This window comes from Corvus moneduloides, chromosome 3 (assembly GCF_009650955.1).
Source record: "Corvus moneduloides isolate bCorMon1 chromosome 3, bCorMon1.pri, whole genome shotgun sequence".
NCBI classification, from domain to species: domain Eukaryota; kingdom Metazoa; phylum Chordata; class Aves; order Passeriformes; family Corvidae; genus Corvus; species Corvus moneduloides.
In genome coordinates this window covers 94036450-94098357 of record NC_045478.1, presented here as the reverse complement: position 1 = coordinate 94098357, position 61908 = coordinate 94036450, and the positions used below count along the sequence as shown (strand labels likewise).

General features: G+C 42.5%; 1 protein-coding gene across 1 annotated transcript; it reads right to left on the bottom strand.

Annotated features, from left to right (window-relative positions):
- Positions 1-3652: 3652 nt before the first annotated feature.
- LOC116441700 lies at positions 3653-37755 on the bottom strand. The gene is made up of 4 exons (XM_032103922.1): positions 37744-37755; positions 34675-34744; positions 31562-32091; positions 3653-3794 (listed from the first exon to the last, which is right to left on the bottom strand). The coding sequence occupies exons 1-4, from the start codon at positions 37753-37755 to the stop codon at positions 3684-3686; spliced, it is 723 nt and encodes a 240-aa protein (XP_031959813.1). The 3' UTR covers positions 3653-3683.
- Between the last annotated feature and the right edge of the window lie 24153 nt (positions 37756-61908).

Here is a 61908-nt window from a genome sequence, read left to right as displayed (position 1 = left end):
CATCAACCTCACATATACAGATAATCCATGGCATGAGACAGAAGCTAGAGGTGAGGAACGGAAATTCCTACTCAGAGAGCCCACCAGCGCTCCTCGGAGCTTTCTGTCACGCGTCAGTAGGAACACAGAGAGATGCACCGAGAGACCTACAAGGGAATACATCCAATTATGGGACAGTGCCACTAAAGGCAACACTGTCTACCTTCCAACAGCTCTAATAAATTTGAAATCACAATCTCTAAAGAATTGAATTTGCTCATTCTGATGTTGGGTTCTTTTTTTCTTTGACATCACATACAAGCAAGGTTTGGTTTTGATCCTCTAAATGCCTAAGGAGCTGCCTGGACCACCTGCTGAACAAGTGACAAGTACATTGCAGAGTTAGGGGATCACGGAGCATTCCACCAAGGTTACTATGCCACTAGACCTGCCCAGAATGAATATAAAAGGTTCAACTATGGTTCAGAGTTCTCTGAAAGAAGCTGGATATACCTGTAAAGGGGCATAGAAACGGAGAGGGGGCAAGTTTCTCTTTTTAGCCTGTAGCATGATGACAGCACAAGCAGCACAGTGCCATGGTTTACATCTGAGGATGGTCCCACTCCCAGTCAAAGCACAATATCTATAGACAAAATCCAGGCAATCCATTTCCTCCTAAAGCTGTAAGTCAAAAATAGAAGCACACTCCTGCTACAATACATCCCAGGGTATGACAGAAGCTTTAAGTCCTTCACAGATCACCAAGAACATCAGTAGGGCTTTAGGGAATTAGTCATACCAATTACTAACCCTCCTGTCCCCAGCCAGAACATAGAGAAGGGATGAAGATGTCAGAAGACAGATTTATGATTGCACAGCAGAGGCCAAAACTACCTCAGTATGGTCTCTGCCTGGCCAACCTCCAGCACTTTCCTTGGGGAGAGGAAGAATACCACTGGTGAGAAGACAAAAAAGGCTTTTCACCTCCTGCTCTTTCCCACTCCTGGAGCAAAACCACCAATCACGTAGCAGCATCCTCCGTATCAGGTGGAGCCTGGCTGCAGAAACAAATGTGGAAGAACTGGGGCAGAGTCCATGGTGGGTTACAGCACCAGTCTGATGGCTGCTACCCCCACAGCATGTGTGCATGACTATTAGCCAGAGCCTGCAACCACCCAGAGTAACCAGACATTTGAAAGTGTTTTTGCTTTCCACCTTCATCGGAAACAAACCTGAGCCCTCAGCAGCAGTACCTTGGCAGGAAAATAACTGAGAGCTGATGGATCTGAAGAATTCTGTGCAGAAAAAGCATTTTAGCTTTCAACTATCCCAAATGATCCTCTGATGTTTAATTAGGAATAATTAAAGAGCAAACAAAAAGCCTGAATCCTTTCATGAATACTTCATGGGTATATGCTAGTTATTTCAAACAGGAGCTCAGTTCTAGGGTGCCAGACTCCCTATGCACAGGAGCCGAAGAAAAGCAAACTAATCTGTTAAAGAAATAGAGCAAAAAGGTGTCAGATTTCTTCCAAAACAGTGGTAATTTTTGTCAACAAACTGGTTAGGAAGCTTAAACAAGATGCCTGACTAATGACAGACAATGATCCCCCAAAACCAGCCTCAAGACACAGGCGTTATTAAAAATCAACATGTAGCTTTACTGAAGTCTTTGAACAGTCTACTGCCTCCCAGACACGGGAAAAGAATAAAACTGCCTGAGCAGCTTGGGTTTGGCACAGAAAAAGAGCGTTAATTAAGGAGTTGGGTTATTCCCAAACCGTGCTGTTTAAGAAGCCCCATTATACCTGCTGCTCAATAGGTGGGATCCATTTTCTTTCAGCAGTGCTTATGTCAGATGTTAGTTGAAGACTGTATCACATGTAAGAAATACTCCCTTAAGACAAACTACCTTCTGCTGAAAAGATACCAGTCATGTTGCTGGGAGCACTGCAAGGGAAGGTCACTGAGTATGTGGCTCAAGAGCAGGAGATATGGCAACACACGCTCAAGCAACTTTAAAGCTCGAAGATGGAATATTGTTTAGAGCCATCAGAGACACAGGAAGACCAATAGAAAAGTATGATGGTACTCCTCACACCAAGGGAGCACAGCCTCTACCATCCTACTACACCTCCTGACTTCTCTCCGGTTTTTGGCACAATCTGTGTTTTGCTGACCTGAAGAATGTCCCTTCTGTGCTGCCAGATGCTGTTCCCACACTGAGGAGAGCCAGAGAGAGTCACCACCTCATGAGAATCCCCAGGCACGCTCATCCTCCCATGGGGGCACGGGGGGAGGACAGGACAGAGCCCCATGGCTTTGGCACAGCTGTAAGGGCAGCAAGCCACACGCCACTTGTGAAGCAGCAGACACGTCGCCTCTCCAGCAGATGTGGAAGCCTGCGGAGACCTTCCTGTGTGAGGACGCAGCTGGCACGGGGGCTGCCCCCACATCCTGCCCCCACCACTCCAGCTGCACGGCCCAGCTGGGCACTGCTCCGGCCAGGGGGACCAGCACGCACTGGCACGGGAGGGGTGGCGGGCACAACAGAGACGGCCAAAAAGCAGCATGGAGAGAGAGTGGAGAAGTGAACAACAGCACCCTCACCACAACGTTGTACCTCTTCTTAGAAAGCCTGTGCCCCAGAAAGCCACAGGGGCTCACCTTCCCTCTCCATGGCCACAAGAGCCTCCTGGGTGCACCAAAAGTCACCAGGGCAAGTGGCAGGAGCATCAGTTTTAGCAGCAGGACTGAGAAATGGTGACCAGGCCAAGCAACCTCCAAGGGCAGCTTTTGCTTTATTTTAGCACCAGGTCTGCAGACCTTCTGAGAGTGCTGAGGAAGGCCCTGAAGATTAGTCTTGAGGCTACATTCAGAAACTGAGAGGGTGTGCTGCAGGGGGAACAGCAGGTTCCTGGCTGCTGACTATGGGAAGGAAGGAGGCTCTGCAGCCATACTGTGAGGCACCCAAGGTGTGGAAGGATGATGGGGCTGTGACCCTGTCTTCCTCGCCTCATGGGTCCCTTCAGATCTGAAGATCTCTGGTGCAGGGATTTTTCTCTCCATGCTGGTTTTCTAAGTACCTCCAAGAATGGTACCTTGAAGGCATTTGTGGCTCTGCAGAAATTTCCATAGATATAAATTATACTAAGCAAGAAAGAGGAATTTTAGTCACAGGATGACAATGTAGAGCAGGTATTTAAATCAGCCTCCACCTCTAAGCACTTACTACTCACCAGTAATGCTTTCACTGTACTGGTGTGCATTTCTTTTTTGGCCCAGCAATGCATTACATCAACATTACGTATGAATCCCCCAGGCAATTTTTGGTTACCTCTTCATGCCCAGCCCATCTTCCCTTGCATCTACAAAACCAGCATTTCACACAAAATAATCCGTAAGTCTGCTGACTAGAGCACTTCCAAACTAGAGAAAAAGCATCACAGCTTCCCCCGTGTTCCCAAGGGCATAGCACTCTTCCTGTGTGATGGACAGCCTTTCTATCTACATATCATAAAGAGTGGCAGGGCTGAGTCCCTCAGCATCAGTTAATATATACTAATTTAAACCACACAAACTACAGCCTGATGCACTGATCACCCTGGACACAATGAGGTCCAAGGCAGTCAGCAGACACCCCACCCATTGCCCCAGGCAAGATAACAGACCTGCCCCTGTGAAGTTAAAATGCTGAATTTCATCTAGAATCCCAGTCTTGCAGATGTTCCTTCACCATCTCCTGGCCCAGCTGCTGTTCTTGCAGTTTTTAAATACTCTGGAGGAACCACCATATCTTTCTGAAGGAAGTTCAGCTGCACAAAGTGAGCAAAGACAAACAAAACTAAGTAACAGTGCCTCAATTCCATTTCAAAACTAACAACCGTACATAGCTTGGACAAGGAAAACCATTTGCAGAACAAATGATAGTCTACAGCTCACCAGCAGGAAAGGTCACATTGTTATAGTTATTCTTCATGCTTAACCCTTCCCATCTCATTTGTTTTTCCATTCCATGTCCACAGATAGTGCAGTCTGACCTCAGCACGGAGACTTTCAGAATTTAACCAAAACACGTGAAAGACTGAAAGACTGTTTCACTGATTTAAACATAGGACATTGACCTTAAAACCATCCTGAATTATTATCCATCTCAGGAAAGCAAGAAACAAGAGATACTGTACTACCATAGGATTTTCAGCTACAGCTGTTCAATAAATTTAAATTGTATTTCACTTTTTTTCCAATATTTTCTGCAGAGAAATTGTCAAGAAATACTATAGAATATCATGAAGGGTACAGACTTGGAAACAAAAGAAAAATAAACACCGAAACTCCCAGATTACCATCTCTCCCCTCAATCACTTTAGATCTAAAAGAACATGTTTAAAGGCAGAATACTTATGCAGTGGGAAATATATAGAGTAAAATGCTTTAGTGATTATAACTGGAGGTAGGGGGGCAGTGAGGGAAGACAGGTTCCCCCTTTCCTCCCATATAGTTCAGGCAAGATTTTGGACCTGAAAAAGTTTACACATCCCAAAATTAGTTACATTTTGGGGAACAGAATGACACAAATACATCATGAAACAGACCCATATAGTTTAACAACAATAATGGAACATCACAATGTTACCTCATTTTTCTTGGAGTTTTTCATAACGTGTTCTCACCCATCCACCCTTCATACTTATGCCAGGGAAACACACAGCAATAACTTGTGCATATTTTACTCTACAATCTTTCCTGAATATAAAAACATTCTTTTTCTTAAAGTGTTCTTACTCATTCTTCCAAGAAACATTAACATCAGCTGATCTGATCAGGGACAAAGTCTCCCCAATGGTTAGACAGTGTTTATACTTACAATAAAAAAACCCTCACAACAGATTAAGACCTCTGGGATGAGTAAGCAGAAAAGAACATCTAGACAAGTGCAACTATGCCGTATGTTTCTTCAAAAAAACAACTGTGCAACACTGAGCTGAAAAAGCAAACTCTATGCCTCTCCAGTAAGCACTGGGGAAAATGACCTTATTTTTCTACACAGCTTGCCCTTTAGCAATTGTCATTTGAAGGACAGCAAACCACAGGCAAACGAACTTGGTCATCCCCCAAGGATCCCTGAAATAGTTCAGCCCTGATAAAAAGTTCTCAACGGGCTCTTCCCAGAAGCACGCATATTTTGTCGAAAGCATTTACCTAAGAAAAGTAAAGCAATGAAGAACACAAATGCCGGTTTATGTAAGCCCATTCATGTGCAAACATGCGCATAAATACCAAAGGCTGAAACTGTGGGATCTTATTCGAGGGTACTTAGAGTGCAAACGTCTGACTTCGTGCAAACAAGATCTTAACACCTGAGGTTCTGCTGACTGGAACTTAAAACTCCCATGGTGAGAAATCTTGGTCATGATGACATGCAGCTGTAGTCAATATTTGGCTTCTGAAGGCATCAAGTGTTTTGCATATATAAATGTTGACAACTTAGCTAAATAAATCTCAGACATGCATAAAGATAAATTATATTGAATTTAGTTACACATACACAGCACTATACATAAAGCTTGTCTACTTTCAGTTTTATATATGTAAAAACACTTTAACACCTTTTTTTTTTGTCTGTGCTACTCAGTTTTCCTAGACTGCACTGAAAAGATGCATTTCACTGACAGAGGGAATTGTTTACCCTTCTCAGGGATGACAAAACCCAAATGGACTCTGGTCTGGAGACTGAATTATCTGTGTAAATGTATGATTTATACAATTTTGAGCAAACCTAGAGATGCGAAACCATCCTATTCAGAACATTTTCAGTCATAGTATGAAATGCAAAGAAAACAAAACTTCATTACATTTTGTTATCCATAAAGACAAGTTTTTAAAACTCACTTCTGAATCCATTGGAGAGAACAGAGGACTAAAGTCCCTTCAGAACATTTCCCTGCATGGCTTACTTATCTACGGGAAATTCATAAAACCCTCATTGTGATAACAAGTATGATCATCGTTGCAACTGCTCCCACAATTGCCAAGATGCCTTCTCTGTGAAGGAGAATCAGGAATTACAGACGTGTGTGAGAAATGTTAGACCAGTGGTAAAGTACCTGTGACCTTCCACTACAACCTTTTATTTCTTTTCCTCAACAACACTTGCTAGCAAAGAAATCTCCGGTCCCTGAATTCTGAGTACCTGTGATGAAAGAAAAGCCTCTAGGTCATATTCCCACAATCCAGAGCTAGACTATTTGAAACAGATCCATATGCCACTCCTAACAGTGATTTTGACGAGCTGAAATCACTAAGTAATGATGCCCAGGAGGTATTTTTCTACCCTCTGCAGAGGCATCAGCATCATTTTCAAGATTCTCCATTACCCACTACTGATAGACCTTTCTATCACCACAGCATATTGCTGCAACTTACATTCAGTCTAATTTCCCCTCAGTTTTATGCCCTTGTTCCCTAGAAGGATGCCAAGAATCATTGCGTCATACCATGAAGCAACTAACTTTGCCAACAGGTCAACAGCAGCTGCTTCTGAACATCTGGCTTAACCTGTTGCCAGGAGCATAATTATCACCTATAATGCTTAACTTCCTGAGATGTTGGCAAGAATCACAATTTCTGGTATGTTTTTTTTACCCAAATAATGGACAGCAATTATCAGAGAGAAACTAGAGACTAGAAGAATTCCTCCCTTCTAGACCTAGGTGGCAAAAGCTGTCATCTCAAGATATGACTTAATGTGCATTTTGGTCACAGTATTTAAAAAAACCCAAACCACCAAACATCATTCTTTCAATACCAGTCTTTCTCCTGGTTCATTCTATTGGCAAGGACCGGAGACAGATTATTACACAGGGCTACTCAGAGCCGCCTCTGAAACGTCCTGAGAAAGGGCCTACCTTTAACTGTACAAAGGCCTGATAAAACACACAGTCATAATGAAAAAAAGATGAAAGATCCTTGGACTAGCTAATCTATTGCTGATTTTTCCTGTCGGGTTTCACACTCTTGTCCTTTGCATACCAGAACAAAACCTCTCTGCTATCTCAAATTTTTCACACCCCACATGGGTTTGACTTTGATAGTCCCATGGGTTTTGAGCACATACTAGTCCCAATATTCCTCCAGAAATCAGTCAGGGCTTCTCCTGTCTGGAAGATGAGAGTGTGAACTGTTCCCAGTGTAACATTTGATATAGCTTAAGATTATTTCCTCTTCTGAAAGCAAATTTATGACAGAGAAAGATGCTGAGAAGGGAAAGGAGTAAATGAACTTCTAATACTGCTGAGAAGCTGCTGGGCAGGCAAAAACCTCATGTTACATTATTTAATATTTATTGGCAAATAAGGTAGAAATTAGTCCCCTCTTTCACATAGCTTTCTATCCAGTAGGAAGGCTTCTGTCCAAGTTCTTCCCATCTTTTCTGAACACAGACACTTCTTTGTCAAAAGTGATCCTATCACCAAGCTCAAACGTCACTCACAGTTTGTAGCCAAAGGCTTGCCTGTCTTGAATTCACAGGTATCTTGTCTCCATAAACCGTCTTTGTTTTTATTCATTAGGTCATCTACATAATTTGTTACGGGGACAAAAGGATGTAAAAGTATTGCCAGAGCTATTATTTTACCTTTTTCCCACTCCCCCAAACCAACTCTCTCCTATGTAGCCTGTGAAAAATGCACAGTTGAGAGCTACTAGCCAAATTCTAAAACTGTATTCTTTCTTGTAAAGTATGACCATTAACTTCCTCTCTTGAGTTTAGGGTTTTTTTGCAAAGTTGAAGTATTCACCTCCTGTGTTTTTGGTTATGTTCAAGATTTTTCAGGCTTGAATTCACAGACTTTAACCATGCTTTGCTACGAATGGGAAGTGAGCATGCCCAAGATTAACCTCCTTTGTTCCTTTGCCCATTGGGGATTCTCATACCTTAGAAGGTGTTTCAAAACTATAAACCACTTAAATTAGTCTTGCTATTCTTCTTTTGTTTACGAACCTAGAATGTCTTCACATGCAATGTCTTTTGTAAGTGTTGCCAAACAATTGTGGAGACTTCATTAGTAATTCTATCTGCTTTGTCATAAATGGAAAAATGGAACAAAGAGTTATTCAGTTCTGGCCAAAGTAGCATTCAAGTGATTTTTCATTTTATTTAATTCACAGCTAAAATATAAGCTGAAATATAAAATGTAGTACTGCAGATTCCTTCTTCTGAGAATGAAATTTATCCCTTACACCAACATGTAGCTCCAAGGTAGCTCACAGAGGAAATTACATAGCCTGTCTTTGCTTTAGCTTTTCAGGGAGTAAAGTGAAAATAACCATTGGTTATTTTGAATAAGATAAAGTATTTAGAGACAATAGTGCTCTATGTAATATTTCTCATTATAAAGTGCACCACTGTTCTCCCACCTTCGATATTCACAGCAAGCATTTAAAGGCCATGAATTTGAAGTACCTGTTGTTAAAAGTCTTATCCCACATGCAGCTGTCAGTGTGGAATAAGAAAAATACTTCTCAAGCTGTTTTTATTGTGCATATCTACAGGTCACAGGTGAATACCTATGAGACTTGCTATTGATTTAAACACAAAATAATGTGAGAAGCACACCCAGATTCCAGTTTACAGTCAACTTGTGTAACCTCTTTCGAAGGCAGGTATTTCAGAGTGTTCCGTCTCTTTACTTACCTAGTGTTTTTCTAGTTATTTCCAAACACAGAGCCAATCTCATGGGAGTTCAGTATTTTAGACAAGAAACAACCTTTTTTTCCCCCAGAAGATAAATATTTTACTGGGCAATGCCAATAAAATAGCAGCTCAACAGGACCAGGAACATCAGATACTGATCTTGTAAATCTATGGCTTTCAATTCTGCCTCTAATTATGGAATAGCGTGGATTCAGTAGAGCAAAAAGGCATTTTCTTGTGTCAACAGGACCATAGCAATGTTCAAATACTTTTTGTGCTTTGGTTTAGTATCTTATGATACATCTGTTGCTTTTAGTATTCATGTCTCAATCCTGATTCACATTCAGTGAACCGGGTGAACTTGATTCATGCCTATGCAGATGGCCATATTCAGGCTCATTGGCACATCTCACACACCTAAAAGATCACCTGCCCCGTGCCTCTTGGCTCACATATGTTGCTTAACCAAGCTGTATTGTGCTCCATGTAACAAAATATCTTCCCTTTTCCAGGAGGCCAAATACATTACCTGCCCTTCGCTGTTCATATCGACTTGTGTATTAGCACAGTGTCTGTGTTAGCAAGCAATAACAGGGACCTCAGTTCCAGGCAATCCAGACTTCCTGCACTGTGTTCAGGCAGGCAAGAGCACAACAGGGGTTCTGGTTTTTAACCTCTGCTCTACCTCCACAGTGCTGCAGCCATGGCAGAGAGCTGTACACATCTCCAAACACACTGTGTTTGCCTTGCAGCAGACTGAACCACAGCTGCATTTGTCCCTTCCCCAACCCTCCAAGGGCTACCTTTTCTCATGAAGAAAGACAAATACCACTGGTGGGAAGATCCAACCTGGGGAGGAAAGGAGAAGTACGAAAGCTGTATATTCAGGGAATGCTGTTCAGTGCTCAGTTTCTTGGTGAGAAGAGCAGGAATGACAGATTGAGACAGAGGAGGAGAGAGTGATAAAGAGAATATAGCAGGTGAAAAGAAGTGCTGAGATCTGCTATATCACTGGGGTGTGCTCCAATTTCACATGGAAAGTGCAATCAATCTCTTTTTCATCTAAATTGAATCCTGGATTTCTATTACACTTGCCAGCAACCTGCATGCAAACTGCAGAAGTTTATACCAAGTACTGCATTTGATGGAGGTCTGTACTGGAGAGACAGGAATAGACACTGAAAGGCACTGACAGGCTATTCAAGTGCTTCCAGGAAAACACAGCACAGATATTGACTCATCAACAACAGCTCCGCACAGGCTTCCTGTGAATCCTCACACATGGACATGTACTTAGAAACTAAAGGCTCTAGTTCAGCCCACTGCAATTGATATATACATGCTCTGTAATTTCCAGATCTTGTATCAACAGGTCTTTTGGTAAAGCTGCCTTGAAAGGCGCAGTTTGCCACAGATTAGTGTTTTTTGCCGTAGCCAACTTCAAAGCCTCCCTCGAGCGATCAACAAAAATTTTGTATCTCTGGGATGTAAGGTTTCCTCAGGTACAGAATAAATGAGGCTGAGCAAGATGAGCAACAGTAGGACGCTGTTTAAAAGCTGATATAGGAGCAAAAAGCAATGTTGAAATGCAAACAAAATGTAGTCTTTTTGCTCTCTTCAAGACTAGTCACTAACTAAAAAAAGGTGGCTTCCTCCTTTCTGGGGAACAGATTCGATGTTGCTGCATCTGTTGTGGCTTTATTCAACACTGCTGAGCAGCAGAGAACTGTGCACCTTTTGCAATGCAAATACTTTTTTTCACCTCCCAGTTGCCCGGATCCGCCCCATTTCCAGCTCATGATATAATGACCTCTGTGTCCACCCTTACTTTCCGCTAACAAACCGCCCCCCCCCCCCCCCCGTCATCATTGATGTAATATTTAGCTCAAAATGCTGTTTATTTTTGCCTTTTCTAAAATGCAGAGCCTTTCAGAATACTTTCTCCAATCATGTATGGTAATGGACATGAGACCACAGCTGAATAAGCTGCAATAGTATTAAGTCACCCTTCTGCCCACTTCTCTCTACAGTTTCTTCTACAGCTACACAATTAAAATATATGTAACCAGGAGTGGGTTGTGCTTTGCAGTTTCAAGCAGACACACAAAGTATGGAGAATCCAGAGAAGCAAATATGCTGCTCTAATCTCCAAGGAACATTCAGAAGATACAGCTGGTTAAAGCATGGTGCTAATACCAGCAGGTTGTGAGTTTGATCCCTGTACAGGCCATTCACTTAAGATTCAGTGATCCTTGTGGGTCCCTTCCAACTCAGAATATACTGTGACACTCTACCTTAGACATGTTTTTCACCTTACGTAAATAACACAAGTATCACATTGGAAAAGTGATTAAATACACTGAAATCTTAAAAATAATCAGGTAGGCAAATCAAGTTCATACAAATTAGAACATTTAAGCAACATAAGGAAGGAATAATTAGGAGAATAAGAGTGATTGCTTACCAAAACAGTAATAAAAATTTTATTCTTGCGAAAGCAGTTGTATAATAAAGGGTTGGGTTATCCAACACACAGGAGATCCTGACATGTCAGTGGGGGACAAATCAGGCAGGAAGAACCAGAGACTACTTGACTACAAGGCAGGAGTTTCTCATATTCTCCTTATCTTTTAAGCTATCTTGCCAGTCAAGGAGGATGTGCTCTAAAGCCAAACAGTCTAAGCAATGTGTTGAAGCCTGAGAAGAAATTTGTAGCAGAACAAGCTGAACTCAATCCCTTAATTATTGGGTCATCACTCCTTACCAACACCTGCAATATAAAGATCTTTATGTGGCAGTTTAAAGAGGAAGACCAGTCAGTGGATGAACAACAGAGGTTAGTTGCATACTGCAGCATTACTGTGCATGGGATTTTACTCCAAGGGAAATGGTCTGTAATGAAAGATCCCAATAGTTTTGTTGCATTACAGAAGCAGGGTTCACACACTCCCACCTTGCAAGTAAGAAGCCTCAAGCAGAAGCACAAAATTTGTCACTTAAGTCTAGATTTTGTTTTTTCTAAGTAATTTCACCTCACGATCAACTTTCCACTATAATACTGAAAGAAATAGGTTGGTTACGATTCTAAGGGAAATGCCAAGGAATTTCTATCTCCTGTACAGCTTTAATGGTGTGGACAGCAGCACAGGCTGACTAATGAAGTGAGGTGTTTGAACTGCAACTGCAGATTTCAGTCCCAAGATCGAGGGTACACTGCAGGCCAGTTCAGGTCTTAGCAAGCAGAGGCCAGACAGGGATGAATTCACCTCACCATGTCAGAAGGAGTCTTGGAAAATAAAAATCTTACCCTTCACATCGCCTTGCTCTGCTGGGGACGAGGGAAGACAAGCATGGTAAGAAGACTTCTAACCAGATGATATTTTTTTCCACTTGTAGGACAGAATCCCCTATATCACCTTGTTTGTTGCTGGAAGACAATCCCTGCTACGCAGGCTTGGTGGACTTACCCTCTCAGAGCACTGCCTTTGCTATAGGCAGGCAGATGTTCTTCCAGTCCTGGAAAGAACAGGCACTGGAGAATGCTGCTGGGATTTTTCCCTAAACATCCTTAGGAAGTAGACTTCAAACAGAAATGTTGCTACACTAAGTACCAGATGTAGCCACGTGCTCCACAAACATGTTTTAATGATTCCAAATTAGGTAGAGTGGCAGGATGGCACCAACCAACTCTAGGGCAATTTATATCATCTTAAAGTAATGACTGGGGGAGGAAAAGTGAGAGTAAAATGGTAACCTGCACTTCGAATATTCAACCAGCAAGCACAACAATATCAAGGGTGTGAAATGCTTCACAACACAGCTGAGGATGAATTGCCAGGGTTCCTCTGCCTACAGAAATCTGTGATGCAGAAAGCTAACAGATTTTACTCAGTTCATACAGAGCTTTGACATGGGCTATATCTACTTCTACGTCCAGACTGTAGACCTGATAGATGTTGGGGTCCCTCCCCCGCCGTGTAGCCCTGGGAGAGGGGCCCTGAGGGCACAGACACGGGGCTTCCCTGCCCCTGCTCAGCCTCGTTCCCATTGGTTGGTTTGTGTTCCCTGCGCGGGCAGAAGGACCCTTGGTCCCATGACTGGAACAGTTCCTCCGCTGAGCCCCGGCCATGCGGCTGGAGAAATAAACATCTCTGAAACATCTAGCAAGAATCTGTCTGTCCATATATATTTCCTTTCCACGGGACTCCTGGTTTGATATATGCGTGTTGCAGGATCCCCACTGCAACAAATGGTGGAGAATTGAGAGCAGAACGATCCCCGATCCCTAAGCGACTGATTTGTGTGAGTAAACCCTGGAAACTTTGGATTCCTCTTCTTGGTTTTGCTTTGCTATTCCATATCTAAACTATGGAGGAACAGTGGGAAGACTCTTGGCTCTCCGAGCCGCATATGGACATTTATCTTAAACTTAAAACGATTCTTGAACAACGATTTGTAAATTTTAGCTTGATTCAAGCTCAGAAAGAACTGAAACACTTCCTGGCATGGTTGTTTAAGAACTTTTTCTATGTTTCTTGGGATTTAATTCTTACCAAGGGCTTTTGGAAAACCGTTTGGACACAGTTAATATTTGAGTCAAAATATATGCCGATGGAAGAATATTTTCGTGAATATTATTTAGTTACCGAGACTGTTGAACAATGTCAGCTGTGTCCTGGCGAAGGGAAGCCTGGCTCAGGGACCGTGCGGCCCAGGCCACGTGCACCGAGCGCTCTCCGAGCAGCAGCGAGGCAGTTCCCGCGCGCGGGCGGAGCCACGCGAGCCGCAGTGTCGGTGGCGGAGCGAGGAGCGGCGGGACCCGGCGGTGCCTGCCCGGCCGCGTGCAGCGTGTGGTGGAGCGAGCCCCGGGAATGCCCGACCGAGACGGAGCCGCGCCGAACCGAAACACGCGCTGGAGCAGGGCGCGGGGGAGTCATCGCCCGGGGGCCCGGCCGAGACGTGGGTGCAGTGCCTGGCAGCGAAGCTGCGACCAGAGGAGGCGACGCACGGAGAACTGAGCGGCGCAGCCCGGCGCGGCCCGCGCAGCCCCGAACGCGACCCCAGGAAGAGCGCGCAGGCACCAGCAGCCCCGACAATTCCAACACAGGAGTGACCGAAAGAGAGAGCAAAGACGCAGCGAGACAGAAAACAGCAGCCACTCGGAAAAAGGAAAAGATCATAGCAACTAAGACCTTAGGGATAGTAAAATGGTATAATGTTAAGCAAAATTATGGTTTTATAACAAGGTGTGACAACCAGCAAGACATATTCGTGCATAGAACTGCTATTAAAAAGAATAACCCTGAAAAATGCATCCCAAGCTTGGGAGATGGAGAGGTAGTGGAATTCAAAATTATACGAGGTAGAAAAGGGTTACAAGCATCGCAGGTCACTGGGCCTGATGGTGTTCCTGTAAAAGGCAGTATATATGCTAAAAATCGTAGTCATGTTAGACAATATCTCCCTTGTAAACCCCCCCTACAGTCTCCCTCTCCTAATCCCACCTTTCCCTTTTACCCTATGTCCTATTACCCCCAGTGTATTCCCAATCCGTTTTTTCATCCATGGTTTCCCTCACAAAACCATGCTTTTGCCAATTGTTTCCCCAAAAATCCCTTTCCAATGCCGAGTGGGGGATGAAAAGGGGGAGGGAAGAAGTTAAACCCTCTCCTGCCTCAGTTTCCCCACAAAGCATGCTCAGAGAGTCCTGTCTCCCTTCTGTCAGCCCTAAGATGTTCCACAGAATCTGATTGGACATTTAAAGACTCAGGAGGGTGGCTTGTTTTGTCTTGAAACTGTTCTTGTTATGTTTATCCAGTTGTTTTCATTCTCCTTTTATTAAAATAAAATGGGTGAGGTGTTGGGGTCCCTCCCCTGCCGTGTAGCCCTGGGAGAGGGGCCCTGAGGGCACAGACACGGGGCTTCCCTGCCCCTGCTCAGCCTCGTTCCCATTGGTTGGTTTGTGTTCCCTGCGCGGGCAGAAGGACCCTTGGTCCCGTGACTGGAACAGTTCCTCGGCAGAGCTCCGGCCATGCGGCTGGAGAAATAAACATCTCTGAAACATCTAGCAAGAATCTGTCTGTCCATATATATTTCCTTTCCACGGGACTCCTGGTTTGATATATGCGTGTTGCAGGATCCCCACTGCAACAGATAGACTGGGTAGTTATAGAAGAGGGCCCCTCTGTATAATTACTGGAATCTACCCCAAAGATTTTTTTTGTGCGTGTGCCCTCTCCTAACAGTGAGAAAGAAAAGTCCTAGCCCTAGAAACCGAACCCTAATGGTGCCTTACATAAGACCCCTAGCTTCATATTTTCCACAATAAATTTTCAAGAGCTTTATTTTTGCAATACATAGAAAGTATTTGAAAAGCTGTGACCTGAAAGAGCACAGAAGTTCATAGTGACGCTGACATCTGCTTAACCTCACACCTCTATTTCTGTTCCTACTACAGCTATGACTGTCACTGATTTTAATCAGTGTCACAACCTTTCATATTAGCTCTAGAACACAGAAACATAGAACAGAGAGGGGAGAAAGAAAAAATATGGCAAAAATATTACTTTCTGTATTTAATTATCAGCATGACCCGTCTTTAACCCAAACACTATGGTTAATAGGTTTCCTGTAGCCAATCATGTGATTAGCAGCTCTTGCACCTGTTGGTGTATTTAGGCATATATTTTTGAGTTAACAGCCAGTGTCCCTTTCTAAAGAAGCCACGACTACATTTTAAATTGCTTAAGTCAACTTCCTCAAGCAACCACAAAGCAAGACATTCTCGTGGGAAAAAGAAAAAAAAAAGAAAAATGTGCTAGACATCAGTTTTCACGTCAGAAAACCTCAACTAAACCCTCCAATTATTTTACCAGAAGAAGGGAAAAGCAATTAGAAGCTATCTGGTCAAAATAGAGAGTAAGAAATACAGAGTGGGATAATAGGGTCACAGGTGGAAAAATATCTTTATCTATGTTTTATCTTCACTTTGAAGTGCTGTTGCTTTACCCTGATTATCATAGATAACAAGTTCTCTGAGGGCAAACATTGTAGTGTTCCTGTACAACTGCTCAGAACAATATAACTAATTCCCACTTAGAGAGAGAACAGAAGGCTTCTGGCACAGGGCACCTCACAGAGTTGCTCTAACAACTCTCTTACGTGTTTGCACTTGGAAAATAATATCACCAAAAAAATACAAGTTGGGGGTCTTTGGTTTGTTGGGTTTTTTAAAGAAAAAACAGAGTAATTTACCCTATTCCTCCTTTCCCTTGTGCCTCAAAGCACTGTTATTAAAATAGCTTTTGTCTTCCAGGTTATGTTTCAGGATCAAATTTTGTGATAATTTACATTACTCCTCAAGTAACACATTTTGATCTCATCCTCATCTCCACTCATTCCTTTCTCAGACCTCCTTGATGGGGCAGAGCTGGATTTTCACTCCCTGCCCAAGCAGCACATCCAGCTCCTTTCCCACCAAAGGTGTAGGGGAATGACTGTGTCTGAGGTGGGTTTCACCCAAAGGCTTTGTAGGTACTTTGTACGTAGTGTCACCACACAGGGTCCTCCCTGGTTATCAGGCAGTCACTGTGACTGCGTGACTGCATTTGTTTGAGACCATTGGTACAAGGACACGGAAACAGCTTCATTTAGGTGTCTTCTACTGGTATTTGTTCATGGTTTCATATACAGGAATGAATGGGAAAGATACTCTAATACCAAATACCACGACACTGGCACTACCAGTTCAACTGTATTTGTGGGTTGCATAAAATACAATCCTTCGGAATAGTTAAGGCTGTGTGTTTATATTTTTTCCTTTTTTTTTTAACCATGGACAAGACCCAAGATACTGACTGTCATTATCAGATTCTGGCTTGCAGTCAACTGATCCCTTTGTATGTCCACACCAAGCTTTTGCACGAGTTCTCACTGGGCACAGCCCTCAGCTCAGGCTGCTCAAACTGAAGCAAGCACTTCTTCATAAAAGGCTGCTCTGTGCTAAACACGCAACCACTGCTCAGCGTCACATGGAAGAGAAAGAAACAAATTGTGAGTCTTTCTTCCAGCTCACTTTTTTACTTGGAAAAGAAGCCATTTCTGCAACAACTAAGGGTGAAAAGCAAACTTGTTATCAGGTCTGACTTTTGCCCAGGCGAACAAGGAGGTTGGTAGCTTGTAGAAGAATTTGGTAACTAGATGATACAGAAGTGAGAGGGCATCTGCAGGTTTCACCTTGCTACAGAAAACAGCCTGACAAATAACTAGCAGGATAAGTAACCTAACCCACCACAAGGACAAACCTGGGAGTTCGTTGCCATCATCATCAGATAAAGCAGAAATTGTGTTAACCTTCATAAATGCCTCCTATCTCATCTCCCCATGAAGCCATACGCTTCCGTTTATCATTACTGCCTGTATAACATGCTAGTGACAACCAAGATGTGGTTATGTTGCCCCGGGGTTTATTGCTTGATTTCTGTTTTTGAAGTTGCTGTATCTGCTCTGAGTACTAATTATGGTTTTGTACTTATGGTTTGAAGAGTGATGTTTAAAAAAAATAGCGAGCAAGAGCAGAATTGCTAATACAGAAAAGTAGTTATGCTGGTTTGCCTTAGGTTTTGCCATATAGTTTTGACAAGGGTGATACATGTATTTCTCAGGCACTAGGCACATTGGGTAGCCATGACAGCTACAGATTTGGGGTTTCCTGCTGACTCACATTTTTTCCCTTAGCTATTTAAGAAGTCGAAAAGAAAAGCTCAGGGGTGTTAGGTAATGTGATAAAAATTCATTTGCACACACCCAAATAAGCATAGAGAGATGGTAGCAGGAGGGGAAGCCCAAATAATACCCAGCCCTGGCTAGACAAAGGAGCCATGAGCTCACCACAGCCTGATCTTCACAATCCTAGAGGAATACAGAGTCACTAGGGCAGGAACCCAAACTAAGAAGAGGAGACTCTACCTACACCCCTCCCAGGGCTGTCCCAGCAGGGCCTCAGGCCCAGTGTCCAGGCAGACAACCCATCAAGATGGGTCAACACTAGAATGCCTTTTGGATGGAGGGGGGTTGCTGCCCAGGGGTATAGCACACATTGTGGAATATGGGGGCACAGCAATTTGGGATTGCACAAGACTTTCTACAGGATGTCAGGGAAGGTACCAGAGGTGGAGAAAGGAATGGATTTAGGTGATTTGGGATTAACGGATGTGGGGAAAATGAAGAGATAAAGGAATATAAAAGACTGGTCACATGCAACCAGTTGCCTCTTTGGTACACTTGCCTGGCTGCACCCACCCTGACTTCTTATCAAATTAATTTCTTACTTTTATGCTGGGTGAGGGATTCTATTTATTATGCACGTGTGTGTACAGGGATCTGAGTGCAGCTAGTGGAGTCAGATCCTGGGTTAGAGTGTCCATGTATCCATGGAGTGAGCACAGGTGTGCAGGGGAGCATGCAAGCGCAAGCAAGGCCTGAGCTGAACTAGCTGGTGAGTGAGGAGGTGAACCAGCCTGGAAGCCAGGGCTGTCTCTAGGGGCTAGAATACAAGGGAGCCAGCCACTGAAGACCAGGGCAAAAAATACATATGCTTTTTCCCAACCCCTCGGTAGAGGGCCTCTGCCCTGCTCAGCTGGAAAAGGGAGCGGCAGGCAGCGTTTACTAATGCTTGGGAATACATTGTTAGCCTCACTGATGGCTGGACCTGGGAATGCAGCTGCCTCACCTATCTCGCACTACTGGTGGTGTATTTTCCCCTAACACAGTACTCTTTTCTGGATTATTATGACTTGCACACAAATTGTTGTCACTACTCCATACCACAGGTAGGTTTCATAAAGTACTCTAATCATCAAGTGGGACCTATATGCAACAAATTATTGTTTCAGCATCTTGCCTTCTCAAGTTCACTCTGACTTTTTAAAAAAATATGCGATGGCTACTGTACTAATAATTCTCTGGAACTTAGATCGAGGCAATTCAACTGGGGAAAAGAAGAGTCATGAGAGAAAGAACCATTTATTATTCACAGGAAAGAGTAAACGTGTTTGCTGTTCACAGGCAAATCCCTGACTGGGATCATGAAGAATCTCCATATCTCTTAATGTATCCACTATCACACATTAAGGGCTACAGCCCTTAATAGAGATGGCCATAGCTCTCCTTCAGCAAAGAGGAGAAGCAGACTTTCAATACTGAAAGCAGTCAGAGAAGACTCTGCCTGAAGCGTGTGCAGGCTATATAAACAGGAAAGGAAACACAGGCAGGGAGAGGCTGAGTGCCTTTCCCCAGGTCATGCGCCAGAACCTTGACAGAGCCAGAAATAGCACTCTGGCTTCCTGAGCCCCCTCCATCCCACGGCACACCTGGTCTCCCACACAGTTAGCCTGCAGACATCAGTCTTGGCTAGAGACACCGTTTCAGACATCAGTGCATCTGGACAATAGAGCAGCAGCAGCCTCCTCACAGGAGCAGCATCTTTACTCTTTTCAAGAACTGAAGTTTTAGGAGAAAGTATTGGGATAGGACATATTGCACAACAATGATGATATTTTAATATTCTTAACTCCAAATCCGTTGTCTATCCTTTCCTGGAGAGCATTTAAAGGATTTGTTCTTCATTGTAAACTCATAGTTTCTCCACCCACGTAAGAGGCTATTTTTAATCACTGGACAGCATCACCACAGAGTCTAGTTATATGTCTGCTAAAAAAAGCTCCCATTTTAAGCACTAATAAACCAAAAATCATAGCACAAGAAGAAATCACTCTACTAGACAAACATCAAACACAATACACAGCATTATTGTTTGCCCTTCCCTGTGAACAGCAGAGATATTTCACCCTGGAAGTCATTCTTAGTTAAGCAACTGAAGTACAGTACTCATTCTCCTCATATTCTGTGTGATAACGGCAGTGTCTGAAATGAATGCTGGGGTCTCAGGCCTGTATACCCACAAGCAAAATTCATCAGGTGAGAATGAGAACCGTATTTTTGATTCTTGGCCCTTTTCTATCAGATGCAGGGCAGTGCTTGGGGTCATCAAACAACTCAGAAAATCAGAGTGCAGGCAGTGGTGTCTCACTCAAGAGCAGTGTGTGCGTCATTCCCACCCAGCAGCATATGCACTTGGTGCTCTACTTCATACCCCCAGGACTGTCTGGCTGTGTTAATGCAATAAGTAGGTGTTTTGGTTTCAGTTTTCTCATTCCTACTGTAGCAGAAGGATTTGGGGGAGGGTTTGAATTGTAACCTAAGGAAATTGTATATAAAGTTTGTTCTTGAGCCTCTGGGCTGCTTTCTCTTCCAGAAGGAACATACCTCAGCTAAATAAAATGACCCCTCCTTCTCTTCCAGGTTTGAGCTAATTACACATCCATATTATTCTGCACCCACAGGTTGCTACCTCTCTTTGCAGTAACAACAGTCATTCAAGAACCAAAAAATGTAACACTTTTGAGCGCACCCTGCCTCGGTGCATGCAGCCATGCATCACCACCACACCAGTGTCACCGGAAACATGTCCTGTCCCATGCCATCTCGTGCTATTCTGCTTCTGCCCCTGCCGCCACCCTGTACATTCCTACCCTGTGGCTGAAGCAAATCCACCTGTAAAGCCTCCAAGCCCTGGGAGCAGACTGCTGTCACCTGCTTCCCATGGCCTTTCAACTTCTTTTGTCCTCGAGGTTTAATTGTCAAAGCTGAGCTCTCCTAGGCATGTAGCAGGAGCGGCACAGTCTAGGCTCCCGCCTCCCCAGGAGAGTGGGGCACGGGGAGAGGACAGCGAAGCACAGCTCGGTGCCCAGCTGCAGCCTCGCACCAGGCAAGGGAGGAGGGCACCAGGCATGCTGGGCAGGCTGTGGCCTGGGGAGGAGCAGGGGAAAGGCTCCTCTCATCCTATTTCTTTTTTGAGGTGTGTTACTCCCACTTGGCAAAATCTTGCCATTCTCCTCGAACACCAGGCTACACTGGGGCTGAAGAAGGAAGGGCCAAATGTTTTGATGATGCACATAGGGGCTGGAGTAAACCCAAGTGAATTAATAACACTACACCTGGGCACTGAGTGCACACGCGGCCTATTACTCGGAGGCTGCGAGCCAAATGCCATTAACCTCCAAGGCAGATCATTATTAGACCATAACACCCAACCTGTCATGTATCATTGTTTCATTAACACAGTTCTGGAAAGCCTCTAATAAAGTCAGGGAAACTGTTGCCTCAAAATTAGCAGAGATTACAAGATTTTCCACGTGGATACTGAAGAGAAGAAAAGGAAGTTTATTACAATAATTTTAAGGGCATTAGAGATAACTGTGATAATTTTGCTTCTGATCTGAAGCCTACTGAAGGCAGTAAACAGGCTCCCATCCTTTGCTTCTGAAACGGTGATTTTATTATTATAAATATGATTCTCCCCCACTCATTTCTTAAATTAAATTAGAGGTTGCCCAGCCCAGAAGAAACCTGTAATGCATATGCCAAAATATTTGCATGGCTGACAAGCTCTGTCTTTGACTCTTCATGAAAGGCATATAATTGTGTTTAATGCAATTTATTTGTCATTAAAGAAATAAGCTTTGATCCAAACATCTTTGCAACAGAGATCCAAAGAAACTAAGACTCCAGGTCTATTTTAAAGCAATGTGCATTTAACATTCATTCCTTCCCTTATCTGATTAGGAAATTTATTCCCTAGTAGATTATAAAAATATAATAACAACAACGAAAGGTTATACTTACGTAAGTTTATTGATGCCTTATAACTTATGCCTGATCGAGTTTGCTGTTGGACTATTTATTGTTTTAAGAAGGGTCGCTCTCATCCAACTTGCACAAAAAATCTTCAGAACAAACATTATTGACCATTCCACCACCAGCAAGTTTTAGATAGCATCTAACCAAGTAGGTTTCCAGTGTTTCAATGGGTCTCCCAATGTCAGCTTACAAAAACCCCATGAAATTTAACTGAGGAAAGAAAAAAAAAGAGAGTTTTGAAAAACTTTAATTGAAACACTTTTATGAATTATTTTAAAGACAGTGTCAGCTTGTCTACATTGAAGACCTCTGCAGCATGTAGAGGGCCAATGTGGTCATGGTACTTCTGTCCACAGGGGAGGAACAAGCTACTGGTTTAGAGGGGTTTTGTGTGGGTGTTTCTTTTTTTTTTTTTTTTTTTTGGTTAATCCAGATATGAGAAAAGTAAATGGTCCAGAATGCGATCAGTTAAAAAAAAAAAAAAAAAAGAGAGAAAAGAACTCCAACAACAACCAAACAAAAAACAAAACCCCAAACAAGACAAAATCAAAAAACCACAAAAAACCAATCCAACCAAACAAAAAAATACAAACAAAAAAAAAGGGGAAAAAAAAAAGAAAAGAAAAAAAGAAGAAAACCCCTCTGTAATAGAAAAAACCTGAGGTTTTTTTTCCTCTGCCAAATGCCTCCAGAAAACTTTCTGTGGGAGTTAGAATATTCATCTCCCAGAATCTGGCCCCTAATGAGAAATTCCAGTGTGCCAAGCCAAGAGGGGAAAGGATAAAAAAAAATGGAAGCAAATTCTACATCAATTGTGAAATAATCCAGATCATCTAATTTCCTTCTACGTCTGTGAAATATTTATTTGAAAGGAGAAAAGTTACTTAGAAGTCATGATTGCCTAAAGACAAAGAGAACCTTTAAAGATTTGACTTTCAAACTGGTTCTTATCCATATGAAATTTAGTTATTACAGTGTCTAAAAATCACTGACACACACAGTAGATGGGCCCATCTTTTGGCAACATCAGTCTCTGCAGCCTGGGTAAATCTGTTTCTGGCACTGGCAAATACCAGATGATGGGGGGGGAAAAGCGAGACTAATGCAAGTTACTCTGCCAGGATCAGCACAATTTACAGGTCTCTTGTGGGACTCCTTAATCCTGCACTCCTGAATCCATGTGAAGTTCCAGTACTTCCAGCCCCTGCACAACTGCTTAGACGACATTACAAACCACATCCCCTTGCTTTAAATCCCAAACGAACTAAAATTTTTCAGATTCCCTGGATCTCTGATTATAAGCAGCAGCAAGAAAATTCCTTTTCATCTTCTCCTTCCTTGTGGCATCAAAAGACACTTGTCCATCCTTTCTCAGCAGCTTCTTTCCCAAGAAAGGAAGTCCCAAGCCTATCTGCTGTACAGAAGCTGTTTGGTGCCTTTGACAATTACTGTTTCTGTGATCTGAATCTTCTCTAGCTCTGATCTACCTTCCCTGATGTGGATCAGATGCCCTTAGATGTTTTCTGTGCTGTTGGCTTTTGACTATTTATCCCATTTTGTGAAGCCTTAAAGCAGGCAACAGTGGAACCAAAGGCCCTTCCAAAGATCAGTAGTGAGGAAAGCTGGGTTTTACCATCATCACTTCTTCAGGGTCTGGCAACCAAATAAATGCATTCTTAAAAACAAACTAATACCACACTCCCAAATTCCCTCTGCACCAGAAAAAAAAAAAAAAAATCCAAGAATTCCAGGTTTTCATTCCAAGTCATGTAATTTTTGAGTGAGGCTGAGTCAGATTTGTTAACCAATTAATTTCTTTTTTAAAGAGAAGACAATCCTAGAACAAGCCCAATTAGATAAACAGATTACTTAAATCAAATTTCTAATGGTACCATGCTAGTTTGAATTATTATTATGAAGATCCTTTTAATCCAACCAAACCAACATAGAAATTGTCCTGCTGTAAAGACAAAGCTACTTTAGAGAACCAGCACAGTAGAAAGCTCAGTCCCAGTGAAACTGTCTCTAGAATACACTTGTTAGTTTAACCCTACTTTTAAAAGGACCAAAAATATAATGTCAGGCTCCTGAGTGCAAAAGATCCATTCTGGAAAGTCTGTTTTTCCATATTTTTTAAAGGAATAACCAGCACGTGCCTTTGAGTGTCCCAAGAGGTAAACCTGGGTTTCTGTCAATGGAAGGACAGAATTATCTGCTTTTGCAGACATTTTCCACTCCGTTCCCTAAGTTCACTGAGCTCTTCTATCATGTGTGTAAGGATGTGATGGGGATGGAAATGGAAACACCAGAGTATGAAATGCATTCCCTCTTGTCCCATAATGACCACTGGCTGGGTCTTGCAGGAGGATGCAGAGCTTGTTACTGCTGTCAGACCCAGCAGTGGTCCAGGAAAAACTCTGCTCATGGAGAAGTAGAGCCCAAGCTGGCAAGTAAATACAGCTCCACTAGAAACACACCAGTAAGCAAAGAGTCCCAGCTCCACAGGGTCTGAATTACAACACAGGGACAGTTTCAAGTCCTTCAGATCTCACCCCTAGTCAAGTGAACACTGAATAAGCCAGGAACCTTTACCTTATAACCGGAAAGTACAGGTCCAGGCCTTTGGCATGTTTTTTAGGGAATAGTTATAGCTGTGATGACATTTCAAAAAACTGTGGAAGCCCAGCCACAGATGCAGAGATGAAGCATTCATAGCATGCATTCTAATAATTTTTGTTTACACAGCTTAGGAAAAAAACCCCAACTAAAACTAATTCCTTTTCGTGTGGGAATCTGCTCTGGTTTAACTCAAAGGTCATTTTTAAGTCTGTGTGCATTTACAGTGCTAGACAAATATTTGTCAAATATACAGGCTGCTGCTCTCGTTTGAAAGATAAAGGTTATGGGGGGAGGGGGAGCAGAGGGGAGGGGAGGGGAAAAGACCCAGCCAATGCTGAACATTGAACTGGATGAACCTTAAGGAAAAGCATCCATCTGCCAGCGAGAGACACATTCCCGCTAGCAGAGACTGCCACCTTTTGGGGAACCGCTTCAGAGGCCGAGCAAAGAGGACACTCGACCTTTCCCATAAATTTCCAAGCTTGGTTCTGCATTTGTGTGTATGTCAGAGTCAAATGGCCTTATCTTCTCAACTTCCAGTAGAACTAAAAAAAGAATATTTAGAAGAGGATCACTAAGCTCTGCTAGGTTTTTCCTTTGTTTCTAAAAAAGCAAGGTATATTTTGTTCAGTCTGTTCATCTCTGCTACTAATATTTTTGAATCTCAAAATTACTAATGATTCATACCATTCCAGCTAGGAAAACTCAATCAAATTTCACAGAAGAGGAAATACCTCAGATCTCCAAATCCCAACTCGCTTCCTGAGTATTAGCAGCTGCGAAAATGAGGTATATTCAGATTCATGCTTCATTTGGGGACAGCAAAGGAGGAACTTAGCTAGGACTCTTCTTGGCTGGGAGCAGCCAGCCAGCCAGCCTGGATGTGGCTCTCCAATAACCACTGAAAACACTCTTTTTTACCCCAGTGCTGACCCCAGACACACAAACACAGGGGTCATTACAGTAGGTAAGCAAGAAGTAAAATAGATCACAGATCAATTGGGTTAAAATGTCATTGACTCTGCTGCTCTTTTAGTGATTGACTTGTTCATGCACAAGGATAGAGCCCACAGGGAGAAATCTTAATACTTTCCACTCTTCACACATGTTTTTATGGGTGCTTTTGGAGCATGTGTGAAACATCACTGTTAAAGACACTGCCCTAGGATTTTTGGATATGTTTTACATGCAGTCTGACATCAAAAGTGGCCCCTGGGTTAAAAAAAAAAAAAAAATCAATAATGAAAAAAAAAAACCAGCTGTTGTTTAGGAAAATACTCTTACTACATCTTTGAAGTAGAAGCAGAAAATTCAGTAATTTCTGCTGTCCTTCTTGCGTCTCTTGACAGAGAGGCTTTGGGTTTTATTTTCCCTTTAAAAATGAGTATCTGCCCAGTTCCAATCCTAATTTGACTGAGACCTCAGGAATATTAGGTTCTTGTAAGAGTTCTGATTATACGTAGGGAAAGGAAAGAGCCTGAATACCTCAGAGAGGAACAGACTGCAGCCAGAGCTAAGCCACACCATTAGATACCAGGGGCTGTGCAGGAAACGAGGTGTCACATTTTATCTCACAGCACAATCTGTAGCTGTGCCCCACTCAAATCCCTCTCCTGACCTGCCTTTTTCTGTTTTTATAAAAAACAGTCTTTGCACTGACACTGCCTCTCCCTCACTTGCTCTCTCAAACAGTCTCAAATACTCTCTCCCTGCAGTCTCAAATCACAGCAGAAATCTTCTGTACAGTCCCTGGGGGCAGTGATGCCAAGGAGTACATTTCACAGGAGTCTGCCCTCCAACTAAACTACCTTCCAACCCTGTGAAACGCTCTCTTCTATCGCAATTCTCCATTCAGAAGAATGAAAGGACATTGCCTTTCAGAAGGTGAAAAGCACCCATGTGATGTCCTTGCACTATGAAAGGGAATAAGGCACAATACTGTCATCTGCTGTGTCTCCCAGAGCAATCTTCCCAGCTGCTGTCCCTACTAGGCTGCTACCTTCTTGTCCTCTCCATCCTGCTCCTTGTCCTCAAGCTGAAGAGGGTATTGGAGGAAAAAGAACATTGATTCAACTGTACCAGCCCCAGAATGGCAGTGGAGTGGGAGCTAAAAGACACCCTGCTCTTCCTGTCCTGATGATCTTCCTCTCCAGCAAGAAAGGGAAGGCAAGAGAAAAAGCTTAAATTCTCATCTCACATGAAGCATGCTGAGAGCTCACTGGTTAGAAGCCACAAGCCCCAGATCTGGAAACATCAGAAGAACACAAATATAAATCACTCTATATAAATCACTACAAGCTGCCCTAGTCTTCAAAATGCAGTGAGATGTGTTAAATGCTACCAAAAACTGACTGGCTACTTATTTCCATTTTCTTTGCTGAAATACCATGGTGGCTACAAGCAACTGAACCCTATATAAATTCAAAGCCCAAGCCAAATTTTGCAGCAGCTATTCTAGATTGTATCCGATCAGAACAGCACTTGTTCCAATTTTGATGTTAGCCAGGGTTCAGAACAACTGAACTTAAAAAAATTGTTCCACCATAGCTGAAAGTTTAAAGCATCTTAGGAAAGTATGTTCTTAAACTCCTGCTATTAGAGTGGCTACTTATTCAGCACCTCTGACTTATGGTTTGATGCCAAAATAATTTTCCACCCCCTACAGGCTCTGGAAGTAACATGCTCCCACCACCGTAGGAGAATGTTCTCAGACATCCATCCACTTGTGGGGGTAAAAGGAAAAAAAATCGGGCATTTTCTTGTCTTAATAGAGAAATTGTTCGTTGCACAGGAAGAACACAGAAGATAACTTATTTCATCCTTGAAAACCTAATCTTGTCAGAGACAGACATTCAGAATATTCTTTTTTAAGCTGGATATCTTTGAAGGCTGATGTGATTTTGGTGAGCCAACCAGTGTTAATCAATTAATTTCCTTGTTCTCCTGTGAAAAGATAAAGCATTTTCTCCACTGGAGTTATTGTAGCAAAACCAACAACAGACACCAATGCAGTGAGCTGAAGAACGCTGTTGGGAATACGTGACGGTAAAGGCTTGAGTGAACCTTTGTTCAGCAAAGAAACAGGATCTGGGATAATCCCAAGTTTCCAGTATTTTGTTAAGAAGTGCCATATAACGTGACCACAGACAAACAAAAAAACTAATTTAACCCATTGAAGTCTGCAACCTGAAGGCAGGTAGGCTCACTCTGAGAAGATGCCCCTGAAAACAACTGAAGTGAAAACAATTGGAGCTGCTGTGGCCTCCTTGAGGTGCCTTCAGCACTGTCTGGATTGCCTCCCTTCCACAAGCCTGACTGTCTTCTACCCGTTGGTTTACGCTCAATGTCAAGGACATGTTGGTTTGGTTTGGTTGGGAACATGGATCAGAACGTCAAGAATCTCTCCCCTGGCCTCAGGATATCCCATGAAACTGGGCAAAAATCAGGTTTCAGGGGAGTATTGTAGCAAAGTAAAATGGATATGCTCCTAGGCCAGCAGAAGCATTCAAATTTGTCTTCTCCCTAAAACAAATAATAAGCTACTCACCAAAATCTGTCAAGTCAGGCTTTAACAGCAGGATAGCAGAGTGTTCTCAACCATACCAACTTTGTGTCCTGTTAAATCACCTCAGAAAATTATTTTTTAAAACCTTGACAGACGAATAAAATAAACGTTTTCTGGTTTAGGCGCCAGAATGAGGGTGAATGAACAGGTCTAGACTAACTTGTCAATCTAGCTAAATTTAAACAAATATTTCAGCATTATTTTAGCTAAAGAAAACTTTTAGCCCTTGTTACCCTGGTCATATTACTAAAAGGATGTTACTTGTAACATTTAAGTAGAATGAAGTTCAAAATCATCATACATTATCAGCTAGAAGATTTAGGACACTGCATATTAACACAGAGCAAGATTTCCTATGGCATTGAAATTCCTCCCAATAATTCAGCAAGGTTTGATCATCTACATCCCTTTGGCTCCTTGGAACTCTACCCTTGCTAGAATCAAAACAAAAGGTTGATTTATTTCTAATCTTCCATCAATTTCCCTTGCTTCTAAAGGAAAAGAAAAAATTAAATAAAAAACCCCAAGACCTAGAAGACAGTTGTCTACTTGGAGCTGAATATAGCAGAAAGTATTTTGATTATTTCAAAACTTTCCAGTGATTTCTCTGGAAGGAGAACCAAGCCCCTACTTCGGTAGGAAAAAGAAAAAAAAAAAAAAAGAAAAAAACCAAAAGGAGGGTGTAAAAGCAACTGATGGCCTCCAAGAGAGGGCAGTCTCAGACTAAGGATGATTCACAGAGAGCAGTGCTGTTACACCTGTTCTCTACCATATTTTACTGTATGTATCTAAGAAGCTTGATGTTTACATATCACCACCGAAAAATCTTGGGTATAAGTCAAAACTTACAAGTTGGCTGCTGCAAGTTTCAAAGGGGAGGGAGATATTTCCCTTTTACAGATGCTGTAAGAGGAGGAACAGCGCTCCACACATGGGTTTTGTTCAACAAAAACTCACTTTGCTTCCAAGGTCACTGGCAGCAAGGTCATGGTGAGATACAATCACACAGATTCTGCAAGATCAAATACCAGCAGAGCAAAAATGATTAGTTAAAAATTTGCAATTTATGTAACACTTCCCCTCAAAGACAAAGGTTTCTGAGGCTTCTTTGTCTGGTTGGTTTCAAGTCACTAGGAGCTAGCTAGACTGTGCCAGCCCTGCTGTCCATTTTTCCTTCTGAGCACAGGCTTGACTACCTGAACAACTGGGGAGAGAAAACTACACCAGACCAGAGCCTTCTCTACTTTTCTTCAAAGCCATGTCAGCCCCCAAATACAGTCCAGAATCTTCTTTCTTGCCAGTGAACAGACTGGCTTCCAGAAAAATGCAAACCTTTCCACTAATTTCCACCACTTCAAACACCTCCAAAGCTTTAGACCCCTCCTTTTAATACTGATACTTCCAGCCAAAGCACCAACTGCCTGGTGGTGGTCTCCAGGCCCTGGGGAGACACCACATTTTGGGTGATTACACTCAGAAGATAAAAATATTATTTCCTGGTTGGAAATAACCCAAGTTGTATAAGCCATTTACCTCTACTGACACCAGTGTTGAAAGGCAGAGCCACCAGGTGACATGCAGGAAGCAGCACCCAGAGCTCTGAGCACCAGGGGTGGTGGTGCTTGTGTCGGAGCCATGCAGAACAGCAGTGCACTGGGGACAGACACAGGCTGCCCTCAGGAGCACTGGAGAAGTGCTTACCAAACTAGGGATGGAGGAACAGCTGTGAGCATGGCACTACTTCAAATTATTTAAGTAACAAGATCCTGATTAATGTCTATGAACATCCTGCTAAAGCCCTTAGTCCAGCTGCACACCATCACACTTAGCACCTGTGAGATCCATCTGCTCTTGCCCTGCAGGTGGCAAAGCCACAGACAGGTTCACCAGTCAGAGAAACTAGAGTCCCGTGAATCTTGTTCCTTCAACCAGAATCACCCTCATCATCTCAGAGATGCATCTTGTAGTTTTTCTCTATCTCGCTCCCTAACGCATTCACATCTTTGTTCATGCTGGTGACTGACTTCAATGAAGTCCCATCTCATTAATTTCAATAAAATGGTGAGAAAAGTCACACACTCATATGTTTTCTCCAGTAAGGCAGACCTATGTGGGTATCAGGAGTTTCAGACAGCAGTGAAACTTTCAGGTGCAGAATGCAAAAAAAAAAAAAAAAAAAAAAAAAAATGCGGGGGGGAGATATCTTAATGAAAATTGAGCTTTAGTGTGATTTCAAGGCTGCATAAGAAAACAAACAAGGACCTATTTTCTTGTTTCTCTCACTGAGATACTAAAAAATCCTTCAAACAAACAAATACTCCTTTGCCGCAACCAACTCCACCTTTGCTGCAACAGAACAGCACCATGGGAAACACCACTTTTATCTAAGGTGGTGCCCAGTGTGCAGACCCGAAAAGTTTGGTGTCTGAAATGAGACTTTTACAGCTACAATACGCCATTGGCCTCTACAGTGATAATCCTCTCGAGTGCTTTTACAAGCCAGAGGAGGTAAGGTAGCTACCACTGAGGTTAACAGAATGATTTTCACTGGTTTCAGTGAAAGCTAGCCTCAGTGCTAGTCTGATCATCTACATGGTAAGGTCCTTGGACAAAAGCATCAAGGCAGAATTTCGGAATTCTCTGTGCAGCAATAAAGTAAGAACATATCTCAGGATATCATGGCTTTTAAGAAGCCAAATCCCCATTTCAATAACACACATCCAAAGTTGAGTATTTCAGGTCACTTTAAAGGATTTGACTCCATGAAGTGCTAAGTGTGCTTCAAACAAGTAGGGAATCCCTGAAGTGCAGAGTTAATTACCCTAACCACAGCACTAGAGACACCTTATTTTTTAGGGAAAAGCCAAGAACACAAGTGTTTATGCAGACATGGTGCATTTCTGCAGAAGGGTAGTATCTTGATTTTAAACATGCAACAACATGTCAAAGCCAGCCCTTATACAACCAAGCACACACAAAAGGATAATTCAAGAACCTTGTTGTAATTTAGGTTAAATGGATCTCGGGAAAGAAAATGGAAGGTGACAGAGAGCACTAGGATTTAAGGTGTGAGGCTCTTTGAAGGAGTCTGAGTCCAGACAAGGCTGTGATCCATGGCATCCCAGGTTCAAACACTTACCCAGTCAGGCCTCAGTTCCCACCACCAAGAGGAAGCCACTTGCATACACAAACCCACACTTTTTACACCTTAATATTGTACTTTGGAGAGTCATCCTCAGGACCGTAATGCAAATGGGAACCTACCTCATTCTGTAAGACCTACAAAGAAGATTCTATAGCTGAAGGCAGCAGGCAGGACCTAAACTATTTTTCTCCAGCAGCAGCTTATGTTAATCTAAAAAGTAGTCTCAGAAGACCTGAAAGCCTCTTCTCCCCACTCCTCCCAAACCCAGAGTACATCCATTACAGCTAGAAGCTGGCTACTTATGACTACCAATAAGTGTTGCACTGGCCTTTAAGCCAGTCCCAAATGGACTTGGAGCAAAAGTATCCAATCGAGACCAACAGCAACTCTTTATTCAACTAGCAGAATTGCACCAAACTCTGCCACAGACAAATTGCTCCATAAAACCAGCGGGGCAGGAGTCCTACCACCTGCCTTTACTGACACCCTCCTTCCTCACCTGTTCCTACCATGCTCTGGGTAACAAGGAGCACACACACCTGAGCATCCAGGCACTGCTGAGCACCTGGGACACTGCTGCAGCTTGGCAGAAACAGTTTTTTCTCATCCTATCTCACCTCACTCCTCATAACAGCAACTTGCAAATCACTCTTAGCAAATTAGTACAGGTTTTCTATCTGAGCAACACTTCTGGGATTGCATTGGTGAAAATAAGTGAAATTAACATTACACTCTTCAGAACATGAAAATCCACCCACAGCATCCTCCTTCCTCTTACAGAAGAGCTGGAATCACTCACCCTTGCGTAGTACTGAAGGTCTCCAAAGTTTCTTTGCGCCTCGCTCCCAGGGCCAGCCCGCGCTTTCCCTCCGACGGTCACTCCCGACGCTCTCAGCCAGCCCCTGAGAGTCACAGCCCGCCCTGCCCTGCCCCGCTCCGCGCGGCCAGGGCGGGGCTCCCGCCACGCCTGTTGTAGGGCAGTCCCGGAGCACCCGGGGCTCGCTGGCAAAGCGCGGGAGCTGCTGGATCGCTGGATCGCTGGATAGTTGGATCGCTGTGTTGTCCCGCCTTCCCGGCTCCTGTGGCTGCGCTTTGCTGGCACGGCGGGAGCCAAGGCTCCGGCTGGCGCACCGGCCGCCGTCAGCCGGGGCTCGCCCGGCCAGCCGAGCTCTGCCGCGCTGGGACTGAGCACTGCGGGCGATCTCCTGGAACGATCTTCCTTGCTGCTGCACTGCCCTTGTCCTCGTCCCCTTTCCTTAGCCTTCCACTGCAGAATTAAAAAAACAGGAAGGTTTTGATCAGGTTTGTTAAGCCTGTGAGAGGTAGGAGCTCACCTTGGGGTCCAAACATCCGTCCGAGCTCTGAAGTCACCAATTCACTGTGCAAACTTCTGGCAGCAAACCCTAAAGCCTTCTAAAGCCCCCTCCAGCTTTGAGTTTAGAGACATTTCTGGCTAGAGGGCCCCAGAACGAAGTTGCTAAATTCGAAACAAGTTTCAGTCAACTCGTGAGTCAGTGCCTTCCTTTTGCTTCCAAATTTGCCCTTTGATTTGCTGCAGCCTATGGGAGAATGCCAAATAAAAGGCGTGAAATGTAGCCTTGACTGAATTAACAAACTGTTTTGCCAAGGTCAGTAGTTCCCAACTTGGGTACTAATAAATCACAAATCAGCTGCCAAAAATGTGGGAATTATTATTCATTAATTTGGGGCTCTTCATGTGGCTTATGAAATTTTAGGTAGAGCCCTGAAGGTTAAGAAGTATTTTTTAACTGCTGTGGTTCTCTTGAAATCAAACCAGCTGTAAAATACTGCCCACGTTTAGGCTTAAAATAGCTGAAACCACCATTTCCTGTGGTTTCACATGAAACATACACTTGGTGATGAGTGTGCCTACTGTTGTAAAATAAGGGCACAGGGTATGGTCAGGCAACTCAGAAGGGGTGTTTGTCAGCCCACTGAAGGGCAAGAACTGATCACAGCTCAGAAGGGCCTGAAGCAGTTAGGGAGGATCTTGGATTTTTCTGTCCTTTGCTGTATTGCTACTTCTCGTGACTTTATCAGCAATTATTTTCAACAGCTTTTTGAGCTGCAGGTTCCAGAAGCTAGGCAGCTACACAGAAATTGCCACTTAAAAAAAATAATCTAGCTCTCATCATTATGGGAATAACTTTGGAAGTATAGCATAGGTACCCACAATGGCTCAGAGAGAACCTATCAGGGAAAGGCTAACCTATTTTGCTCCTTGATTTTATGATTTGGGGATATATTTGAGACTATTTAGCGTTACCTCCTGTGTGCAGTAATTAAAATGCAAGAGATTCATTCTTCCCCTCCCCATAAGTTAGCATTGAATGAGTGTTAAAAATAATGCTTTTGTTCAAACTCTCTATTCTGAAACTTTCAGCAGTCTCACATCTGTGACTGTGAATTTGAATTATATTAGATGTAGATGGATATCATCTCTCCTGTTGATGAAAATCCAAGAGTTACCAGCAATGAAAAGAAGTATTCGAATTTGCTCGTGGTGTTATAAATCATATTTCTATACAGGTTATATACAGGAAATGTTGTCAGATTCAGCAGAAGGACCAGCTTTGCCACCCAGTTGTCTGGGTGACATTCTAATGATTTCAGTGCAAGAAGAACACAGATTTGAAAGCAGCTTATTTTCAGGTCTTGCTTTTAAGTAATTAAAAAAATAAAGTGAAATCACTGCCTCCCACAGAAATACTAAAGCGGTGAGGGGGCCTCAAGTGGTTTTCCTGGTCGAAACACAATACAAAGAAGATGAAGACTGAGACAAGGCTTATTTAAATAAAAGACAGTAAGGCATGTATATGAGGATATATAGATGAATTATGCTCTGATCCTAACAACGCTGGAAGGTTGCTAAGATTGTACTTACTTTAACCTGACGTACCATATGGTAGATGACTCCTTACCTTTTCTCAGCTGGAAATGTCCTCTACTGAATGACTACAGCTGTATGAAAAGGGTCCAGTCATATTCTCACTAGACAAAATACCTTTTATTTGGGCTGTATTTGATATCTTCCCTTATCAGTATGGAAACCTCAGAAATCACAATACTTCAGCTACAGAGAATGCATGCACTCCCAGTACTTGCTGGTCTGTTGGTGATAGACACCATAACTGCAGAGGGTGGCACAGCAGAGGACAGTGCTTCTGTCCCGCGGCACAGACAGCCCTGATGCAATGCAAGGTGCCTGCCCAGCACAAGGGAGTGAACACACAGCAGAATGTTAAATTCTCCTGAGCACCTCTTTTCAGGGTAGTAAACTCAGCTCTGAGATCTCTCTGTGATAATTTTTTTAAAGGTAAGCCCAAGTCATTGTGTTAATCTAAGGAGATAAAATAGAACACATTCCAAAATGATTTCTTATTGTGCATAACTTTATTGGATAGATGAATGCCCTTGCATGATGCCAAATATGTTAGTGAGACAGCATGAAGTCAAATGATGCCACTCAGTCACAGTTTTCTTGAGGAAATTAGGTCATTTTCCATAATTAGGCTACTGTGTGTATAATAGCTGAAATCCTCCATGTATAATTGGTGTAGTGAGGAAAAAAAATAATTAAAAAGCTGAAAAAGAAGGGCAAAGAGAGCTGCCTTTTTTAAGAACGTTTTTTCTTATTTTTGTAATAATGCTAAAGCATCTTCAAGGATGTTCTGGAACAGAATGGGGATATCTATGTGCTGACAAAGATGTAGGTTAAGGAAAGGAGTGACTGAGAGTAAAGTAGGCACATACTTGTAAGGCATACTGGAGCCTATAGCATAGTGGCTAGGGGCTTAATTCTCATTTATGTTCATCACGTTCCTTGCCTAGATATGAATGTAAAAATTGATCTGAATATGGGCCTGTAGGTAAATCTTCCAAAAATCTCACCTGTAGGCTTTTGAAGAGAGAATTTGTCAAAAATCACTGTGTACTTATACAGCACTCCCTGTGGAGTTGGCTAGGGGCCACCAGGAAGTAAGAACAGTGAACCACACTTCTTTAAAATGTAATATAATCGATATCCTTCTGTAGCTCAAACAAGGAAATCTTTCATGGAAATCTACCTTAGGTTTCTTACTGCCTCCAGTATAGTCAGAGCACAACTTGTAGGCTATATCTAGTCATTAGCTAGAAGCCAGTCCTATCCTTTTAACTGACTAGAACCAGACTGACCTTTCAGCATGTGAACTGAAAGTCAAACCCCTTGTTTCCAGGTTTGTAGTACTTGCTGCAATTCATAGAAGTGGGTATAAGACATAGATTTCATATCTGAGAAAAGATTTGGGTAAATAAGTCAATCAAATTGTTTGTTATTGAGTTTGAGGAAGAGGAGCAGAAGAGAAAGAAAGTAAAGCAAGTTACTGTCATGGCTAACTGATGTGCAATGACAGGGTAGGCAGCAGGCAACAGACTCTTCTTCACATACTGTTCTTTCATACAGAAAATGTGAAACCAGCTGCCCCAGTTCAAGGGCCAGGACACAACCGCCACAGAGATTCTGCCCTTGGCTGACTTCATGACTGGTGTGTTGCAACAAACTAATGCTTGTTGTTGGCAAGGTCATGTTCTGTCACATTTCTGTCTTGACCCTGGGGCAGAATCCAGGCTCCTCGAGGGAGACAGAGTTTACCACCTCTGTCACAGACTGTCCTACTCAGTCACTGTTTTCTCCCTTATAAATATGTTGTGGTGAATATATATGTTGTGGTGAAGCTTTCTGCCAGAATTTGTGTGCTCCCAGAATGTCCTTGTGCACAAGCAAGTTAGCTTTTTCTGGGAGGCAGGTTTATTGGATCAGATAAAGCAACATGAAAATGGCTATCCCCATTTCAGTGTTCCTGAATAGTTTCTCATCAAGGTGTTGGCCTGAATCTCATAGATATAGTTAGCCCAGGAATCACTGCACTCTTCCCTATTCCCTACTGTAGACATGCCAGCATTTCAGTTTGCCAGCTATGAACTGGAATTCCTTGCAGAGACTGGTCACAAGTTCACTGTGACTTTGTGATACAGTAAAAGATATCCCTGTAGTAAGGTAACATGAGGCCTTTAACAATCTTACAAAAGACTTTCTTCTTTGTTATTCAGGCATAGGGAGACAAAGTTCTTCTATTGTTATTACTCTATATAAAGAACCTTCCAGAAAAGGATCTATCAATTCCAGATTATAACATATAAATAAACACAGGACCTCCGTTGCTTTTTGCCCTGTTCATCTATCACATATGCTAGGGCAAAGCAAGCATATTTGCTCGGTAGGTGATGTGTGGAGAGCTGGATGACAGATACAGTGAAGATAAGAAAGACTAATGGAGTTACTGAGACCACTTCCTGTTGAATCATTTATCAAGTGTTTTGTCAGTTTACAGATTTTCCAAATCCCAAAGCACACTGAAGACAGAATGATACACAGTTCTCTAGAATTCCATCATTAGTTCTAGCTGAATATATTAGTTTTTAATTGCTTTTGCTGCCAATGATCCAATTACATAGTTAAACACAGGTTCTAGTTATTGAATAATCAGTAAAAGAGCAAGAAGGGATAGAGGATACATGTGTATTTGCATATTTACCTTATGCTTGCCATATGTGTATTTTCTAAGAAGACACTGAAGTAGAGCTATGGCAGTCTCTTTGCTTTTATTAGTTAGCTTCCCTGAATTCCTTATGGAGAATGCACATATCATAATGCCTTAAATGCTTTCTAATTACATATTTGTTCAGCAAGTCTCAAGACATCCTCATGAATTTCTTTCCCCATAAATCTTCAAGAACTGCAAAAAAGATTTTCATCTCTGTCCAGGGATCAAACCTTGTAATGCAGTCAGGAAATCAATTTGGTTTTGCTGAATGACTTAACTGGCAAGTGGGAGGCATAGGATACTGTTTGGCAGACATAACAGTAAACCTCCTACAGTAAATAGGTACTTACAAAATCACTCATTCTCCATGTACCCAAGACCTTTCAGTTTCAAACATGCTCTTGTCATTGATTTACTGTTTTAAAATATGTCTTCATATACAAACCAGAGAAGAAGCTAATGTAATTTTTCCTTGCACCCAAAGAAGAGGAAGCTGCAACTCCCATTTTCAAATTATGGTCTCTATTGCGCTGTTTTGCTTTCCTTTTCTCTCTCCAAGATTGCTGTCACTTTGCCAGCAGAGCTGAAACTAACACATAGTAGGACAATATACTGTTGCCTTAATTTTTGCTGCAGTTATTATCAATTTTTACTTTCATTTCCTTTTTTATATAAGTTTTCCATAGTTGCAAGGGCACAGTAAGGTACATAACAGCTGGGATTACTGCATATGTTAAGGGAGTCAGAGATGTTCATGCCTGAGTAGGAAGTGTCTCTTCACTACATATTTCAATATCTGAAGATAATTTCTCTGTAAAGCCTAGTGCATCTCATATGAGCATCTATGCTGAAGGCCAAATTTAGAGTAGGATGTCAGTAATAAGAGATTGTGAGTAGGTGCAAAGAATTCCAAAGGAATTCCAGGAGTTGAATTTTTGGTAGTCAGGCACTGAAAAATTCCTACATAATATTAATAAATGGGCAAGTCAGCAAATGGTGTTGCATGTAGACACCAGCTGTTTCAGACCACTCAGCTTAGGCAACCTTCCAATACACTGGATCAAAATGCTGTTATTTGGAAAAATGGGATAGGGCTGGCAAAGTATTTCCTTAGACTGCAGCTTTTAGGCTGTTAAAGTAGCCAGGTAGTCTTCCTCAAGCACCTCTTAGGAAATAAATGATTACCTGCTCTGCAGGACACACACTATTGCTATAGATTTTTATGCAGTTGGGTTCATTTGTGGTTAACAAATTAATCAATTATATTAATTAATGGTATGGTAAGGGGAGTTATCTCCTCTTTCCATATGGGGAATTGAGTCACTGGCTAAAACAAATGACATACCCAAGCCTAATCTTTAGTCTTACACCTTACCTGTACAACCATCCTTCTTTGCTCATATTTTCTCCTTCCAACTGCAGCAGTAGATAAAATAAAATTCCTCTTAGAAAGGAAACAAGCATCACAATTCTCCTATGTGCATTGCTTTTTAAAAGCAGACATAAAGTTCCTGATGCACAGAGGCATTAATTCCAGAAAGAACTGTGTGCAGAGGAAAATGCTGAGTAGATACAATAACTACATGCACAATCATTCCCATGTTGGGATCACACTGCATTCACTGGACAGTCAATCTATGTATACTGGCAACAGCAACAGGACTTCCAGGATGCCAAACATTTAGAAATTCCAGACAAACGCCAAGTTCTTCTTCTTTTGGTCAAGCAAAATTTACATGCAAGAACACAGTACATATTTCAGTAAAACTGAAATACACATAACCCTCATCAAATATAAAGGCCAGAAAATGGCAATAACCAACATTCCCAAACCCTTTAAAGGCTAAGATGCTTTCTTTATGTAGTTTTTGATCAATCCCCATGAACTTTTGAAAACTATCCTAACGTACTCTGCTTCACTGTTCCTTTTAGTGAATTTTGATGACCACTGGGAATATACATTTGAATTTCCTGAAGATAAGGACAAACTTATGTATGTACACCCTGGCTGTACATACTAGATAACAAAGACAATACTACTTAAAGTGTACTGAGAGAGTAATCTAATTTTACCATGAAACACATTCTTTTGTTTTTTCTACATCTTATCTAATGAACTCAGGATCTGTTCCTTTGCCAGCACTGGGATACTTCACTTTCATGAGCTGATTTACCATGGTTGTCTTTCTTTGCGCATCAAGAAAAGAGCTCTTCAATGTTGTACAAACAGTGCAAAACTATTTACCTGTAAAATCTAATTACCATATACAAACTTACTTACATATCTACATATAAGATTATTTTAAAGTGTTTGTATGTCATGAAGGACAGAACAGGAAATACATATAATACTGTGACCCATTAGGGAAAATTAATTTTCTGAGTGATGGTTTGGTTAAATGATATTGGTGTTTTAGTAATTTATTAAGATATTAAAACCCTTCAGGGATCAGACTATCATCTAGACTAGTTTAGCAAACCTCATTTTCTTCCACGATATTCTGCTGTTTTTCATCATCTGAGAATTTCACCTAGAATATTTCACAACAATTCTGAGGCACTATAGCTAAAGCAGTGTTCTTTTACCCCAAAAATAATGACATACCCAAATCCAGGTAACTTCTTATATCAGTAGCTAATGGAATGACAGAATTTTTTTATTACGTGTGTATTTTGGAGCTTCCTTAATCTCACACTTTACTCTGTACTCATTAAAATTCTAACTACTCTTCAGAAAAGCTTATTTGAAGCCTGGGACCAGCCCCACTCACTTTGGTGAAAAGGTGCAGCGTGGCTTCTCCCACGGCAGGTATTGAAACAATGCTGTCAAGCTGTTTAAGCTTGAAAGAGAGTTGAAAGATGAGAGTAGAAGGCTGTGCTTGTTTTGTCTGACTCCTCTGAGAAAGCAAAGAAAGCCAACATGTGTCAACAGCCAGGTCAAAAGCCTCATCAGTTTGTTTTTCCTGAAATTTTATACTAAATTCTGCAGTTATTCAAGGTAATATTAGAAATTACCTCTGAAAAAACCATAAAATTATTTGCAAAACCTGAGCTACATTTGCTGCTGGTTTCACTGCAGTCAGTCTATGTATCACTGAAGCATTAATGAAATTTTTGCTTCCAAGTGTATTGCTCCATGTTCTAAGTCCAAAGTTTTGTTTAGGTTCTGGATCACTGAAAGAGTCTGAGCTAAGAAAAGGCCAATCCTGAAAGATGAACACATCCTTTCTTCTGTTGGCTGTGGGCCAACACTACAGAAATTATTTCTCCCATTGTTTACACCTACAAGAGTTTCGCAGCTGCCTGCAGCTGTGTTGGAATACAGGATCCCTTCAGAGAATGACAACTGACAAAATGTCATTTCTTCCTGTGTAAATGTTGGTTGGGGGATGCTTCACATTTGAGATACTTTCTGCTTTTCTCTCTAGAACCAAAGTTTATTGCATTCGTTATAGACATAGAAGCTGGCAAATCTCTTTTTTTTTAATATTCAGGATATCTATGTTCAGATGAAATAATTCACTAAAATTAGTGTTTAGAAAACTTAGCATACACAATGTAGCTACTTGAGAAGCCATCTCCAGCATTCTGAGAGCAGAGCGGTACCACTCATGCTGTTACCAATTGGACCCTGCTCAAGCCTGAGACACCATCACAGAGCTGACACCAGGATTTATTTGGATACCTGCTCTTATTATCCTCCTACTCTGGGAGCTGGCTCACGATGACAGCTGTACTTGGAAGTACCCCCACACTAATACGACTCACATTAAATGTCAGCCTAGTTACTCAGCATGCTCCAGCTCATACTACGTGGTCAGAACTGTCTCAGGATGACATTAACATTTGAGATGTGTTTCTCAGTTATCAGCAATTCTTCTCCAAAAAAAATAGTTATTACTTTAAAGAGAAAAAAAATCACTTACCAAGATATCAAGACTACAGCATGCCTTTATATTTGGATACGAAATACTGTGAACATTCTCCATTTCTTCTCTTTTTTCAAATATATATTTATATACACATCTGACATTTCTATAAGCTTTTGGGGTGGTGCCTTCCTCTTTTTGACTAACTTTACTGAACATTAATATGTCTGTTTTGATACACATATGTCTCTTCTCCCAGAACATTACCATATAAACCAAGTCAGATTATTCAGTTAAAAGCCAAATTGTTCCTGGCACAGCTCTACTTCTGTAAATGGAGCACATTACTTATTTATCTAGCTGATTTATTTTTTTGAAAACAAAGCAGAATTCCAATAAGAGCAATGGAAGCACAACAGTACTTCTCAGTCCACTGGGTGGAAGTTGATAATTCAGGACACACATATAAAGAGCAATTTGGGAGATGATGCTTGGCATTTTAGAGAAGCAAGGCAAAAAAAGAAGGCATGAAAACCCATGTAGGACAAAGACACAAAAGAAGAAACAAGTCCAATACTTGGACTGAATAAAGAAAGCAAGCTAGCAAATAGCTTTAAATGGCACTTGCTCCCAAAAAACAAAGAAAATTAATATCACCAAGACTCAACTCCCTCATGGAGAAGACCCAGAAACAAAGAACAATAGATGACTCAGAGAGGAGCAAAAGAGCAATGAAATATTAACTGAACATAGACACTCTCGATGTGAAAGGCAGTCTCTGTCTTCAGTCTGCATTTGTGTGTATTGCATGGAGAGGAAGCCAGCCCTGCACCATCCCGTGGCACGCATCCCCTTGGCAGACTGTAACCCTGCTAACATCATGTCTCACAGCTCCCTTTACTTGCCTCATTCTCCTGGCAAGTTAGAAAAGTCCTAGAGAACATCTGCCTTTTGGAGATTTTCATTTACTGAAAAATTTAACAAGCAACACAAGCTTATCCACCCAGCCTTTCCAGATGGCTCTAGATCTTCATACTTACTCCTTAGTATAATTCCTACCAGCACAACTCGTCTTTATCATTGAGGCTATCAGCCTCCTGTTTCCTTACATATTTTCTGTCAGCCACAATCTCTAGAGAAACTTCCTAAGCATCTCCCTTTTTCAAGAAGCAGATCACAGAGCTTCCCCTTCAATAGTTCTCTGAGGCAACTAACAGATGTTCTTCTAATACTAACTGGGAGGTCTCTACCTGGTAAGCACCTGGCCCCATTCCTCAGCATCTCTGCTGCTGCCACAGGCAGCCATCTCTTTAAATGGTGGTATCGTGCAATTGTGGGACAGCGCAGAAAGGAATGTTGTAACAAAACCTACACAGCATAAGCCAAGAAATGGTGCTCACCACCCAACACAGTCAAGCCTCCTTTACACCCAGTTTAAAAGACAATACTTATAAGCAATGACAGCCTTATATAATGAGGAAGAAGAGTGCTGTATGACCCTAAAGTGACCTGCTGCAGTTGTCATTCCTGCTGCCAGATAAACTACTGTGGCAACATAATAACAGCAAAGAAAATGCATCGGTCTGTAAAGCTTGGCAAACCATTCTGGAGTGAGTCCAGGAATGACAAATAGGTTTGCACAGCCAGATGTAGCAGCATGAAGTGACTAGGCTGTATGGACAAAGACATAACAAACTTCAGGGAAGTGTCCATCACCAATACAGTTATAAACAGTTGTCGTGTTGGGAGATGGAACACACACTGATACTGAATACTGTCATGATCTGTGTTTCCAATTAAATAGCAACTAGGCACTTTGGAGTAGATATGGATATGTAACTGGACAGGAACAGCCTATAGGAGACTTTCCTCCATTACTGGGCTTGCTGCAAAAGCACTCTACATTGAAAAGTTCTGGTGCTCTGGTGTGTGTGCCTAATTATAGCCTATATTGACTAGATGGCCACATAATATATTATCAGTATCCAGAAACAAGCAACAGCATCACTCACTCTTGGACACAATTTATCCCCCCTTGCCCCACCACCAGTGGGGAAGCTAAAGGAGCAGTATCTCATCTAGATCATGAAAAGGAAACCCAGAAATAAACAGTCGTGGTGAGAGAGCAGAGAACATCTGCTGCAGCCCTGCCACAAACTCGTGTTGCAACTTGTGTTTGCAGAGAAGCTGATTATGAGTCAGCAGTACGCCTGGGGGGAGGACGGTCAATGGCGTACTAGGCTGCACTAGTGAAAGTGTAGACAGAAGGTCAAGGGAGGTGCTTATTCTCTCTGTTCAGGACTTTTGAGATGACATCCAGAGTACTGTACCCAGTCTGAGCTCCCTAGTGCACACAAAGACACTGTCAAACCGAAGGAGGTCGATGGAGGTATCCTAACATGACTCGAGAACTGCAATACATGAATTAGAGATCTGTGTTTGTTCAGCCTACAGGAGAAATGTCTGTGCAGGTATCTACCTGCTATATTAACTACCAAATGGGTGGTGGTAGAAAAGACCAAGCCAGATCCTTCTCAGAGACACACTGGAAAAGGCTGGAAGGCATGGAGCACAAGTCACATCCAGGGAAATTCTGGTAAATTCTAGGAAAACTTCACAGTGAGAACAGTCCGGGACTGGTGCGGGTGCCCAGAGGGACCAAACAGTCCTTGTGATCACAGGCTCAGAGCCACTTCCAGCTGGAAAAAACAATTTCCAACTCCTTGTGTGGGGAAGCATTGAGCTGATCTGAACATTAGCCATCACTCTACGAAGGGAGTTACCTTCAGCCCACCAATTAATACCAGCTTGTTTCTGTGTGTGCCAGTGGCTCATGCTGACTGGCTGCTTCATTTGCAGTGCTTGTGGAGGAACTCAGGCTGTGCTGGGAGCTGAACTTCTGGCTCAGGATGTGGGAGGATGTGGGTTGCTGGTGTGTGATGAGAAGGAGAGAAGTATGAAATTTGATTTGATGGTGCAAGTTCACAAATTGCACTGAGAAGACAATTTGTAAGAGTGAAGAATAGAGTAGGTTATAAAAGAGGGGTTTTTTTTTCTGTGTACATGCCTTTTCTCTCATGGAAGGAGTAAAACATACCCAGAAACTCGGTGTTTCATGAGCCAGATTTTAAAATCTCATGGCTTCTTTTAATCACCTGCCATGGAGAAAGCGGAAGAAGAAAGTGCATTTATGTTTTTGTGAAAATCAAAAAACCTAAAGACTATTCTGAAAATATTATAAAAATGGTTTTTATCAGTAGTATTGGAGCCATCAACAATACATGCTTTTTTTTGTGTAAACCATGGTATTCTCCAGAAATCAACTAACTGGGAATGAGAATAAATCTTTTGCACCCATAACAGCTCTTGATTTTAGCACCATTTTGGTGATAAATGCCTGTTTAGATCATAGACATATGATGTGTTAGCATTATGCTTGAGCTTTCAGAAATTAGAGATGAGGTTAAAGGTTTCAAGTCAATACATACCAGCAAAATGGTATATAATAGCTACTGTGTATGACCATCAGGTTCTCTGCTAGCAGTTGTAAGAGGAAACAAAAAAAGAAAATAGAAGGAAGAGATTTTGAAGCAGAGTTATGGCTGTTTCACACCCAATATCTGAAGGAAGGTGAAAGAGAAAAGAAATGATGCTCAAAAGAAAATATCTATAAAAGAGAAAGGAACCTGTGCCAACTCTTAAGAAGAGGTGATGGATTCTCTATTAGCTCAAATAAGCTCATTGCTGTGAACAGTGTCAGAGCCTTTCAGCCTTATCTGTACAGTCTGATATTTTCCAAAAAGGGGAAAAGCAATGTGAATAGGTCATTGGATTTTCCTGTAGGTACCCCATTAGGATAATATATGGAAAAATACATCTAAATGAACATTTGTCAAAGCTGATTAAAGAGCTTTTGCTGCCAAACAATCTGAAAGACTTAGAACATCTTTGAAGCATGAAGTTTACAGAATATTATGGAGGATGTGGTGGGATTCAGAAACAAAAAACCAAAACCCCTAAATGCAAAAGGTGTTTGAGGAGGAAATGGAGAAATCATGTCAATAGTCAGCCCATAAACCAGTAAGCAAGGATGGGAAAAGGAAGGCTGGGCCAGACACAGAAGGAAGTATCATCCTCAGCTCAGTTGTGAAATGCTTCTGCATTTTGCTAACACCTCCTTCCTTCAGAAATTACTCTTCAGAATCATCTTAACCTGTTTTAAATTAGATCATGAAATATGCCAATAGTGCAAACATATTCACAGACAAAGCCAAAACACTCCTTGGAAAGCTCAAGTAGATGAGGTAGATTATTAAAATATGATGAACATATGATGAGTTCTGCCCTGAAGAAGGAAGGCTAAAGGTTTAGAAGAAAAAAAAAAAACAACTAAAAAATATATTCAGACTGCTGAGAATAATTCACTTCATGAATGACTTCAGTTTTTTACCTATGTCCTAAGGAAAGTTATTGCAGCAAAGTGATCACCTGACACAGACTGTTCAAGGCCTTATACCATTACATCCTCAGGTCCTCATCCCCCCTTGCTTGACAGGGCATCAAAACTCTAATTCCTGTGGACATGGGCCTATTATGTGTTTGTCTACTTTGCACAAAATAGAACCATAAAAGCTGCCTTCCACTTTGACAATCCTAACATCTACCAGCACAGCGATTAGACTGTTCACTTGGAGACATGTCAACATATAATTGGTATCTCTATTCCAAACCAGATGAAGGATTCAAATAAATCCCAATTCTACATTTCAGTTTTGCGAAGAATGTCACAGCTTGAAACCCACAGCTCCAGCAAACGTGACTCCTATGAGGAGAGCAAAAAGCTGTCTATGAAGAAACACAGAAAAGTCTATTCCTCCGCTTAGCATTTTCAGATGGTTATCTTGAAGGTCAGGATACTGATGCGCAACTTCTGAATTCCATTGAGCTACTGTTGAATGCTATAGTTCCTAAGTTTCTTCATGGTGAGTCCGATTGCTGGTTGTATTCACATTTCTATTCTATGCACATTGTGATGGTGCTACTGAGTACTTTCATCTGCTCTTCTGAAATAGCTTTGACACTAATTTTGTTCTTCTTTTTAATGTTTAATTTCTTTTGGAGATCCATGAAGTTATCCAACAATGACTACATCTGCCAAAGCCCAAGCTTTTATAGTTTTCCCTGTGGAAAACAACAGGCTTTGAGTAGTTTGAGCACCCTCATCAGTTCTTTCTATCACTTCTGTGTACTTAGCAGTGTAGACTCATGCTCTTCCAGTATTTCTTTTTGCCCCATGTCTATTACAAAAGAAAATTGCCTGCCTGTCAGATATTTTCCTGTCTCAGTTCCTTTGAAGAACAGTTCTCATAATTATTCCTTTTTGTTCAGTTCCTAAAGTCTGTTTCACTTCATATGCTACAAAAGAAGCACAGATCATCTTCTTTTCTTTTGATGTTCTCAGTTGTCTTGATTAAAACTGTTCATAAGAAATGGAGAATAACCAGATATTTCAAAAGTACATTTGTGCTTAGCTTTTCAGTTCACAGGGAGGAGAGAAATGGCATAAAGGAATCAATACCTTAGAAACACATTGTGAAACTCTCAAAGATAGATGGTGGATGTCTATCTAATGGTGACAGCATTTCAGGGTTTGCTGCAGGCCTGTTGTTATAGTCTAAGATTCAAGCTTCTTCACCGTTTTCTATCTCCTTCTCCTCTCATCTTTTCTTATGGAAGTGCTTGTCCAGGTTTCCTGCACCTGCTAAATAAAGAGATCTTCAGACAACATCCACCAGCTGTGCCAGTTTGGCCAAATTTAGAAATATATCCTCTGAGAGAAGGCAGGCCACAAACCACCCCTCCTGCACCAGCTTCGGGAAAAAAGAAACTTTTTCCTCGAAGGAAAGTGAGAGAGATAAAAACTATTTATTTAACAAACACACTGGAAAAGTATAATAATGCTAAATAATAAAACCTCCTGCTCTGCTGAGAGAAACCTGGGGGAAAATTCAGAGTCCTTCTGTAGATCTCTCTCTCCCTCCTTGGAGCTGGGATGGGGTGGTGGGCCCACCTCCAGGGCCAAGGCCTTGGTAGAAAGTCCTCCCGATGTATTCTGATGTTGAAACAGTCCAGCAGAGAAAAAAAAAAAGGAAAAAAAACAAAGTCCCAGGAAAACAAAACTTCAGCTCTCGGTCTCTCTCTGGAGAAAGAAAAAGGAGCTGAAAAAACTGGCCGAAAGCAAGCCGGGTGCCTTCCCCACTCTCACTCTGCTGCTGCAGCTGAAAATAAAGTCACTGTCTCTGTGTGACCTTGAACAAGCTAAAAACTGCTTTGAAGAAGTTTTGCTCAGATTTTCCTTGCCCCTCTCAGGCTCAGTTTAAAGGCACAGAAAGGCACAAAATTAATTTCTGGGCGTGGGGCAGCAATAGGGGATACACATCACAAAGTCACCCCAAGACACCAGCCTACTTCAACTGACATCAATTTGAAAGGGCACAGAATTAGGCAAGTTTACACACGATGATGACAGTATTCAACAGTCCTTTCTTTAAAACGTTATATGCAAGTCTAACTAGAAACCTTCAGTCCTGAAAACAACAAGAAACACTTTAAAGGTTTAGTCAACATGATACAGGGCCCAGAAGACAGAAGGGGATGCAAAGCAGAAGAGTCCATGTGATATGACAGGACTCAGAAGTGAGGTAAGCTTCAAAAAATGAGGTGAGACAGTAAACAGTCTAGTTTTCTCTAGCTTTTTTTTCTGCTTATAAGCACAAGTGACTTTTGCTCTGAGAAAAGAAAGGCAAGCATGCCACAGTCATCCTGACAGACTTTTGTACCATCACTTAGAGCTCAGTCCTACATTGCTGCTGCTCTGGCATTTGGCACAGATGACAGGGGGAGACATTTCAAGCAAGGGAAGGGACACAAGCCTCTTAAATTGATAAATAAGTTTGTGAAAATGACAGCCAATAAACCAGTTAACATTGACAAACTCTATTTCATTCACCTTGGAGATGCTAAAACATCAAGAAAAATGCAAAAAACTTCAATCTCATTCTCAGTTTACTTTACTGGGTCCCCTCTGCTTTTTTTTACCTTGATGTCAGGAATCTGGGTCCTCAATTAAGTTATCCTAATCCTGATCAGTTACAGAATGGATAAAAGACAAAGTGGTAGAGAAACAAGGAGAAGCTCATCTCTCACTCCTCAGCATGGCTTCCTCCTGACAAGCAGAGACTCCCTTTTCTCTCTAGCCCAGCAGAACTGCAGGAAGGTTCCTGTTACTCCCCACTATCTTCAGCTCTGAGATCTGACTAAAGGAAGCAAATCCATTTTTCCCTTCCTTGCCCAGAACTGTCACTCTTCGCAGATGCCTGATGTCTCATCAGTGTCCTCCAACAGGCAGCTTCTTCTGCAATTTCCTTTTCAGCTAACTTGCTGTGTGGTACCTTGAATATACTGTCATACCCTCTGCAAGGAGGAGAGGCCCACAGCCCATTCTCTCCCACACTCCCTCTGGAGCATTTACATACAGCCACTCATCTTTCCAGAATTCCTTGCTGTGACTGCCTGCCTGGAGTGTATAGCCCCAAATCTCTTTGGTTAAAGGGGTATATAAGCAAGGCATGGCAGAGGTTGGAACCTACATTACAGAGGTCACATTTTTTTCTGAAGCAAGGGAATACTCATTCAGTCAGATCAAAAATACTCTGTGACTGAATAAATTCTGAAGAAACTGAAGAGGAGATTAGAGGACCAAATCCCAGGCAAGGGAAAACAAGCAGTTGTGATGGTTAATAGACACAAGGACAGCTCATAGGAAAAGAATAATGAGACATGGAGCATGATGTAACAGAAACAGGCCAGATGGCGGTACAGCTGTGGGGAAACTCAGCTAGCTCTGAAATGAGTCTTCAGTTATTCAGACTGCTGACTGCAGACCCAAGCCACTGACTGCAAAACAAGCTCTGGTTGTCTCAAGCAAGTGGCAGTTTGTTAACAATTACCCAACTGAAAGCAAAAGGGAGCAGGTGATAGTAAGAAATCTGCTACGGCAAGTCAGATGAAGAGCCATACAAGAATGTCCACAGCCTCTCTTTCTTTCTATGACACAGATTTAGAGACACTTTAGAAAGTAGAAATATAACATACACCGTAAGTAACTCAACAGCTAATAACTTTATTTGGTACTGGATTATCCAGTTAATATCAGTTCCAGGAAATCTTTTGAGGTCATGCAATACCTCCATGGATGATTCAGTGTGAAAACAGGAAAACAAATCCATAAATAGTTTGGAAAATGTAGTAGTAGTTTCTGTGATATCTGTGAATGCTTGTAGTCTACCAGTGATAAAAGCCACAAAGGAAAATCTTAACACTAGTCTAAGTCAATTCTCATGTGAATCAGAGTAATTCTTCAGAGACACCAGTGCTATCAAATTACTAACTTTCATGCTAGAATTTAGCAGCTACCTGCTACCCAATATGCAGCATGGTGCTGTTCTTACAGTAACAGAAGTAAACGGAGCAGTGTTTCATTTTTAGAGCAGTGTGCTGTATGTCCCAGAAGTCTCTTCTGGGGGAGTGGGCTACAGAAGAGAATCTCCAAAGGAATGAAAAATGAGAAGTAGCAATGATTTCAAGTGACTCTGCATACAAGTTCCTAGAAACTGTGCAAATTCTACTATTATCTGAAAGGAGGTTGTAGTGAGGTGGGGGTCAGTCTCCCAAGCTACAAGCAATAGAACAAGAGAAAATGGCTTTGAGATGCACCAGGGGAAGTTTAGATTGGTATTAGGAAAAAATTCTTCACCAAAAGGGTTGTCAAGGATTTGAACAGGCTGCCCAGATTAGTGGTTGAGTCCCCATCACTGGAGGTGTTTAAAAGACATATAGATGAGACACTTGGGGACATGGTTTAGCGGTGAATCTGGCAGTGCTGGGTTAATGGTTGGACTCAATAATCTTAGAGATCTTTGCCAACCTAAATGATTCTATGACCCTATGATTCTATGATTTAACTCATCCTCTGGGATTTAAAGAAAAAATCTGCAGCTGATATAAAAATATACAGAATGTTGCTGTTTCTGCCTCTGGTACTGGAGAAGAATTTCATGCACAAGAAAGGCAGAGTTCAGTGCCAGAATATTCAGAGACATTTAATATCCATCATCAAACACCAGCTGAATGGTTTCCCTAAGTAATGCCATTAGCCTGCAATTCATTGACATTCTCCCATGCAGTTCAAATGTTTTTCAGTGGATCATGACAAGTGCCACTGACAAGTGCTTGCCCTTGAAATATTCATGGCTGAATGTCATTCAGATGGGAGGTCAACTGTCCACCACTGTATGAGCAGTGCTGGGGAAGGCAGAAAGAATGCACTGGTTTTCCCCACCTGATTAAATCCTCCTACATGTATCATCTATTTTTGCTCTTTTTGCCTTGCAGCCTATTGAAACATCACAGGACATTTATGTGTCCCAAAAGCAGATTGCTTTGTTATTTGCACTGCTTCATCATCACACTCCTTATCTACACAGAAAAGGAACTGCTGTTCTTTTTCATTGAGAAGCATCAGCTGCTTGTTACTGTATTGACTCTGTTATACATAATTTTAAAAACTCTGGAATTATTTACTTGCTATTAGTTCTTCCTCTCCAATATCATCCTTCACTGAAATTTCTGATCATAATTCACAATGTTCAGATGTAAGGATGAACGACACCTTATGAGGAAGATTAGCATGTGATATGAGCTGTACGTGTTTTTTTCTGGTACTTCACTTCTGGAGAACTCGTTCTGTCCTTCAGATGGCCTATGAGCCCTGTAAAATATTTCACCGATAATAAACTGGTTTTAAAAAAAAAAAAAAAAACTAATTGAGTATGGTATAAGAATGGATGAAGTGAATATCTACCACAACATTTTATCAGTTTCTTGGGAGCTGAAAACTGTCTTCCCTGATGCTATGTGCAATACCATCTTAAATACCCCAAGCAAGACCAGTCTGACTTTACCATGAGAGGTTATTCTAGAATACACAACAGCTACTGCCAGGAACATCTGACATGATGCATTTCTCTCTCCATAATTCTATGTTTTCTTTTAATGGGTTACTACTCTAAAAGGAAGCCACCACCAAGGAAAAAGGGAACCATTACTTTTTAAAAGTATTGGCATGATCTTGTGCTGTGCTCCCTTGAAACAATGCTGACCAGTTATATCAGTTACATTAAAGAGATTTCTGCCAGACTGCTAAGCAAGGGGGAAAAAATTAGCAAAAGAACAGGGGAGCAAAGGATAGATATGGCAAGAAAATACTAGGAAAGATCTGTTTAAAGGAAGACTGAAGTTCCCAGGTACTTAGCGTACTGCTGGGATCACCAGAGCATGGCATGGTTATTCAGAGAGATGAACCAGTTCACCAAGACACTCTCCTTTTTTTATACTGATTAGAGCCAACTGAAGGGTATAAAAGGGATTACAAGGCAAGGCTGCACTCAATATCTGAGAACAAAACTGAGGAAGTCAGTTCTAGTCCCATTTTTGTAATTCAGCCTGAATTAGATAAAATCCGTGCTGTGAGCCTAGAAACCATTTAGAAAGAGAATATTCATGTCTCTCTCCAGTAATAAATCATAGTACTCATTTTTACCAGTTCTCTATGAGCCTCAGCTTGGCATGACTGTAAACTATTTAGATTATGCAAGCTTAGACTTCACCTCAAAATGAGCAAGCGAAAAGAAGAAACGTATATCAAAACCTCATTCCCCACTTCTAAACTCAATTTGGTAAATAGAACCAGCCATAAATCCTGCAAATGTTCTTGACTGGTTCTTTTCCATTAAACTTTATCACCCATGCAAGTCCGGGTTATCAGCTCACACACACACTAATAAAGAGGAAGAACTTTTACAGCCGCTAGAAGGTGAATTAGGAATGTTATGTTTGATGTAAAGTTTGATGCAGAAGAAACAGATTTTACATCTGCATTACTGGCTCAGTGCTGTTGCTTTGCAGCTAGGTTGGCATTTTTCACTTCAGGATGAAGAAAGTTACTACCATACTGCAGTTCCAGTCCACTAATTTTCTATTGCAAGAGGACACCTAGACACCCACTGTTAAATAGCATCACTCCCTTTCACCATAAATTATCTCTCTCACTCCCCTTGTGGAAGTCTTTGTGGCTTATAAGCTCTCTACAATCTTTCTCTTTCCAACACCTCCATGAATTTCTGGTCTACCAACAGTTTACTGTTTGCAAAATCCCCTCTCATGAGGATAAAGATATATATTTCATAGTCTCTCTTAAAAACCTAGAAGAAAAGGGAATTATAGGCATGGTTTCCCAGACAGACTCTGATCTCCATACACACATTGTCTTTTGAAAAAATAAACCAAATCAAGCCCAAACAAATTATTTACTTTATTGAGAGAATAACCTCGATTTCAATATAAGGCCTTAAAGATTACTGATTGTGTTGAAGATCTAGGTCCTTCAGGATCTGAAATCCAGAAGGACTTCTTAACAGGTGTAAGAAGTAACTCTAGCTGATCTACAGGACCATGGAGGGCAGTGAGGAAGTTTTACCTTTAGTTAAAGAGTGAAGAGATATGCTGCCAGTTTTAGCTATGTCCTGTGGTCTTACCTCCATCTTAATCCCTTTTATGAATGTATTGTCCCACAGACTTCTCATGGAATAATTCCACTGATGAGGGTTTGTTTTATAATCTCACCAAAAAAATTGTGTTCTGACACAAAAATTATGATCAGAGCTATCCCATGGAAAGCTTCATACTTGCATGTGCTTCTCAGTGTGCACAATAACCACACTACTATCTACAATTAAAAACAGATACCAGTCCTAGGACCTCTAAATTACAGCTGAAGCACAATTTGCAGTGAAATAAAGGATAGGCATCTTGCACCGAGCAGCAAGCAGTAGCAAGAATTCTTAGCTATTTTCAAGACCAAAAAATTCTGAGGACAGTAAAGAACACTGACAAAAGCTTAAACATTTTGCTGTAATAGAAAGCCAAAGCTGTTTCTGGGCAAACACCTTAGCCTGTTGTCAAACACCTTAGCTATTAGATTAATTTCTTGTATGGTAAGATGTATGGAGACTACTTCCTTTCTCTTTGCAGGGTGAAAACTGGAGAGGGCCTGACCATTAAGCCAATGGATTTCTGTAAGCATCTTGGCAACTCAGAGAAGAATGTCAACTGTTGGGGTCTCCTCCCCCGCCGTGTAGCCCTGGGAGAGGGGCCCTGAGGGCACAGACACGGGGTTTCCCTGCCCCTGCTCAGCCTCGTTCCCACTGGTTGGTTTGTGTTCCCTGCGCGGGCAGAAGGACCCTTGGTCCGGTGACTGGAACAGTTCCTCGGCAGAGCTCCGGCCACGCGGCTGGAGAAATAAACATCTCTGAAACAGCTATCAAGAATCTGTCTGTCCATATATATTTCCTTTCCACGGGACTCCTGGTTTGGTATATGCATGTTGCAGGACCCCCACTGCAACATAATGGTGGGAATGCGGGCAGAACGATCCCCGATCCCTAAGTGACTGATTTGTGTGAGTAAACCCTGGAAACTTTGGATTCCTCTTCTTGGTTTTGCTTTGCTATTCCGTATCTAAACTATGGAGGAACGGTGGGAAGACTCTTGGCTCTCAGAGCCGCATATGGACATTTATCTTAAACTTAAAATGATTCTTGAACAACGATTTGTGAATTTTAGCTTGATTCAAGCTCAAAAAGAACTGAAACACTTCCTGGCATGGTTGTTTAAGAACTTTTTCTGTGTTTCTTGGGATTTAATTATTACCAAGGGCTTTTGGAAGACCGTTTGGACACAGTTAATACTGGAGTCAAAATATATGCCGATGGAAGAATATTTTCGTGAATATTATTTAGTTACCGAGACTGTTGAGCAATGTCAGCTGTGTCCTGGCGAAGGGAAGCCTGGCGCAGGGACCGTGCGGCCCAGGCCACGTGCACCGAGCGCTCTCCGAGCAGCAGCGAGGCAGTTCCCGTGTGCGGGCGAAGCCACGCGAGCCGCAGTGTCGGCGGTGGAGCGAGGCGCGGCGGGAGCGGCGGGACCCGGCGGTGCCCACCCGGCCCCGCGCAGCGCGTGGTGGAGCGAGCCCCGGGAACGCCCGACTGAGAGGGGCGGCGTGCGGGCGGCGGCTGGCAGCAATGGCGGTAGAACTGAGCCGTGCCCAGCCGAGACGTGCGCTGGAGCAGGCCGCGGGGGAGTCATCGCTCGGGGGCCCGGCCGAGATGTGGGTACAGCGCCTGGCAGCGGCAGCGAAGCTGCGACCAGAGGAGGCGACGCACGGCCCGCGCAGCCCCGAACGTGACCCCGGGAAGAGCGCGCAGGCACCAGCAGCCCCGACAATTCCAACACGGGAGCGACCGAAAGAGAGAGCAAAGACGCAGCAAGACAGAAAACAGCAGCCACTCGGAAAAAGGAAAAGATCATAGTAACTAAGATCTTAGGGATAGTAAAATGGTATAATGTTAAGCAAAATTATGGTTTTATAACAAGGTGTGACAACCAGCAAGACATATTCATGCATAGAACTGCTATTAAAAAGAATAACCCTGAAAAATGCATCCCAAGCTTGGGAGATGGAGAGGTAGTGGAATTCAAAATTATACGAGGTAGAAAAGGGTTACAAGCATCGCAGGTCACTGGGCCTGATGGTGTTCCTGTAAAAGGCAGTATATATGCTAAAAATCGTAGTCATGTTAGACAATATCTCCCTTGTAAACCCCCCCTACAGTCTCCCTTTCCTAATCCCACCTTTCCCTTTTACCCTATGTCCTATTACCCCCAGTGTATTCCCAATCCGTTTTTTCACCCATGGTTTCCCTCACAAAACCATGCTTTTGCCAATTGTTTCCCCAAAAATCCCTTTCCAATGCCGAGTGGGGGATGAAAAGGGGGAGGGAAGAAGTTAAACCCTCTCCTGCCTCAGTTTCCCCACAAAGCATGCTCAGAGAGTTCTGTCTCCCTTCTGTCAGCCCTAAGATGTTCCACAGAATCTGATTGGACATTTAAAGACTCAGGAGGGTGGCTTGTTTTGTCTTGAAACGGTTCTTGTTATGTTTATCCAGTTGTTTTCATTCTCCTTTTATTAAAATAAAACGGGTGAGGTGTTGGGGTCCCTCCCCTACCATGTAGCCCTGGGAGAGGGGCCCTGAGGGCACAGACACGGGGTTTCCCTGCCCCTGCTCAGCCTCGTTCCCATTGGTTGGTTTGTGTTCCCTGCGCGGGCAGAAGGACCCTTGGTCCCGTGACTGGAACAGTTCCTCGGCAGAGCTCCGGCCATGCGGCTGGAGAAATAAACATCTCTGAAACAGCTATCAAGAATCTGTCTGTCCATATATATTTCCTTTCCACGGGACTCCTGGTTTGATATATGCATGTTGCAGGATCCCCACTGCAACAGTCAACTGTTTGGTAATAAAAGTTAGAACATGCAATATGATTGCCACTGCAGAAAACCAGAAACTAACCAATTTAGTCTCTCCAAGCAGGTCTTACTGAAGTGCATTGTTAACATGCCCTGAAGTATTGATGAACTATGACAGTTTTACAATTCTTTCCCAAACACAAAACATTGTCCAGCCATTCAGTCTGAGCTCTGAGATGACTATTCGAAAAATATTCATCTCTTAAAGTCTAAACTTAGATTCTACAATACACAGCAGGAACAGGACCAGGGTTAGGCACAGGCCTTCCTATTTTCTTCGATCTGGGGGCAGAAGGGATCTGGTCTGGCCTCTGGCATGATTTAAAATGACTTTCTGTCTTCTTACAATCAGAGCCTGCTTCACTGAGCCAGTGGCCTTTGTGGAATTATCTCTTGTCCTGCATCCTTACTCTAAGGGATGCCATCTTTGTGGGTGAATAAGGTTGATTATCTTCTCTCAATAGAGCACAATTTTAAAATTTTTTTTTAGGGAACACTGTTAATTATCCATGCAGACTGATGGCAGCTGAAGCAGACCCGAAAGTCAGGTCCTTACACACATTATTAAGGATTCCTTTCAGGACAGGAAACCAGTTTGTTAATCTTCCATTGTTAATTCATTTTCTTGGGTGATGAAATGAGCTAAATGGCAGGTGCTGGCATATGTAGTGGAAGTGTGCGTAGGAACAGGAAAAGTGGATGAAAGCTGCTACAATAAAGAAGAAATTAAAAGAAGCAGCAGTGCCATGAGGAGAGGAAAGAATTAAGCAGCAGATTTAGGGTGACAGGCATGATGATGCTGTAAGAAAAGAGGAAACAACATGCAGTTCAGCATACATAAATTATGCATAACCATAAAATGAGAATTGAAACAGCCATCACTAGAATGCCTATGAGGTGAAGCATTTCCTATGGGACACAAGGGTAACAAAGCAGGAAAATTAAGTGGCAACCATTTTTAAATACTTTTCACCATTTCAAGTCAAATGAAGTTTTTTGTATTTTTTCAGATGCCACTTTTTTTGAGAACGTACTTGGTATACAGGGAAACTGTTTATCTGTGTATAAAGTCCACGTAACAGCGACTTATTAAATGTGTCTGATAAAAAATCCATTTAGGAACCTATTTTACATATTGAGACACACTAGAAACGTCCTTATTCTGCTCAAAATGCCTCCTTGAGCCCAGTGGAATACGGGACCTTCTGCGTGAAAAAACAGCTCTCCTAAAGTGAAAATTCAGTGCGTTTCCTTAGAATTTTGGGAACAGTAAGGAGAGACTTTCAAGCCACGACTCCGCTTTCCCGGTGAAACGTGAAGATCAGTTTTTCCGCTCCCGATGGCGGGAGAGGGGGGCAGGGGGTGTCGCCGGACGGAGCGGCCAAGCCCCGGGCTGGGGGGGCAGGACGGGGGCACCTCACACGTGCAGGCGCTGCACCGACAGCAGCCGCGGAAGTCGGAAGGTGCCGGCGGCCGGAGCCAAGGAAGAGACAGTCGGCGGCACACAGAGTTCGATTTAATCGCCCCCGAGGCGCCGTCGGCCCGGCTCCGCCGACGTGACCGGCGCGGCGCGGTGCCGGCCCCGCTACGTGCGGCCCCGACCGCCGCTCCCCGGGGCCGCCGCGCCGCCCCCCCGGCTACGTGAGCGCCGGCAGCGCCCGCGGCGGGGGAGCCAGGGCCGGCCCGCCCGGCCCCTCCGCCCGGGCCCTCGGCCGCGGCCCCGCGCACGCAGCCCGGCCCCGCCGGCGGAACCGGGGCACGGCGCGGTGCCGGGAGGCGCGGTCCGTACGCGAGGAGGTGCGCATCGCGCAGGGAGCAGCGCTGGCCTGCGGAGGGTGAGGTCACAGAACTGGGATGAATCCCAAGTCTGTCCATTTTAGGGATGAAGACTGGGGATTCATCAGTTTGGAAGTGACTGAGAAAGAGGGATCCGGGCTATGGGCTGCTATGGTTGCAGCTGTGAGAAAAAGGATAGTGTGTCCAGTTCTGGACTCCTCGGGATAAGGGAGACATGGAGCTCCCGGAGAGGATCCAGCAGAGGGCCACAAAGATGATGACGTGTCTGGATCATCTCTTACGAGGAGAGACTGGAAGTTGGGCCTGTTTAGTCTAGAGAAGAGAAGACTAAGGAGGGATCTTTTAAGTGCATATCAATATCTCAAACACAGGTGCCAAAAGGATGGTGCCAGACTCTTTTTGGTGGTGCCCAGCAACAGGATGAGGAGCAGTGGCCATAAACTAAAACACAGGAAGTTCCATCTCAACATGAGGAAGAATTTATCTTGAGGGTGTCAAAGCACTGGTGCAGGCTGGCCAGGGAGACTGTGGAGTCTCCCTCTCTGGAGACATTCAAAATCCACTGGGGTGCATTCCTGTGTAACTGGCTCTAAGTGACCCTGCCTTGGCAGGGTCATTGGACTAGATGATCTCCAGAGATCCCTTCAAACTCCAACAATTCTCTGATTCTGTGAAATGTGATCCTAGGTACTCCCAGTATGCAATGCCACAGCAAAAGTGTGAATATTCAGTAGGCCATAGCTGAGATGCTACCTGCAACTCTGGTTAAGTCATGTGATTCTGGTCACTCACTTTCAAATACAGGTGAACTGGGACTTGCATACCTGCTGACAAGATTTAAAAGCAAGATAAGGAGGATGGAAGCTTTTGCAAAACAAAAGGAGAGGGAAAATAGAAGATAGTGAATACTTAGCTAGCTAGAGCTCTATTAGTTCATGACAGATTAGATAGATAGATAGATAGATATTTGCAGTAGCAGGGGAACTGGACTTGAGCAGGGTGTAATTTCTAATCTGACAGATGGGCCAGGAGTGCCTAGATACCTCAGTGATAAATCATGCAAATAAGTAAATACATGAACAGTAATGATATTCCTCATATACTTATGCAGGGGCCTCCAACAGCTGTGCAAACGTGAATGCCAGACACATATCTATCACTCAGCAAAATGCTAAGCAGGTATTATTGGCTTCATGTTGAGCTGGGAACACTGATGTATAGAGAGGTTGAGTATCTGGTATGAGTCTATTCCACAGGTTTTCTTTTCAGTAACCACAAAGATCCATTGGGCTAAACTGGCAACACACAAGCTCTGGAGGGCAAATATCCACGTAAAAAGCTTTCCTAGAGCAACAAGAAAGGGGTCTATACCTGCCTGCTCTAGGAACCATCCACTGCTTAAGAGGGGATGAGGACCCTGTCAGTTTCTCAGGAGTGGCCTATGTTGTACTGTAATACTGTATTCTTTATATGCTGGGGATAATAGAAAATAATCAGAAGCTTCTCTGTCGATTAAAGCAGCCTTGAAGTGGCTCTATATTTTGCTTGGGCACATCACAATAATGGAACAGTGTTCCTCCTGAGTGAAAGAACCATGTAACTGAAAAAAAAAAATGTTAGAGACAGAACTGAAAGAAACCACAGTGACCCTAAATTCTCTTTTTACCACAGTAAATGCAAGTCTTCATTTACATTCAACCAGCAACAAAAATCACTTTGCATCAGCCATTCTTCACTGGCCCATACATTCCACATACTTGTCCGTGCTATCAGCACAAGCCTGTAACTACAGGCAATCTAGTGAAAAAGCAGACATTTTCCTTTGCTAAACTTGGCACATAAAGAAAACACAAACCAAAACCAACCAACTAGCAAAACTCAGTGACAGGCTTTTAAGAATTCATCAAAGGAAAAGTGTTGGTCTGCCTGTGTAGGCACTGCCCTCATAACAAAGGCCAGCTCTCAAAATACACATCTGCAGTAGGGAAAAAGGCGAAGTCTCTCCCTGCTCTCACACAATCCTTCATGTCCCACACCCCAACTCAGTGGTCTCAGGCAAAGCTAAAACACAAACCTTTTCATCTAGAAACCAACATTCTCCCATTATACCTGAATTCTGGGCTAAAAAAAAATTGTAGAGAGCAAATAATGCATCAGTCTAAAATAGGTTCTCTGCTGTTTTCACTTTTCCCCCACAGGTTATATTTCTGTTCCTTGAATACCCATCTTCTTCCCTGAAGCATTAGAAGACCCCAGCAGAGCCCCAGCACTTTAACCTTCTAGCACTTCTGATACCCACAGCACTCCACTTAGTGGGAAGCCGAACCTGACCTTCCTCCATGATGCTGGGTAAACCTGGGGAGTCCGTACTAGTTCTTTCATTGATTTGCTACAGTGTTTGCACAAGTGAATTCCTTTTTGTCAGTTTTCTCCACTGGAAAAATAATGGTTCATTTTAATCTCATTATGTTTGAGTGTCTCCTGAGTCTCTTGTCAACCAGAGACAAGACATTTCCCATGGAATGGCATCTGTTTACATGAGTTTTATTACAGGTGAGTTATTGGACAGCTTGAGCTCATAATTTTTAATCCTATCTACTTATGTTTCTGCAAACAGATCTCCATACTTCCTTTGCCTGGGAAATTAAATGAAAGAAATTTTTTTAAATGGCTTAAAGCAACCTGTTTCCTACAGCAGACATAATTTTTCATTTCTATGAGGCATTCATCATGACACAGCACATACAGCAGAAAAAAATTCTGGTCTGGAGTCTGTAGCATTGCTGTTGAGTGACTTACACCATTGCTAGCAGCCACCAAGTGAAATGGTTGTGGAAACCTTCTCCTGGATCTGTATAAATGATGCCAAATGCAAAGCACTGGAGCATTGTATATTATATCCTTTCTCACACGTTCTAGGCTTCACATTTTGCCACATACAGTATAATTTCCCCATGTTTCTAAGCAGTAGTCGTGTTTGTATTTATGCCTGCATCAAACAATTCTATAAACTCATGTGAGGCCAAAGCTTGTCCTAAATGACTAAGAATGACAGGTAGAAAAACCTATTTATTTCAAATTTATGAATGCTGGATAAAGCTATAAAATTGCTGTACCATGGGAAGGTTAATATTATAGTGAATCAGCAATTTTCTACCACAGCTGGTGTCATATAACTCCCTGAAAAGGGAAAAATGTCTAAGTGAGTCACTGCCATTAATAGTCGTACATTTAGAAAGGACTGAGGAACTGTCTTAGAAAAAATGTATGACTGTCCTTGCACCCACTGGTCTGTAAGAGCTGGAGATGTGTCATGGAAAAATCCCAGAAAAAAAAAGGAGGAACAAAGAGCAGGAAGTGGCTTTTGAAAACAAAGATGTTAAGAGTTCAAGGAACTCAAAGGAGCACACTTAGACCAAGGGAAGTCTTGTGACCATTGTACCACGAGAAGGAAAAGGTACCTTGTTCTGAGAGAAGGAGATGGGGTTTGGAGTATACACAGACAGTAAGTGGCAGCCTCCCTCTTGGGAGGGAAGAGGCAGGAGAGAAAAATATGAAGCTGAGCAGATTCTTCATGTCACAAAGGAAGTACATGCATGAAAAAGATGATGCATAGGAATATGGTACTTATGGAGAGATGCAGGAACTCAGAACGTCTGCAATGAAATCTTTCCACAGAAACTAAAAGGCATGTGTCTCCCTCATTGGTGGAACTGGGTTTTTTACCCAAGAAATCTGAAAAGCTGTGGATCTTTGGTTTGTTGTTGTTTCAATTTCAAGAGCTCGCTTTCTTCTGTCTTCTGGTTTCCTGCATATTCAATCTCACTGTGTTAGGATGACTGTTCTAAATTACCTGGTCTTGGCCAATGGTCCCACTTCCAAAGTACTCTCCAGGCAGAGTAGCATTAGGGCCAAGTTACAGTCATCACAATTTGTCTGTTCATTACCGCCTACTCTGGCTGCATCTCCCTACAGAAAGCAAAATAAGTGCTAGACTGTGATAGGAACCCAGACAACAAGATAAAATGGTAATAGGGAAAGGAGCATCTTCACATTAACCTTTGGGCTGATGATTTCCAGTTGTGAGTGTGCACTGAAGAAGAACAGAGCACAATTTACGAGTCTGTTTCTTCAGTATTAACATGGGGCTGCAATGACCATAGCTACACCCTTTAGCAGTGGAAACTTCCATTTTCTCTTGCCCTTGTGAGGAAAACTGAGCAAGCAGGGGGGTAAATGGCCCTGCTTTGTCTCCCCAGTGCAAACCTCAGCCCCAGTAAAGACTTGGCAAGCATCATCTCAGGTTTTCGGTGCTGATACACTGAGGACTGGCAGGCAGTTCAGTGCCCTGTTCTCTAAGCAGTGGCAATGGCAAGGAAGAAGAGGCACTACTGGTTAGTTGCTCACTTTTTATGGACTGGCAGAGCTGTATTCTTTGTTAGTGGTCAGAGGGATAAGAGTACTTCAAAGCTTTAGGGGAAAATGGTATCAGAAACTTATAGGTGGGGAACAACAAAACAGTGGTGCAGTTGCCCTTAGTTTTTAGTTATCTCCACACTGGCATTAGATGTAAAGAGAAACCATGAGAACTGAGCCATCAAATAAAAATGCTCATAGATGTAAATTAAAGCACATTTAATCACAGGTGAAAATTGTGCTTTTTAACTGTCCAGAGAGTATTGATGCATAAACATTTCTTGTGCAAGAGCAATAAGGTCCCAAAGTGTTTGATTAAAGAAGGAATGTTTGCCAATAACAACAGACACAAAAACTGAAGCCAAAAGTTTTATATGATCACACAGTATTTTCAGACATGAGGGCCATGTTAAAACATGACTTAAAATTGGCAACAGCTATTTCTTAAGGACCCTGTCTCTTGGTGACATTACTCATTAACTCAGTCTTGCATTGTTGACTCATTCAGACTCTATCTAAACAGGGAGAAGCTTACATGCTTCTCTTTTCAGCTATGAAACGTAAATGTTTTATGAAGGCAGAAATTGTGGTTAACATGCTACATGCTTGAAAATACATTAAAAGTCTCATGACTTAGCTGAAAGTAGCTGACAGGAAGTAGAAGAAAATGGGAGCTCCCCCAAGGCATTAAATATCTATCTCTATACCAAAGGTATGCTTCTGTATACAAGTTATCCAGGCATGAGGTCTCAGAAGAAAAAGCCAAGTGATGCCTCTTCACAGTTCAGCAGAAAGCCTAGTAATAAGAGAGAAAACCTGTAATCCAGTAACAGAGACCTCACCTGAGAGATGTGGAAACAGCCTGATTTAGAGAAGGGACGAGTTGTGTCTTCCATCTCTTAGGTGAGTGTCCTAATCCATAGGCAATAGATGATTCTAGGATTGGAGTTTCTCCTTCTGTAGCAACTTCTGTTGT

Coding starts and splice junctions, on each gene's coding strand:
- LOC116441700 (XM_032103922.1), bottom strand. Junction 32,092..34,674: donor CTCTCTTCAAAAGCCTACAG/GTGAGATTTTTG, acceptor CCCCAAGGTGAG/CTCCTACCTCTCACAGGCTT. Junction 3,795..31,561: donor ACCTTCAGTACTACGCAAGG/GTGAGTGATTCC, acceptor CACTTTGTGCAG/CTGAACTTCCTTCAGAAAGA.